Source organism: Micropterus salmoides, unplaced genomic scaffold, assembly GCF_014851395.1.
Source record: "Micropterus salmoides isolate LMB-PRFRI ecotype aquatic unplaced genomic scaffold, ASM1485139v1 Ms_hic_scaffold_8, whole genome shotgun sequence".
In the NCBI taxonomy this organism is placed as follows: domain Eukaryota; kingdom Metazoa; phylum Chordata; class Actinopteri; order Centrarchiformes; family Centrarchidae; genus Micropterus; species Micropterus salmoides.
This window is the reverse complement of record NW_024044570.1, coordinates 4,221,708-4,281,965: the sequence shown is the minus strand read 5'-3', so window position 1 is coordinate 4,281,965 and position 60,258 is coordinate 4,221,708. Positions and strand designations below refer to the sequence as shown.

The 60,258-nt window shown below is 38.7% G+C and overlaps 3 protein-coding genes and 1 pseudogene across 3 annotated transcripts; all 4 read right to left on the bottom strand.

Annotated features, from left to right (window-relative positions):
- Positions 1 to 24,393: 24,393 nt before the first annotated feature.
- LOC119893218 (troponin I, fast skeletal muscle-like) lies at positions 24,394 to 29,438 on the bottom strand. The gene is made up of 7 exons (XM_038705216.1): positions 29,357 to 29,438; positions 28,029 to 28,061; positions 27,774 to 27,810; positions 27,497 to 27,616; positions 26,587 to 26,676; positions 26,330 to 26,503; positions 24,394 to 24,812 (listed from the first exon to the last, which is right to left on the bottom strand). The coding sequence occupies exons 2-7, from the start codon at positions 28,034 to 28,036 to the stop codon at positions 24,735 to 24,737; spliced, it is 507 nt and encodes a 168-aa protein (XP_038561144.1). The 5' UTR covers positions 28,037 to 28,061; positions 29,357 to 29,438; the 3' UTR covers positions 24,394 to 24,734.
- On the bottom strand, positions 28,028 to 36,421 carry LOC119893219 (troponin I, fast skeletal muscle-like). The gene is made up of 5 exons (XM_038705217.1): positions 35,917 to 36,421; positions 34,505 to 34,594; positions 33,066 to 33,239; positions 29,357 to 31,715; positions 28,028 to 28,061 (listed from the first exon to the last, which is right to left on the bottom strand). The coding sequence occupies exons 1-4, from the start codon at positions 36,064 to 36,066 to the stop codon at positions 31,641 to 31,643; spliced, it is 489 nt and encodes a 162-aa protein (XP_038561145.1). The 5' UTR covers positions 36,067 to 36,421; the 3' UTR covers positions 28,028 to 28,061; positions 29,357 to 31,640.
- A 4,819-nt stretch (positions 36,422 to 41,240) lies between these two features.
- Positions 41,241 to 48,102, bottom strand: LOC119893216 (annotated as a pseudogene).
- A 2,928-nt stretch (positions 48,103 to 51,030) lies between these two features.
- On the bottom strand, positions 51,031 to 58,591 carry LOC119893217 (troponin I, fast skeletal muscle-like). Its single transcript, XM_038705215.1, has 7 exons — positions 58,489 to 58,591; positions 56,979 to 57,011; positions 56,394 to 56,430; positions 54,341 to 54,469; positions 52,751 to 52,840; positions 51,307 to 51,480; positions 51,031 to 51,213 (listed from the first exon to the last, which is right to left on the bottom strand). Exons 2-7 carry the CDS (start codon positions 56,984 to 56,986, stop codon positions 51,136 to 51,138), a joined length of 516 nt encoding a protein of 171 aa, XP_038561143.1. The 5' UTR covers positions 56,987 to 57,011; positions 58,489 to 58,591; the 3' UTR covers positions 51,031 to 51,135.
- Positions 58,592 to 60,258: the final 1,667 nt, after the last annotated feature.

Sequence of the window (60,258 nt, the reverse complement as noted above, 5' to 3'; positions counted from 1 at the left end):
AATTCAGGACTCATTTCAAAACCTTATTTGTCTCTCGCCGTTGACTAGCGTACTAGCGTACATATTTTTTCTGAAATAAGGCCCCACAGTGGTCCGCTGGAAGGGGGAGGGAGGCTCTCCGCTGGAAGAAGAGGAGGCTTTAATAAACTGCAGTGTGGCGTTCACTGACCTGTCCAAGTGTTTCCCCAACACGACACAGTTTCCACTTCAGTTTCAATCAAGAAGCATGTTCCCTCTGCCCTCATGTTAGTGTTGGACTGCGGAGTGGAGGGGTTTTAGTGGTCAGGGCTCCAGATTAACTCTCCTGCTGGTGGAGAAACATGTTAGTCCATTTTTAATCTTCCCCAATTCTTGGCTGAGAACAGACAGCTGTTTCACTTCACAGCTGAACTCTTGTGGTTTCTGTATATGTAAAAAGCTGCTCGTGTGAGTGATTTACACTGCTGTGGAAATCCAGCCATGACTCAGACATGCATTCTCCAAATCCTGTTCTGATTAAAGAATCGTGAGGTAGATTAAACCGCTGCAAATAAAAAAATACGCTACAAAAAAGCAGAATCAGTGTCTGCAGACGATATAATCAGTTAGGAATCAGTCTAAAAGATCAGTTTAATTGCACAAATGAAAAGCTCAAGTTAATATAATTGGGATAAATGTGATGTTGATTCATGTGGGGTTGTGAAGGCATCACCGAGGCATGCTGAGCTGATTCATGTCCTCCCACGTTTCCTGATCACACAGCTGCTTGTGGCGGTCGCTTGTGAGAACAATTATTATGCTGAAGAAGTGGTTTAAGATGTTTCTGCGGATGTTTTTAAACTTTGTTTTTTATAATGATGGCATGTTTTTCACAGCACCAGACTGTCAGGGCTGTAATTTTCATGAATAAGCCATACTTTTGAGAAAAAGCGGTTATTTCTAGAATAAAATTGCAATTTCTATAGAGCAAAGGCATAATATACCAATATAGTCACAATTTTATGAAAACAAATTCATATTTCAATAAAGAAAAGTTTTAACAATCAAAATATATGCTATGACTACATGGGTAAGATAAGATGTGTTATGTAACTTTCTTGTATTATTTTAAGAATAAATTCATTAAGTGACATTTCTCATAAAACTATGACGTTATTCTCGGAAAAGTACAAAAAGTTGAACATTTCATCAACTACATTATTAATCAGCTAATCAAACTTCTTTACAGATATGTTAATAATGAAATAATGATTAGTTGCTGCCCTGGACTGTCTTACATTTTAGACATTAGAGGAAACCCCTTGACAGAAGAGAGAAACAACCCTTTCTGCGTCTGTTGGTTCGCTTTCAGGTCAAAGCAAACGGCCTCGGCTCCTGTGTTTGGCTTTCTCTGAGGGAGGTTATCTGCTGACGCCAGGTACTGATGGAAAACTGCACTCTAGCCACAGTGAGTCCACTGCTGTTCATGATTTAAGAGGTGAAGTGTCTCTTCAATGCCTTTCAGTGTCAGAATCTGTTTTCACAGCTGTATTTACTGACTTAACACCCAGAAAGCCTTTTAGATTTTACTGCAGAATGAAATAACGGAAACGTTTTGTAAGGAGAGAGGAAAACGATCAGCGCTATGTTTTTAGGTTGTTTTAATATTGACACGAGAAGCTTGTCCTCAGTACTTAACAAAATAATAAAAGGCTGTTATCCTTTCCTTTCCCATTTATCACCTCACAATTCAACATAACTATCTGGTGACCCTTTGGAGGGGCCCAACCCCTAGTTTGAGAATCAATAGACTGAACTAGTTCACTGTACATAAAATTGGTTAAAACTAGCCAACTGTAGGCTGTGGCAACGTTAGCGCAGACATGCACAGCTCAATCCAGTCCTTATACTGTTGCCCTTCAATTTGTGTCTTTTTTGTATATAGAGTATTGCTTTATGTACGTGTTGTGTCGAAAGTAGTTGAATAAGGAATGAAAAAAAAGAGCGCCTACTTTAGCACGTCAGCATATTGGTTTAAAAACATAAAGTGTCGGAACGCAGCCATCCTGATTCCAGCGTCAGACATGAGGTTTCAGATGCCTTTAAGCACATTGAGACTTTTATTTTGTACTGTAGTTGTGTGACGTCAACAGTTGACATTCATTTAGCTGACGCTTTTATCCAAAGCGACTTACAATTGCTATTTATGTCAGAGGTTGCAATCCCTCGGAGCCGAGGCCGTTAACTAGGGGTTAAGTGTCTTGCAATGGTGGATAGGTCACAGTGGGGGTTTGAACCCGGGACTCTCACACCAAAGGCAGGCGTCTTATCCATTGCACCACCACCCCCATACAGTCACAAATGTATTTCTGGATAAAAAAAATATAATTACTGACAAGATTAAGGGCCAAAACTGTAATAATAAAGTCCAGGTTTGCTTAATGTATAATACATTAGGCTCAGCTTCTGCTGATTTTTTCCAGGTTAGAAAAAGAGTCTGCTTTGCTTGTTTGGCTAAAGCAGGATTAAAAGCTCCAGGTCCTCTGGAACAAAAGAGCCACTCATTCCTGCAGATCTCCTCCAGAGCAGAGGTCAGAGCGAGGAGTGCTGTTGATCCATTTGAAGGCTCAGGGAGTGCTGACCTCCAACCCAGACTGTGTTCCTTCATCTCATCCAGTCAGTGCCAGAGCAGCTCTCATCACCTCCCACTCAAGAGAGGCTCCTCTCAGAGCCAGAGATCTCCTCGCCAGACACCGAGAGCTTAACAACATTGCAGTCTACCCTGACGGTTGAATTTACACACTGGAATTCAGTCACAAGTTTTAGGTATTAACCCGTCAGCAGAAAGTGATATCAGAAAGATATCACATGTGTTAGATTAATGCAAGATCCACTCGTCCAAATGATTTTAAGCTGTACATAGTCATAAGAATGTGTGTCACAATACTCTCATATTTAGAATCTCACGAGTGGTCCAGGCCCGTCGCACTAGTCATGTGCAATCTGCCTTTGTCCACTGGGGAGAAAACAACAACAAACATCCTCATGCTAGAACTGACGGTCTTGTGTGAAGAGAGGTTGGAGGAAGCGCTCAAGACACCAGGCACTACAGGTGGAGGAATGCACTGAAAACAGATGGAAGGTTGAGTGTCTACCTGTAGAGGTCAGAGCAGGAGGCTTTCCAGGAAAGTTAGTGTACAGCTGCAGACAATTGAGGGAAATTTAATCTGTAACTATTTTTGTCATTAATCATTTGAGGCATTTTTCGAGCAATAAAAACAACACTTTTCTTGATCTTTCATCATAGTAAACTCAATATCTTTGGGTTTTGGATTCATAGTTGGACAAAACAAGACATTTCATGATGTTGTCTTGTGCTCTAGGGGACTGGGACGAGCATATTTTACAGTTTTCTGATCGTTTTATAGACCCAGCGATTTATTGAGAAAATCAGCAGATTCAATTGATAATGAAAGTAAATGTTAGTGGTGGAGGACAATTAATATCATAGAGAACATGGAGGAAGATCTGCTCTTAAGTCTTAAGTTAAGACAGTAAGAGTCTAAGATAGGATATTTCCCAATTTGGTGCTACAGAAGCAACTTTAGGAATCCTATCTCAAATCAGGAAATCGTAAATACTCAATCAACATGACTTAATCAACTTTTATGTCTACAAATGTTCTCATCTCGCTGAACTAAACAACTTTGTAACCATTATTTATTCTTATATTACTTAAAACGTACTGAAACATACATGGAAAGAATTGAGAAAACCAACGACGGCCACTGAACTTCTAGACAAATAAACATCAGTGGGCTAAAATAGCAGATACTTACATAGTACACTAACATGCAGTACACCGTGTACACTATGTATTTACTTGCGTAGTGTGTAAATTTCGACAGGGTGGCCTTGTCTTAAATCGATCATGGATGTGGTATAGCCTACTAACCGGACATTTGACATAAATAAAAATTAACATACTGTTACATTTATGATCGCAGCTTTCTTGGCCACCATTTTCCCAAGTTTGAAAATACGTTGGTGGTCCCTCCACCTTTATTTAACCAGATCATCTCATTGAGATTGAGACCTGGCCAAAACAGCAACATTTTCACAGAGTGGAGTTACAGATACGAACACCAGACACACTCGAAACAACTGAAGGACATAAGATGGAGCTAAGATGGCGACCGTTGAGGATGAGAAGTGTCCAGCGTTCCACACTCAACTTTGACCGTTATGAGTACAACATTGGGGTACTGTGCACTGCACTTTGCCATACTTCTCAGTTATAACCTCAGAATAGCAAGTGTAATTATGGAAGGGTGAGAATTGAGACACAGCCACAGTGTCCGCCGTAAAAAGAAAATAAGCACTCAAGCAAGTGATGCGAAGAGAAAGCCAGCTGCAGAATCTATTATCTCTTACCAGACAGGACACAGAGACAATACTACAGTACAGTACAGTGAAAAATCACTTAAAATGATCAACAAAATCTTGAGCAAATTGCTCAGCGCAAAAAAGTGCTTAGTGGAATTATTTGTGTAAATTCAACCTATTAACTGCAGTGCACACAAAAGAGTCTTCAAATCTTTTGGTTCTATGAGTAGGAACTCTCAATCTGCCCCTGAGGGTAGAAACTCAATCTCCCCTGGCAGGGGGTTGTCAGTAAAGGTCAATTGAGAGCCTAAGGGTGTTTTCACACCTGCCTCGTTGAGTTTGGTTGAATCGCACTAGAGTTTGTTTTCCCCCTTGGTGTGGTTCTCTTGTGGTGTGAAAGCAAACGAACCAAAACGCAGGATTTTATGATAGCAGAGATGTGATCAGAGCATTTCCAAAGCTAAACCACTAATAAATCCATCGTCTGACCGTGAAATGTGTTCAGCGACCTTATAATTGATCTGTATAAGCCACAATGTTTATGAAAATCCAACACATTCTCATCTCAATGCGTCATGACTGATGCTTTCAGACAACGTGACAAAGCGTAAGGATTTTACGCTGAAGGTACCCGTCAGCATCCGTATGAAACGCCCCCGTTTGCTACATTGCAGCAACACAAGGGAGGCTAACCCTACCTGTAAGCAAATCGGCTGTGAGGCCACTGTGCGCAGCTGTAGGGTTAGCCGGTCGACATGCATAAAGTCAGTGACTTAGGTTTAGGTACTAACATTTCTGGTGGTTGTGGTAAGAGTAGGGGCTTCGGGGGGCTGTCAACACCTTTATCACGAATGTAGCTAGCTAGCTAACTACCACTTCCGGTCTGTACGGGACGCCCCAGAGCGTCTCACACAGACGCTAAAGGGTATCTTTAGTGAGCGTCAAATAACTACGCTTTGCCACTCTTTCTCAAATGTCAGCGCGGGTATTTCCCTGATTAATAGGTTAAAATCTGTTTTTAAAAAAAGGGCAAGTAGTAGTCAGTTCATTGAGCCCATAAAAAATGTGTGACAGCGATACCACAGTATACTTTAGGCGAATAAGCCCCGAATTATTACTGTACATGTCCTGTTTTACGTTATTATTCATAATAGGCTATGCGGTCGATCTGCTGTCTAGCATTACTAATCATGCTTACAATAAATTATTACTTCGTGAGCTCTTTGCGATACAGATCAGAAGCGTTAAAGTGCTGCACAAACTCAGTCAGTCACCGGAGTTTGATTTCCACACGTGGATCCTGATGATGCAGGATGACAATCGCCAAAGCTGTCCAATCAACAACTTACCTGTAAGTCTGTGTGACGTCATGGTTACTTCTCTGGTTCGGTTGTAAAACTGCAGTGTGAACATGAACTGGACGAGAACTAAAATGCAACACTGACCAAATTAACCGGCCATTATATCACATCACCCTCTCATGTAAGTTCTTTGGCGTTAGCTTCAGTTATTGAGGGAAAAAGTTACGTCACATATGCAAATTTTGCGTTTGTGGTCTGCAACTTTCTTGACTTTCAAATGTATATTTTAAATTGACCATCATCATATGTATAATTCAGAGCACAATTCAAACGGGATCAAAAAATTAGTTGTCCCTTGCCATTGACTACCATACATATTTTTTCCCAAAGTAAGGTCCCATTGTGGTCTACCAGAAGGGGAGGGACTTAGGCTCTCTATGAGGCCTGGGATGTCCTCACGACCCGTCAAACGTAAAGGTCACAGAGCTGTGCTTGGTTCAATGTGTAAATTTTAGTGGCATCTAGTGGTGAGGGTTGCGAATTGCAACAAATGGCTCACTGTGCATTCACTTGCTCCTCGGACGAAATAGGTACTTTATAATAAAATGTAATAATTCTAATGGTAAAAATAAAATTTGTACTTCAATTTAATTTCTAAACAACATAAAGGAACATATAGCCATTTTTTAAAAATATTTTGACATAATATAGACTACCCCGGGCAAGGTTTTTTATTATTTGTGTCTATGTGTGTGCTGTTCTCTATACTTTTTTATGTCCCATGTACACTTTATTCCTCTTTTGTAATAAAGATTTAAGGAGGGAAAAAGAAATCTGAAAAAAAATCTTAAATTCAGACACTACACAAAATTTCACTCCTTTTCTTACATCTAATAAACCAGGTAATGGGTACAGCAGCTGCTGCTGCTACTACTTCTGCTTTTTTTCCTGTACGTATTCAACGTAATGATGAAACACGCTCTCTAGGGCAGTTTGTCCGTTTGGACTACTGTAGAAACATGGCGGTGCAACATGGCGTCGTCTATGTAAGAGGACCTGCGGTGTATGTAGATAGAAATTGCTTATTCAAAGGTAATAAAAAGATAACGGTTCATTATATAAGGTCTTTAAACATTGTTATGGATATTATATTGCATTTCTGTCTATAGATCCTCCTAAATAATACACATTTAACCTTTAAAACTCAAAATTTACCTTCCACAGAGACAAAAATCTGTTTTGTTTTAAAACTCTTGGGACCATTCTGTAGTAATCATCATCATTTCACAGTATGTAGCTTTACAGTAGCACATTCAAGGCCAGACTGCCTTACAGTGCATACATCTCCAGTGGGAATCCAACCCCTGACCCCTTGCCCTAATGACTGTGCAGCAGAGTGACACATCAGGCAGCCACAGGGTCTCATTGTGCAGCCGTGAATATCTGCGAAGGGATCGAGTTTCAGATTCCTCAGATTATTAAAGCTGATGAGGGGAAAGATGATCTGAAGCGAAGGATCTGAGGCTGAAGATGACAGATTTAATGTCTGCTGCTGGGTGAACCCGCCTGTGTACTGTAAACAGTTTGCGTTGAGGCAACGCGGCTCCGGCCGGAACACAATCACATAAACTTGGATTTTATGATGCTGGTGTCCTTGAGGGCTTTTCTTCCAAGAACATGATCGCTTTGTTTTTTCAGCTTGCGGTGATAAATAAAGACAGGTTTCCATGCCACCGCAGATCTGCTGACACCCGGCTCACAATGAAACCTTTCTCGGGAAACTCTGTCTGTTTCTTACTGCAAAAAAGAGTTTCTCCAACTGTCTATGGCTCGGAAATCCTCTGTGTTTTACAGATATTTATGATTTATGAAGTGGAGAACATTTTGTTTTGTTGTATAATGCTGCCATGGTATTTTGACCAAGTCTGCCAATGTGCACATAAAAAAATAATTTTTTTTTTTAGATCTGACTTAGTCTTATTCTAAAGTAATTGTTTAACTGACTGCAAACTTGGACCGTATTCTAAATATCACCAAATGAAATAATGCACTGAGTTGTGCATTATTTTTGTCGGCCCCACTTCCAGACAGCAGTCATCAGGTTAAAGTATATCTATGTAAATGGATTCTTATGTAAAGTTCTCAGGCTCAGATTGTTATGTGTGTCTGAGTAACACTGAGAAAAGGATCCTTACAGAGATAGAGCTATTTTTTAGGATAAGATCCCTTTTGTTTAACCAAAATCAGTCGCAATTGCGTTCTTGTTAAAGCCACCAGACTCCCTTGACAAAAATAGTAATTTTACCTCTCTGGTCTACCACTACCTCAATCGGTTAGTTTGTATCATTGTGTGACTTTGGTGTTTTTTAACCTTTGAAACACCAAAGTCATACAATATTACAAACAATCCGACTGAGGAACCGGTAGACCAGCAACTCCTGTGTTCTGCAAGGTAAAATTATAGTTTTTAATCAACGGAGTCTGGTTGCTTTAACGACAGCGATATAGTGACTGGTTAAACATCTACGTTTGAACTCGGACCCCTCAGAGGGGCCATAAAACTGATTTACCAACCTTAAATATCTGCCGAAGAAACGTCTCTGGCAGTTATTATCAACTCGATGGCAGACGTGAAGCTACATTAATGGGCGTGCACTCAGTTTACGTCCTCTTCATACTCCCAGCTTGCCCTGCAGTTCAGTGCATGAGGGGACAGCAGCTGATGATGAAGTACAAACTTTCTCACATCAGTCTGGTTTTGAGTTTTCTGCTCTGAGGTGGAAACTACGATCCAGCATCACCAGACCGCTGACTGAGCAAAGTGTGTGAGCATACAGCACTCTGTCTATTGAGCACAGGTGTGCACTGCTGATAGAGGACACCACACACCTGGCTCATACTTAAACACCCCTCAGAACAAATTGTAGAGATTATTTTGCTATTTCTGATCAATAATGTGTGTAAATAAATAAACAAACAAATAACGTGTGTATTGCTGGTATAAAGGAGGGACACAAATGACAAGACGCCATCATCAGTATTTTGTTCATTCTGTCGAACAAAACCTGATTTTCGTGTATCCAAATACTTTTCTCAGAAATTATTTTAGAAAGTATTTAGCAGAAATTAAATCCCCCCCCCTTCAATGAATGTATGTGACACTTACATTTAGAGTTAGTTTTTATCTTTTACATTACAAAATGTTACATTTTGATCAGTAATGATAAAAAGCTTTGTCAAAGTTCTTCATTCACGAATGCAAAATGCTTTAGAGTGCAGGAGGTCAGTCCTATGTTCCCCAGATTAATATGGCAGATAATGGGAACATGGCAATAGGTCCTATGTTCCCCAGTTTTTGGGTCAGGGTTAAGGTTAAGGGACCCTGGGAACATAGTTATGCTCCCGAGTGCAGCATTTAAGGATTAATGTATACTTTTCTCAAGTCTCCGAGCTGTCTGTATTATAAAGAGTGTAATTTATTTATTTGTGTCGGTTTATTAATATGTTAGGTGTTGTTCTTGTCTATCTGCTCCATTGTGCTTAGAAGGGGAGACCGGGATGGTTTTAACATTTTTGACATTTCTGTCTGTCTCTTGGAGCTCTTTTAAGCCAATGCGCTCAAAATGTGATACAAACTAGTCACATGTGTCTGCTATTAAATGGTGTAATTGTTTACTCTCAAACAGGAGTAAAACATTACCATTCACCCCAGAGTCTGGGTTAGTTTTAACATACACTTTGGTGAAATGCACAGATATACAATAAGAGATTTGAGAAAAACACGATATTAACATAAATTACATAATTAGTATGCGTGTGTTTGTGTGTATAGGGGTGATCCAAGTATCTTAGTTACTGCCAGTCAGTGAACATAAAAATAAAATTGTTCACTGAATATTAGTATATTTGTGCTTGTTTGTCTTGCACTGACATACTACACTCCTGGAGAGTAGACCTCTTACACCAACATTTGAATATATTAATAAAATGTGTTTGTTAGACACATACTTAAATTCAAAGAAAACATATAAATACAACTGAACATTTTCATAGTTGTTACAACTGACCCAGACTCTTGTAGCCATGAACTATAGCTTACCTTACAGCTTATAGCTAAAACATTAGCACTAACAACTTGCGTGAAATATGTCTACATAGATACAAATAAACATGGTTTAATATTTTACCTACAAAGCAGACAATGCTATATAACTTTCTTCCTCAAAATTATTTTTTACCTTAAAATTGGCTGTGCCTGCCACAGGGTGATACTTTTACCTGGAGGACTAAACTGAGCATGTGCAGGGTGAATCAGGTGATTAGTTCCTGATCGGAAAAACTGGACGTGTTACAACTGACCCATGTTACAACCATCCCCGGTTTTACCCCCCTGTGGGTATGTATAGAAATATATAATATGGTATAATAAAGGAAAAAAAAGACATAAAACTCTTTATACTGTGGCTGAAATGAACACTGCAGCTTCTAGTGAGATTTCTTTCTTGTATGAAGATGTGAGATAAGTTTTTACTTTTTACTTACTGTTTTTTTGGGGTTACAAAAAATAAATGGTTTCTGTAGTGAAATAGCTTCTGACAAGCCCTGATTCGCAAATGCATGAGGTAAAATTATACACCTGCGACTCACTCACACTTTTCAGTAACGTATACGCTGTAATTAGTGTTTGATACTTCACTCCAGACAGACAGTAGACGGGGCAGCAGAGGCCTTGAACAGTCACATCTGAATCCTGAGCAGGATTAAAGCCTTGGATGAAAACGTAATGTTAACATTCAAAACCACAGAAAGTGCTTAGGTAATCAGTTGGAAAGCAACGTGTTTATTTGCCTGGAGGGAGACGAACCTGGACCACACAGAGTCAAGAGGCCGATACATCCTGATGCTGCTGAAGGCTACAAATGGGTCAAATACAGGACAGGAAAAAGCAAATACAGCACATATAAGCAAGTACTGTATGTACAGTAAACAGCTACATATAGATCAATATAAATGAGTCAGAGTTGAGATGCCTGCTCAGATGAATAACCTAAGTTACATGACCTAAGTTACACGATGTTTAACACATGGAAAACATTGTAAAACAGTTGTGGTTTGGTAATGTTTAGGAAAAGATTGTGGTTTGGGAATAAATAAGTAAATTATGTAAAAAATGTTGCTTTCACATGGCACTCGAACCTCGGTCTCCTGAGTGAAAATCCCTGAGTTTACTTCAGCCATCCAGCCCCACCCCTCTCCACCATGGATTTTGTCGCTGTTTATACTACGTCACCTGAATTATTCTGCCACTCGCAGAGGATGCAGTCTAACAAAAAACGTAAACATAGGTCATAATAAACTATATTATAATCGACCTAAACGGCTGTTTTTCTAGTGAGGATGGCCTGGATTGTGATCCTAAAAATTAAATTTTAATGTCAAAGAAAATGTAGTTTTATTTCTGTGACTGTGACTTTTGGGTATTTCCTGTTTTATTTTGAAAGTATCTTTTCTCATGTGCCTTGTGTAACTTTGCTTACTGTCTTTATTTGTTATGTTTCCCGCCTGTTTGATTGTCTCCCCTCCCAGTGTTACACTTGTCTTGTTATCGGCCCCTCTCTTGTGTATACATTCTGTGTGTTTCCCTTGTCTTTTGTTGGTTCGTCTGGGTCTCTTTGTTTTGCCAACCCTCTCTTCCGTATTTCCCTCTGGTTTTTGATCTTTTGCCTGATTGTTGGATTATTGCCTGTGCTTTCTGGATTTGTTTGCCTTGTGTTTTGTAACTGTTCATCTATTTAAGACCCTCGCCTGCTGCATTTTATCGTACGGCTCCCCCCCCCTTTTTGTTTTATTGTTAATAAACAGATAAATTAAACCTGCTCTGCCTTGGCAGTCTGCGTCTGGGTCCTACTGATGGTTTACCTGCTCCTCGCTTGACTTGCCACGACAGACGCTAGCTAAACTGTTGTAACTGAACTGTTAAGGTGCAGAAGTTATTCTTCTTCTGGTGTGTTACCAAATAGCATCAGGTACCACTTCAGTAAAGCAGACCGTTATTTATATGTAGCCCAGGAAAAGCCAGATGGATTGCAATCAGAATTGTGATTTGGATACTGGAGACATGTATATCTGGATTTTATCTGGATAAGTAAAAAGATTGGTGTAAATGAGGGTAAAGTTGCCTCCATTTCATCGCTGGATTACTTGTTAAAATTAGTCCCACAGTATCAACCTGCAGAATGGTATTTGACATAAGTCAAAAACTGAAGTTTTTGTTAATAAAATCAATGGTGTTGCTTGAAATGACCTCCTTCTCATGTTCTGTTCTTGAGAAATTAATTGTTATCATGAAAACCTCTAGGATTTTTTCTGCACTAACACAAGAAGTGATGATCACGTTTCAGAGAACCTGACTGGCTCGGGAATATTCACCTACCCGGAGAACGGAGAACAGGGTTGTTGTTCCTTCATGCCCCGAGGCCTCCTCCAGGTTTTATGAGCTTTATCAGGATGGCTTTTATGGCAGCGTAGTTATTTTACAGCCCCCACCAGGAGCTTTACAGCATGTAGGAGCGGTGTTGAGTTTACTGACGGTGTAATGCAGCAGTGATTCCACACTCAGATGGAGGAATGCAGCCTTGTTAAAGCAGCAGCGAGCAGGAATGATTTATTCATACTGAGTGAGGTAAACCAGGAAGAGACACAGAGGATATACCACCAAACCTGGGGGGTAAAACATAAGCTGATGGGGAACTACAATAAAATATTAAATCACAAATAAAAGCCTCCATAAAGGACTGTAGTAAACTTAACACAGGTTTTTTGCATGGATGTTGTACTGGACAATAATGCACATCTTCTGTACAACTATCTTGCACATTTCAACTACTTTTGTACTTCATACTGTGAATAATTGCACATTTCCTGGTAAATATTTTGCACATCCTGCACAAAACTGTACAGCTTCAGATCTTTCTGACTTGCAGTACTTGCTTTATGTTTGTTATAGTTTCTACTTACTTTTTTATTGTTATGCAACAAATTACCAAAGCAAATTCCTTGTATGTGGAAACCTACTTGGCAATAAACCAGATTTTGTAGAATCTGCTGTAAATAAGAAGAAATTTAAATTTACCTGATGCTTATATCCAAAGCAACTTCCAATGGCTGTACATGTCAGAGGTCGCACGCTTCTGGGGGATTGAACCCGGGGTCTCTCACACCAAAGGCACAGTCTTATCCATTGCGCCATCACCACCCGAGAAGAACGTGGAAGCAGATCTCAAAGCTGCTGAAAGTGTAGCTGAAACCAGTCTGCAGTGCGACTGTGATAAGCCCTGCAAAGATCATCTTCTGCTGCATTCAGTCATGATGGCTGTAAAAGATAACAAGAATTTTTGCATTAAAGGCTCAAATAAAAGTAAATAAAGAAAAAAGTAGCAAGAAAGGATGAGCACAGATGGTTCAAATCAGGGGCATAGCGCAAAAATCTGAACCTTGTACGTAGGCATTCCCTATGGGCCTCATCCACAGCTTTTCATTCTAATAACTTTGTGGGCCCTGCTCACATGAGGGCCCTGTACACTCACTCCCCCAACCTCCAGTCCTAGTTCAAATAAATACACAATGAATTATGAAGTAAGTAAACTGATAGAAACAGCAGATCAAGTCCTGAAACCCGACAAAGAGGAGACATAAATAGAAGAAAAAAACCTCCAACAAAAGGATCCAAACTGTTCCAGATGTTAACTCACAACTTCCATAAATAGCAACAGATTGTCATATAGCGGCACCACAATTACTTAAATTACACGCACCTACACATCTGTATAAGCCTCACATAGTCAGGCAGCAGATTTCAAGCTGTTTTTTGCGGTGTGGAGGCTCAGCGGGTAGTTTGTCGGATTAGGTGCGTCATTAGTGGTTGAAGACCAGAATTGTTTAGCAAGTAACTGGATCCGACAAGAAAAAGAATTACTGACTATGTGTGCTTTGTTACAGATCTGGATCCTAATGCAAAAAATCTTCTGTTTTTAAATAAATGTATTAGATTGTGTATGACCACGCTGACCGCTTTATCGTAAATTCGTCAATAGACTTCTTTTATATAAAGCCTGCACCATAAAAAAGGCAACTCAAGACAGTCATATCTTATTGTAGGAGGATTAAATACAAACACAATTAGCATTAGATTACCGAGTTTGTTTTCATTTCATTTACCAAAGACTCCCACACACTGTGATTACGCAGCCTCACTTTATTAATCATGTTACTGTTCATCAGATAAAATTAGGGCCAGTCTTAGGGCCAAAGTATTTGTAATAAAGTGAGTACAAGTGAGCGACAACGTCCAGGATTCTTCACAGACAATAGCTTGTGATCATGACTTGTATGACAAATATGTTGCTAATATTTTTATTTTGGCACGACTGGTTTGAAAAGTTTGACAATGGAGGGACAGGCCTATAGATATACTGTTCTGCATTATCATGAATCAATGGTCACTGGTAAGTCTGGGTTTGCAACTGGGCAGGATCGGCCCTAAGAGGCTCTGGGGGAAGTGTGTCAGCTGGTTTGTGGTGCAGTCAAGTGAAGTCAATTTATTTATAAAGCACTTTTAAAAACAACCAATGTTGAACAAAGTGCTGTACAAGGTTATGCAATTAAAACACAGACCAATCAAATAAAAACAGACAACAGGAAATAGAAAAACAAGACAGTTAAAAACAAAGCCAAACGCCAAAGAATATAAATAAGCTTTAAGACAAGACTTAAAAGTTGTTTATCTGTGGTGGGGGGCCACCTGATAATATAAGGAAGTTTATTCCACAGTCTTGGGCCGTAAAGGTGTCGTACACCTAACGCAGGTGTGCTAAGGTGAGCTAAGGGAGGACAGAAATGTCCTGTGGAACAGTAGATTAAATGATAATTAGAATATGCAGCAAAAATAACAATATACCGACACAATACAGCTTGTTTTATTACTTAATCTGCAGGCCCTGGGTTGAAACATTCTAGTCATCATTGCTGTTTCAGTTTTGTGCTCGACGTTGTTGAGATGTATTGCTTCTTGATGTAACAAAATCAGTAATATTATACACGTTAAAATCTCAGTAACGCATTTTAACTTAAAATGAAGTGGTGTTTTGTTTTTTAAATAATTCACCAACACCGAGAAACATTTCGGCAGCAGAAAAACAACAACAAATCCATGAGTTAAATAGTAGGCATAGCGTTAATGATTGAGATTGTAGGCCGGGTCAAACTACACTACGACAGCTCGGCTCCTCTTAACAAGACGGTAGCTCCTTTGTTGGATCATATGTAAATAGATGTAGGCTGTGTTTTTGTGCTTTAATGAATTACTTTCCTGATCAGAGAGGCTGCTGTCAGTTCATCCTGACTGATCCTGTCTGAGTGTTGGGAGATTCAAATAATCAATGCGTAAATGCGCACAGTGTCTTTCCCCACCGCTATTAATCAGAAGGTTGTTTTTATGACAAAGACCCACCTGATCTGCGGATATAACTCAGCACATCACTAGAACCCACCTATGCAGCACAGCTTACTATCAGAATAATGTGCCCATTAAATAGCAGTGAAAGTACATCAAAAGTTCAAAATTACAATTACATAAACCGTAATATTGTAATATAACTTATTACTCTTAAATGACAGTAACTAATAATCTACAATCTATTACATTTTGGAGGTAACTGGCCCAACACTGGTGCTCATATGCTGCTCTCTGTGTGATGCACAACCTGCAGGAAGCAGATGGACATCAGGTTGGGCTGCATTCAAGACTCTGCCAGGTTCATGGTAACAAATCCAGCTTGCAGCTTGGACTGCAGAGGCCTGGCCTGGTGGAAGGCCAAATTCAAAAAGAAATAAATCACCATCCATCCAGAGATGACAAGCGTGCAGAGAGGCAGTGTGACTCTCCTTCAGCCAGAGGGGAAGAAAGAAAGACCCGCTGCCTCCCCCTCCTGCGTGCTCCGGTGTGATGAAAGTGAAACCATATGGGACTCAAACAGGGGAAGGTTAATGAGATTTTGAGCAGGCACTAAATGTAATGGCACTCCTTGAACTTTTACGATGAACTCTGGCAGGCTGGACATAATAACCCCTCAATGACTTTACAGCCTGGGTCAGTTATTAGGATCTGCTTGGGTTACAGTCATGAGGTCTGCAGGGAGCCGGCTGCAGAGCCACATATCTGATTCAGCAGAGTGAGGAGATGGAAAATGACCAGAGCGACTTTCACCACGCAGGAAATAAAGAAAGGTCAATATAAAAAGGTGGATGTAAGTTAGAGAGGGTAGACATAGGGCTTTGGACAATGAAAATGAAACAAATGAAAACAATACTAAAGTTCATACCTACACAACCATCTACATTTGTAATTAAATATTATTATTATTATTATTATATTAGAAATTGAGGGATTTGAACGACAGCTCGGTTTTGCCAATTCAAGTATAGTTTCTAAAAAAGGTGAGAATGATTAACAACATCCTAATAAACCCTTTTTAAAGACGTCTGGACCTGCACCAAAAACTAGTCACTTGTTCTGTAGCTAGTGGCCAAACTTTCCAATAAATAATTTCCCCCAAATGGGCAGCTTCAACGTTTTACTCTACAGCTGTTCCCCTCATGTGACTAAGAAGTGCTACACATAAACCTCTCATGTTTCTGCACAGGTATGGGTCCCTCTGAGTCAACATTTCCATAAGGTAGGAAAAATACAATAAACAACCAATTTAGGATTGATCAAGATAAAGATGCAAAGTGTAAAAAAATTAACTAACCTTATCAAAAGAATGTGAAGAAGTAACAGCTCTGACCTCGTGTTAAAGGCGCCCAAGTATTGTACTGCAGTCATAGACTGTATATAAGAAGGGGGCTAAGTCATCGTGACGTCACCCGTTGGTTTGTGGACTCCCATTTTGAAGCCTCGAGTTTGGCCGTATTTGGACGAGGCGGTGGAGCTAATGGCCGTTTGTGGAGCTAGTTAGCTTGCTTAGCTAGGTGTATCTGTGTGTAGGTGTAACACCAGTTTTTAAACTAAATGTACTCACCAGAGAAAGTGAACAGCCGACTCTTGATAAGCTTTTTCAACGGTGCTGATTAAATTTACACAGTGCCGTGGGTACGAGTCACTCTAGCCCCGATTGACAGGACACCATGGTAACGACTTGTCAATCACAGATAATCCCACCCTGAAGCACACTTCTTTGCTTTATGGTCTATTTTAAAATAAATGGGGTTCAATCCCTGGCTCCCCCTGGTTGCGTGTCAAAGTGTCCTTGGGCAAGATACTGAACCCCGAATTGCCCCTGGCGGCTGTTCCGCCAGCGTATGAATGTGTGTGAATCTTAGTTTCCGTTTGAGCACTTAGGCTCAGTGTATGAATGTGTATGACTGGTGAATGCAGATGTAGTGTAAAAGCGCTTTGAGTCGTCGAAAAGACTAGAAAGGCGCTATACAAGTACGGAGCATTTACATTTTAAATGAACATCATTTTGTATTGAAGACGACTTGAAACTAGCGACTGAGACCATAAAGTCATTATGAAAGTGTTTACTGAGGTAATAAATCAGCTGAGAAGTAGGGTCATTTTGTATTTCTACTGGAGCTGGACTTCTTTTTGCAACCAGACGTGTCGCCCCCTGCTGGCCATTCAATAGAATGCAGGTTTATGGGAAGCTTCCCGCTTGATTGCAGTGATACCTACTGAAGTTAGCATGCTAACCAGCTAGCCCCGGCTCATCCTGTGTTGTAATACGCAGCTCACAACCTCAAGCAGCAATACTCTGATAATATACATCAGGTCTTCTCCCATCATCTGGGAAACCAAGTGTGAAACCAAGTCACAGTGCCTAAACCTGCATTCTTTCGGCCAGCATGAGGTTCTCCACTGGATACAAAAAGAAGACAGACTGCGTTGGAGTTAATGACCTAATGACCCTGCTTCTCACCTGATTTATTACCTCAGTAAATACTTTCCTAATGAGTTAATAGCTAGTTTCAAGTTCACAGCATGATGTTCATTTAATAAATTATGGCCACATTTAGAGGAACATAGCCGACGAATCAGGGGATGCTTCAGGACGTGGCCACCCTGTGATTAACTAACAAGTCACTTTTTAATATTTATGATGTTTATATTTCTTATATTTCATACATACTTTTATTGTTATGCACCAAAATACCAAAGCAAATTCCTTGTATGTGTAAACCTACTTGACAGTGGAGACAATGAAGCTGACTCTGATTGTGATACCACGTCGACCTGTCAGTATCCCTCCCCAGCTTCAGAATTTTCAATCAATATATATAAATATTAATATATATATATATATATATATATAAATATTCAGCAGATTAATCAATAATGAAAACAGTAATTAATTAGTAGCTTTATATAAAACGATTAAAAAGCTCCACCTGAACCAGCTGCAACAGTAAAATCTGCTTTTACATTAATGCATGAGTAATAATAATAATAATACTATGATAGTATAATGTATAAAAGTAAACCAGTCACAGGGACATTTTTCCTAATTCAGTACTTTTTACTTTTCATACTAAAAGTATTAAATACATTTTCCTGATTATACTTAACTTACATTTACTTAAAGTAACTTTTTCAATATTGATGACTTTTTACAGTGTGGTATTAGTACTTTTATTTAAAGATTCAGTGTGTAACATTTAGAAATGCAATGTAATATCCATAACAGTGGTGTATAAAGACCTTATATAATGAACCGTTATGTTTTCATTACTTCAGAATGAGCCATTTCTATCTACACTTACAGTCGCCCTGTTTCTACAGTAGCCCAAACAGACTTAACTCTACAGAGTGTGTTTCTTCACTACATTGAATATGTACGAAGAACAAGAACAAGTAATGTTAGCAGTAGTCGACCGGTTTATTAGAAGTAAGAAAAGAAGACAAATTTGGACAAATGGGGGCCCACACGTAATGTTTAGCATAAGAGCCGACTGCAAGAGCAAACTTCTCCTGCATGCTTGGAAAAGGTGGGCTGAGGGGTTTATTCAGGTGGTGTTGGACTAATCAGAATCTTTTTTCCTCTTTAAATCTTTATTGAAAAAAGAGAAATAAAGTGTGCATTGGACATAAAGAAGTACACAGAACTTACGTGTTCTTTACGTATTATTAGGTACTTATGAACTGACACGTATATACTGTCATATAAACTGATATATACATATTTTGCAAACATGTAATTTGTTATATGGTTATAACGGTTAGTTTGCTGCCCATGTAGAGTGAACTAGATGTCTGCGTGTTGTTTATGTGCTCTGATAATCCTAATCCAACACATCTTTGTAGTAGCGTCCATGTCGATTCCATATTTCGACTTAAGAACACATGAAATAGTCTTAAAACTTAATTCATTTTCATTCTCTATGTGTCTGCAGATACAAAACTGTCCGTTCCAGTCCTCACCTTTACCCTCCTATCGTCCCAAAATAACAAAAAAAATAGAATAAGGAAAGAAAACATGAACACATACAGAGACACACAGCTGAGAGAAAGTCAGAGACACAAATATAAGTTCCTGTATACAGTCAGGCAACACTCACATCCTTGCTTGAGCCATAGGTGTCATTTACACTGGGGACGCTGGAGACATGTCCCCACCACTTTTTGAAATGGCTGATTATGTCCACTTTTAAAGCATAATTTGTTCAAAAAACATTCTGAAAACATGCAATGCATTTAAAATATAGAAGAAACAAATGCGCATTGTCCAAAAAAAGACAAGCTACTGATTATAAAATAACCCAAAAATGTGAACAACTTCTTGACACAGTTTGTTTTTGGCCAAGTTTTCCGTTCTTGACATGACAAAAGAGGAGGGAAAACTAAATCATGCCTATACGTGTTGCCTCAGCAGGGATGATATTACATGAGAAAAGTGCTGAGTGCTACACTGACTTAGATTCTGTTATATTTATATAGTTTGAAATGTCACGTCCTACCTGAATGTTGTGTTTCCTTTTACATAAATAAAAACATTTCCACCATAAAATGGTGCAGAAACTTTGCATTGAGGATAACTTTAAAACACTCTTTAAGGATCTTTTCGTCTCGTAACCTTAATATCGCGTATTGTGACGTCTCACAAGCTAAGTGTCTCTTCACACCCCCAATCTAAGCCACCATCTAATGTCCTCACCACTTTTCAACATAGTGACGCCCTTGAGATACTTCAGAGCGCTGTGTTGCTGTTCAGGACAGAAAAACAGAACAAACACGCCCCCTACTGACCCTGAACCTTCATTCCCGTCGGCAGGACAACCTCTGACAGCTGATCTGAGGTCAGTTTCAGCTCTGAGCATCTGACCAGATGACTTTTATTCTTGTTGTTTGTATTATTGTGAGTTTTAGCATCTTCTGTATTCACCATTTGTTGACCTCTCTGCAACCTACATGCTGTTTTCTGCCCTGAAAAGCTCCAGACTGGTGTCAAATATTCAGTTTTTGTCCTTTTATTTTAGTTAGTTTTAGATGATTTAAACTGACAACCAGCACAAAATCCTCCAGTCACTTCAGTCCAGAAATAACAAGTATCAGTTTCCAGAGTAATATGTTGGTCAAAGGGGACACCCCTCTGAACTCTGACCTCTCTGAGACCCAAGGTGGGTGTGGGCCTGTAGTTCTCCCTGTGTGGCATGAGCATGTTGACTAAACAGGAAAGTAAATGTTTTTTTCTAAGTCATCAGTTTGTTTGAGTTCATTAAAACAAAGATGAAACTGAAGTCATTGTTTTTGGAGATTACAAGTAAGCAGCTTCAATCAGCGATGTTAAAAGCCACAAACCAAGCCAGAAATATTGATGAAGTCATGGACTCTCCTGACTTTTAACTACATTATTGTCTTACAAAGACAGCCTACAATCACCTGATAATATTTCAGGGATTAAAGGACTTATGTCTCAGCTAGAAAAACCTTTAAAATACTTCTGTTGGTTTAAAAAGCACTGAATGGTTTAGGGCCAAAATAAATTTCTGATCTCCTGCTTTGTTATGAACCATCCAGACCTCCCAAGTCATCTGGGACAGGTCTGCTTTCTGTCCCCAGAGTCTAAACTTAACACAAAGAAGCATTTTATGCACCAAATATCTGGAACAAACTCCCAGATAACTTAAATCGAAATTTTAGGCTTTTACCTTGCACTGTTTTTTTCTTTTTTGTATTTAACTCCTTTTAAGTTGTATTTAAATGTGTTTTTATGTTTTCCTATGATGCTTTAATGTTTACTGTCATGCTCTTGTTGTTGAAATGTGCTATACAAATTAACTTGCTTGGCCAAAGCATTATAAAAAGGATTGTTCCGGACCTTGATTACAATCCAACCCCAATTAGCTGTTCTAAAATCACTGCAAACCACGGCGCCTAGTCGCTTATTGTTTTAATTTAGTCATTAAGTGTGACTTTTTTGAAAATCTCTGCTCCTCAGGGCTGCTCAGTTTTTACAGATAGCTTTTTACAGCAAATTAAAACCAATTATCATTAATTAACTGCAATTTAGCACCAAATTAAGCAGCAAGAATGAAAAACCATGGAATTGAGAATCAAATCCAAACTTAGCTCAAACATTTGTGGTTTTCTTGTGATTTTAAATTGTATTTAAATATCACCCTGGTTTCCCATGATCTCTTTGCCACAGATGAAGTTTGGCTGTTGTTTGTACACTAGAGAAAAAAAACCTGGATGTGTTTTGTCCTATTAACTCACGGCTTTGGGAGCAGTAAAAGTCCTTTAAGATATCAATGCCTGGACAGAAAAGTCTGAATGGCTTATATGTTTCTTGGGGCAGGTATTTGATGCATATCGTAGTTTGAATGACACATTTTGGGCCAATCGTTTCGGACAGTCAGAAGATTACCAGACGTCACGTGCAACCCGTTCTCACTCGCAAGTTATGACTGAGGGGTCTTCACCAAGTGTTCAGATGTGACAAGTTGGGACAAAACGTCATGTTCCTGAACACGCTTTAGAAAAATAGTAAAACAGTTATACCTGATTTGTCCCTATAAAAATACACAAGATACTTTTTTGAAATCTGTAAATGCTTTTCACTGTAAAATAAGAAAACTGCTAAACACTATTATAAACCCACAGTAGATAAGACTGAGCCCAGCAGACGGTTTTTAAAGGGAGTCTTGGTGAAGTCACATGATCCAAATATAACTCTTAAGGCGTCTCCTCACATTCCCCTAGAGGCCAACAGGATAAAGTTAGCTGCTGAGGAAACTTTAGAGGCCCCTGAGCCTCGGGCCCCAGCAGGCCGGAGCTCTGAGCACCATACAAGGAGTGTGAGAGCATCAGTGTGTGTGTGAGTCTGGAAGCAGCAATGTGTTGAATCACTGTGGGAACGTTTTGGGAGTGTGGATCATTGATCACCTTCCTTCACACCCAGTGAGACGTCATTTAATGGCACTAAAATGTTTGTTTCTCCAGTTTGAACAACACCTTGTTAATTTAGTTTTACCAAACACTGTGATCACACCGTAGGATGCCTCCGAAGGATTTTTGGAAACTCTCTGATCTTTGCCTTTAGTGCCACCATCAGGGCAAGAGCTTAAACAGAAGAAATATAAAAGGTTAAGATTCAGACTCTATGGCAAGTCATGTGACGCGAGCAGGAACCTCCAAGTTCAAAAAGTGGAGCCACTGTTCCTTAAACCTGAAGGGGGCAACTCCCAACTTCTGACTTAATTTATTACCTCAGTAAACAGTTTAGTAATGATTGTATGATCCCAATCATGGGTTTAAAGTCTTCTTCAATACAGCGTGATGTTCATTTAGAAAATGATGGAAATTTAACCAGTGCCTATTAGGAGTCGTGATCTCGTCACTTGAGAGAACTTTTTAGATGATCTCCTATAATAATTCATAGAGTTTCCTTTTCTCATTTGTCTTTACTGATTTGTTGTGGCAGGAAGGTTTGGACCAGATTCAGACAGCTTCTCTATCATCCTCAAAATAAAATCAGCAACTCAGGACATTGTATTTTAATCCAAATAACTTCTTTATTGTAAAGGGTGTAAACAAGTCTTTTCATGCCCATTTAATAATGAACCACAGCCTAAACAATAAATGAACATCCATATGTGGAATAGTCGCTGAGACACTAACAGCGCACGGATAATATTATAAAAACTTAGAACACTAAAGAGACCTCTCTACTGACTCTGAAAAACACCAAAAGAAAGACGCCCAGGGCCCCTGCTCATCTGCGTGAACCATAGACTGTATATAAAAAGGCGTGAACGTGCCTTAAGCATGCTGCAAGGAGGCGTGAGGACTGCCGCTGTTGCCAGGGCAATAAATTGCAATGTCCATACTGTGAGATGCCCAAGAAAGCACTACAGGGAGACAGGAAGGACAGCTGATCGTCCTCGCAGTGGCAGACCACATGTGATAGCAGCACCGGACCACAGGGCCACACCAGATACTGTTAATTTTGATTTTGTTCAGGGAAACATTTTTCCATTACTGTTACTTATATGTCTGTGAAACTTTCTTCAGTTTATGTCTTAGTTGTTGAATCTTTTTATGTTCGTACCAATATTAACACGTTAAGTTTGCTGAAAATAAAAGCAGTCGTACACGTATACGCGTTCAATGCAGCTTTCAAACAAGAGCAGCACTTAAAACTGTGGTTATGTCTCCAGTGTCGTTTTACTGAGGACTACAATTTTTAACGTGCCAGCAAAGTCACGTGGTGCTGTCAGGATGAGATTTACGATGTTGTAAGGGCATTCTGAAAGTATTTTCCACAAATGTTTAATTAATGTATATTTAATTTAAATATCTTGTTAATCCGTCAGAAGGATCATGATGCAACAGCGTCTCACAAAATTAAATTCACTTCACCCAGTCCATGAATTCCTACTTACAGTACATATATAAACTGAAATACATTAAATAACATGTAAAATATTAATTGCACCTGTATATTCTGTATATAGGCAATGATCCATATTCTTATTCTTGACTCAGATACACCATCAAACTTTAGCACTGCAAACAAAACATGATACTGATCTAGCTTTTCATCATGTAATGTTACTATTAAATGTACAAAATATTAATAAGACTAATACTTGAGACTTATTTCAAATTGATAGCAGCATCATACCCATGAATTTTTTTATTATTTTATTTTTATTATTTGTTGCACACCCCTGTGTGTGATGCTGATTTTTATGCAACTTGTCTATGTTTCACAATGACTGGCGTAAAGCACTTTGCTACCTGTATAGAAAAGTGCTATATAAAAAAAGCTATTATTATTACTATTATCTCTGAAGTGTCACAGGTCAGGTCAGTTTGTCAGTTTCAGATTAAATTCAGAACACAATTGTTGTAGTTTTTTAAAACTATTTCCAGCAAGATCAAATTAATTTTGTTTCTGGAAATAGTTTTTAGACAAAAAAGTCAGACAAATTGCACTGATTTTAGGTGAAATAATAGTGAATAAATAAAACAATCCAGTATTTTCTCACCAGAATGTTAATCCTGTTGAAGGCTTTGAAACGGGGTTTAGGAGAGGCAAGTTATACATTCACAATATTGTTTTACATGACCAAACATTTGGGTAAACACTTCTATGAGGTTGGTGGGGCGACTTCACTGTTTCTGAAATTATGTCCATGGTTCTTTAAATGAATGAGGAGGCAAATAAAGACACCAAGAAACAAATCCACACTTGTTTTCTTCCACATTTAATTTTATTGTTTATTTTCAACATGGTTCAGTTTGTGTGAATGTTTCCCTTCATGTGTGGAGTTTAAGACTTTGTTGTTGATGTGTGAACCTGCAGAAACTCTCCACACTCCTCCACCTCCCTCCAGACAAACAACAACAACAACAACAACAACAACAGCAAGACAAATCCTCAAACACCTTAAATATCCTACAGAGTGACACTGTTCAGACATGCTAACATGCTGTTCAGCCCTGTGCGACTTCACCGTCTGGTTCAGCCAACACATATAAGACACGTGGAGTTCATATAAACAGAAAGACAAACAGCAGCGACGCGTTTAGGAAGTCTCGAACATCTTCTTCCTGTCAGCCTTGTCCTCAATGTTCTTACGCCAGTCGCCCACCGCTTCTGTAGGCTGCGGAGCAGAAAACACAAACGCTTATTTAACAGTGAGTGAGAGAGAGCTGCCTACTCAGGGAGCTTTGGACTGGAGTGGAGAACCAACTTATCTGATCTGGTATCTGCATGTATTGATTTGGGATTTAAAGCTGGGGCAATGTTTAAGAGCCAGCAGGTATTGATTATTGAGTCGGCCGATATATGCCATTTTGAGATTGTCGCCATCGGCTGACACCTGCACTCACAAGGCTGACATATCATCCTAAATGACATCTGATCTAATCTAAAACCATTACTGGCAAGTGTTAAAAAAAGTATTGTTATACTGTAGAGAATAATGCAGCCGAATGACGTAACTTCTGACAAACTGTACCCTGCTCTCCCTTAAACACCAAGCACGTTCTGAAAATCTCCAGCAGAACCCAATGTTTCTTTTTCATTTCATTAATAAAGCTTCCATCTAAATCAGCAACATTACTGGCTGAGATAACATGTATATTAGATTTTACTCTGCATGGAATAATGGAAATATACATGTCTGTTTCTTTCCCTGCTGGCGGGTTCTTGTTTTTTAAGATAAAATCAAATGTGTGCGATTACTGTGTGGACAAGGTCAAGACCCGAGCAGATCAGAGCTCTTGCGCCTACGATGTCAGTAATGTATCTGGGACAAGCACAGTAGGTTTCACAAATACCATCATTAATTACACAGGTTTAATTGTCTAACATCACTGCATCAGCATACTGACTGATGTATAAATGTGTTTTTGCCCTATTCCAATTAGTATTTGAGTTTGATCCAATATTTCAACCATAATAAGGACGCGTGCTGTACGCTTAGTTTGTAGTCATCCAAAACTAAATCCACTGAAGCTAAGTCAGTTCTAACATTTGTTTTGTTTACTCATATTATTTCTGAACTGGACTTTCAGAAAGTAGGAACTTGAGTTTGGACGAACATTAAACATGAAAAATGAAAATGATTATTGAAAATAATTTATTAATCCTACACAAAAACAAATAACAGCTTGTTTTTCATACTTTTCGATGTTAAGGCCTACTATGTTCGATTTGTGAGACCAGGATGTTGGCTGACTTTGGCCCGTTTTGTGGTTTTGTTGTTAGACATTGATAGAATGAGAAACCATTTTGGATTCCCAGTTAAATCTGACAAGGCTACATGGACTAAACACAGTACAGAGTTCCTGCGCCCTTCCATATTTACACTTGCTATTTAGAGTGCAATTAATTACATGTGCTCACATTGACAAGTATGGCAAAAGGCAGTGACGGCGTGTGCAGATTAAAACTGCTATTAAAATGCCTCAAACTTAATCTCAGCGGGATTGTACAACATCTAATCAAACATTAAGCTATGCACACGATATTTGTCAATATGAAATCTAAATGTCCGGCTTTTGAAAAAACATAACAATAACTTTTCTACAGCAGTAATTAAGATTCATTCCCAAGACAATCTCCCTTCCTGTGAGGATAAAAATGATAGAAGTTGTAAAAATCCTGTAAACTCACCTCCTCTTTCACCTCCTTCTTCACCTGCTTCAGGTTGGACCTCAGGTCCATGTTGACCGTGTGCTTGGAGCCCAGCAGAGCTTTCAGCATGGAGTCAGCAGACATACGTACTTTCTTCAGAGCGGGTTTCTTCACACCTCTCAGATCCACCACTTTGATGTTCAGATCTTGAATCTATGAGAAGCAAAAGCTTTTCATTTTAGCTTACTGCCCCTAAGAAGGTCCTTCGTGTCGCGATTCTGTCAGACGGCGGTTACCTCTTTGTCTGCCTTCTGAACTTTGGCCTCGATGTCGTACCGCTCCTCGTCGATCTTGTCGATGAGGGCGTGGAGCTTCTTGCAACATTCCTATTGACACGCGAACACACACGGTTCTCACGTTACATATATGGTCAATTTCAAGAATAAGCATCTTGGTGGCTAAACGCAGCAGCGATATTCTGTTCTCATGCTACAGGCCTGTAAAGCATGGGTGTGCTTTTGGTGACAGGAGTGTTGATGAATATTCACTGTTTTTAGCAATATGTATATTCAGTGTTATATTATTTGATAAATAATCAATAAAAGTCAACATTTAAACAGTAAATATTGCCAAAATATGGACATTTGCCTGGTATATTTTGAAAATATTGGATGATAACTGTTGTATTTTAGTTTATTTTCATCAAATTTACAGTTACAACTGCATTCCAGGGGTATTAAACATATTCAGTTGCATTATAACCGTATGATGGTTTTGATGGTTTACTGCATAAAAATATACCTTTTTTTTTTTTTACCAGGAGACAATGAAAATATCCTATTTTTTATTTATTGCATCTCCATTTAGTCTGTAATTGTAAAATAAATATGTTAATTTGCAGTGGATTTATTTTCCTGAGCTTCTGACATTTCAGAGGAGACCAGAATTATGCATCTAGGCCAAATGTTTGAGGAGTTATTCCTAATTAATTTTGGTTATTTTCTGTGTTTTTCCTGGAAATAGGGGCAAATAGCTGGCTGCCCCCAACAGGTTTAAAGTACGTGTAGCTGCATTAAAGTTCACACGTCAAAGTGTCTTAGAAACTGGACTTTCTGCCTGTGTGATTATTGAAAGTTCATCCAAAACGACGGCCGTATCTTTATCTTTTTATTACGTGTTTTAGTAGTTTGCGGATGCTCCTCTCACCATCAGGTCTCCGCTCAGGTCCGGGGCGGGACAGTGTTCGGCCAAGTAGGCCGTCTTAGCCGCTGCGATGTCCTTTGTCTCCTGTTCGAGCCAGGTCTGAGCGATTCCAAGGATCAGGCTCTGCAGGACAAACCACAGCGAAATTTCTTGTAAGCAAATGTCCCTTTTGATGGTTTTCACTGAGTATTTTCAAGCTAATATTTTCAGGAAAACCTTTTTTTATCCAGGACTGTAAGAAGTAGGTCTATAATTAAATACAAACAAGTGGTTGGTTTACCTTCAGGTGATGCCTGCGGCTGGAAGTCATCTTTTTCCTATAATAAACCAACAAGTCCATTAATATTTACAATGAAAATATCCATCTTGATGAAAGATTATTTGCTATTTGTCCAATGCAGTTTTGCTTGTTTAAAGTACTGAGTATATTTGGAGTTAGTATCTTGAAATAAGGCTGATTTCTATCCTAATTTCTGATTATTAATCTTAATTATTTTCCACTTTTCCAGTCAGAGTTAATGTTGTTCAGACTTACTCAGACATCTTGGCGGTTTTTGCGGTTCACACCCTGCATGAAGACACACATAAGAACACATAGACGGGAGAAAACATTTGAGTCTTTTTGACCTCTGATCAACGCCGTAGTGGTTCAGATCAGGATGTCAGTTTGAGATTCTGTGAGATCAGCATGTTCTGCTGCTCTGATGGAGATGGATAGACACGAATATTTGTGCCGTAACGTGAGCCGAGGCCACAGCTGAAGAGCAGCGACGTCGTCTGAACTAAACTGGGACTGTCAGGATTGGATGTCTCGACTCGGCGGTTTACGACCATATCAGGTGTAGGGTTAATTTAAAACAATCCTGCACTGGAATATCATTAAATAAAGTTCATCATCTTTAAATTACTTTGAATATTAAAATACAATTTCCAAATCAGGTGAAGTGATCTCTTAATGAGTCATTTAATCCAATTTTAGCTTTTTGGTTTTCTTTAATATTTTTAAAAAAAGTTATATTTTTGTTTAAAAATTTCTACAGTGACTTCTCAGAACAGACAGACCCAAATTTACCCCCTTTAGAAGTTCTACAATATACATTTTTCTCACATGGTAAGGCTTAAACTTGACTTTTTGAAACTGCGAAGCTAAAAATAAAATAAATAACAGCCAAGAAATGAATTAAACCAGATGTTCAGAAGATCCAATTGCTCAATCTTGCCAAGAAAAATGCTTTACTTATTAACCATGAATAATAACAGCCTAATATACATAGTAATTAAGCACTTAAGCGTCATTAAGTCTGTCCAATTATTGTCAGAGTGTAAAATTTTGCAACCAAAAAGCTTTAATGAGAATTTTAAGTCCTCTGCAAAAGACTTGAGTGACTAAAAAAAAAACATTTTAAAACCACAATATTTTTCTCAATGCAAACCATCAAAGCATCAGATTTTAACAGCTGTTCAGACAACAAGCCAAAATGGTAATTTAGCCACCTGAGTGCGTTAGTTTTAAGACTTTGTAGGGTTACAATAACTTTCTAACGCTCAGCTGCAAACAGCTTCGGGAGCATAAAACTCAACACAGTTGTCTCATAAATTTGGGTCTGTCAGGAAAAGGTCAAAAGTCACAAGCAAACATTTAGAAAGCGAGTTTAGGATGCCGGGGTGGGTCAAAGGTGGAGAAACGAACGACTACGGTCCCATTTTAAATGGGGCGTTTTAGAAACAGAGTCTGGTTGATAATGTGGCTGCACTGAACATCTATTTTGTTTCTCCCTGTTAAAATAAAAGATGCTGCTCTCAGAGAGACTCAAAGAGGCTGGAGGGTAAAAAAAGAGAGACAAAATGAAGGAGATTTCTCACCTATTGAGAGGAGGAAGAAGAAGAAGTGGACAAGACACACTTGGTGGAAGAAAAGGAGACACTGCCTAAGCCACAGACAGTGAAAAATGAAATACGGTATATATGGTGGGTTGCGATGCCTCAGCAAAATGTCCAGATCCTCTTTATGGAAATGGATTCCCGGGCAGACCAATGGGCCAACGAGCTCCTGAAATACACCCGGCCCAGCCCCGCTCTGCAAACCGCCCTCCCTGTGAGGGTCTAATCTGAAGATGTAGATTCACTTTGTGTGCGTGTGGGAGGGAGGGAGGGTTTAAATATAAAATAATTGGTCCTGAAACTCTTCAACCTTCAGGCTTCTCTAAACTTGAACCAGGAGTCCTTAGTCCGCTTTCTGATTTCCCCCCTTAAAATATCTCTGAAGTAGCTGTAATGTTGTAGTATGATTAATTTCAATCCAAAGATAACATTTTTGACCACCGTCAAAACATTTCATATGTTTGAAAACTTCTGGACGTTCTGTGTTTCTGAATGAGAGTTTTACCTGCGTGCCATTTTAATTAAACAGGTTAACGCGGGCCTCCTTTTATCATGTCAAGTCATTAGAGGTACAAACACAAATCAACTATTTCAAGTTTCTTCTGGAATCAGGTTTTATGATTTAAGGCCAGAAGTGTTTCTTATTTTGTCTTTAAAAGGTGGCAAATAGAGACTGAGATGAAACGATGGAGATCAACCTCATGTCAGGCCGTGGTTAGCCTAGCTTAGCATAAAGACTGGAAACAGGGGGCAACAGCTAGCCTAAACATAAAAAATACACAAACTAATTCTTGTGTTTGAACTATTCTCCCCTAACACTGGTTTGTGTACTCTTTAAAATAAGACAGTATAGCTGTTTCCCCTGTTCCCAGTCTTTATGCTAAGCTAAGCAGACATGAAACTGATCTCAATCTCAGAAAGAAAGAAAAAAAAAAAAAACTTGCCCAAAATGTTGACCTCCTTTTTGATGGTGAAAAATTAATTTAGAATAAAACTTAATCTTTGCTTGTATTGCAAACTGGTTATGTTTCCAACAGTGAAAAAGGCGTCCCTTAACATGAGCGCAGAGCGAAAATGTAGTGGAGAGAGGCCGAGGCTGCCAAAGGAGTCGCAGCAGTAAAAGAGGATACAGCCAGCGAGGACCAGCAGAACCTGAGCCGCTGACAGCAAACAGCGGCTGGCGGTGCCTTTGCTCAAATTGCCCTCCAGTGCCGACAGTGACTGAATCATTCTGCAGCAATGAATTTCAGCATGGGCAGTGTTTGTTGGATGCTGTCGTCGACGCCAACTCGGAGAGAGCCGGGGAGACCAGAGTGTGTGTTACAATGCATGAAGGTTTTACTGGACAGAGGTGTGCTGGAGACCAGGATCCCGAAGATAAACTGGAAAAAGACAACCAAGACCAGCAGCGTCAAGAGGGCAGATGAACTTTGAGTGGGTATTTTTGTTACCTAAAGCTGTGATTTGGTAAAGTACTAGTCGACAATATAGGCAAGCAGGCTGAGCGAAGTTGGACAACTGTTATAACATTGAGGGACTACTTTTGGAATATGTATAAGATGCCAGTAATTGTTTTGTCATGTTGCTTATTGTGTAACTTTATACTGAGGCGCTAGCTCAGCTAGCATTAGCTTTGTTGCTATACGGAAGCCTGTTCTCCCTGTGTGTGTGTGTGTATTTACTTGATAGTAATGGTAACGGTATAGCTCTGTGCACAACAAATGTAGGAATTTATCTGCTTGGCGACCCAGCAGCTAGCTCCCTCGGCGCTTTAGAGTCCTGCTCGGTGGACTTGGGTGTCAGAAGCTCTCATGCAATGCATCCTGGTACATGTCGGCATAGCTTCACAAGCAGGAGAACTCTGCTTTCTCTCTCTATATAGCATGCACTGGTGCACACAAGGTGCTGAAGCGTCCCTTTAATTGCCAGTTTGATGCTGTGTGATTTGGTAAAAATAAAATGTATGACGATTTAATATGGGGATAAATGTAACAAACAAATTAATCCTTATTTCAAAACATTTATTTCTAATGAAAACCTGTACATTTTGAAATGATGTGATGTTCTATCAGCGTACATGATGATGTTACTGTGTTTCAGTTCAGTCTCTCTCTCTTGGCGACGGCTTCATAAAAACAACCAAAAAAAACAACAATAAAGTGTCTAAACTCTCGTCCCTGTGTGTCCTGCTGGATCACAGAGACACATTCAGTCACTCGGACGGAAACGTCCCCCCTCCTGTCGTCCTCGCCAGTTCAGGAAGGTTTTAAGAAGTCTCGAACATCTTCTTCCTGTCGGCCTTATCCTCAATGTTTTTACGCCAGTCGCCGGCCTCATTTGACTGTAGAGAACAGCAACATTGACTCATTAACACAAAAACAACAGTGCAATACTTCACCATTACATCAAGATCACTTCAAACTTATGGTACAAGAGTGTCCCTCTGTATCTTTTAACCCATTTCTATTAAATGACAGTTTTTTTTCCTCATTCCCAGCAGCTGTCTGCTTCTGTTCATTTCACTATAGTATAAAAATCAACCTGCAGGCTCCATTAGTGTTGTAGTACTCGAGACCGGTCTTGGTCTTAAAACCATTTTTTGATGGTCTTTGTCTCGTCTCGGTGTCGACTGTATTAGTACTCGGTCTTGTCTTGGTCTCGGACATTGAGGACTCGGGATTTTATTTCAAGACCATAACTTTGGGAATATCAATAAATTGCTTTTGCATTGTCTGATTTGTTAACATCCAAACTTTGATTGGAAGTAAAACAAATGGCTTCAAATGCAACCAATAACCCTGATTAACGACTGTCACCCCTCCCTGCGATGCTTACGTTGATTTCAGCTCTTAGTGTTTGTATGCGGGTGTTTTAATGGGAATGTGGATCTTTCAGATCAATTTGAGAAGTACACGTTCCACATTTTATTGCGTGCCATGCAATGCAGGGAACTGGTCTTGGTCTTGACTGCTCTCAGCCCTTAAAAGTCTTGGTCTTGTCTCGGTCTCGATAAACTCCGGTCTTGGTCTTAGTTTAGGCGGTCTTGACTACAACACTAGGCTCCACAATAAAAACTCAAAAATCCGCCACTGCAGTGAAACTTTTTAGTAAAATTTTTTCAGTGCTTTCTACAAAAATGTGGGGAAAAAAATTACTTTCAGGTTTCCCTTTTCTATCTGGAGCAAGTTTCAGGTCTGTTTTGTTTATTTATTTATTTATTTATTTTTTTTACAGGGCAGTGAAATGATTGGAAATCAAAGGCTGCTTGGAGGGTGTTTACCACCACAAAGTGAAAAAGGATTTATTGTAAATGGGTTAAATGTAAATACTGTTCATTGTGCATTAATGTGTTTCCCAGCAGGACGTTTAAAGCCCCAAAACAAAGGATGAAGCTAATAAAAATTATGAAAGAAAGTAGCAAGGTAAATCAAAATAATTTTGACGGAGAGATGGAGACGTCAAACCAAATGTGACAACCTGGAAAAACTTTCTAAAGAATAAATATCTCAACAGTCAGCAGTTTTGTTTCCAGTCAGGATGCACGTTTCTGACCTTAACACCTAAATGTCACTATTGTGCTTCTGATACATGATGCTTTCATGGTGGAAAGATTCACACGACTGCAGTCTTTACACTCTTTACAGCTCTTTTCAAGCTTCTACTGCCACATCTGTGATCAATTTAAACTCACCTCCTCTTTGACCTCCTTCTTGACCTGCTTCAGGTTGGCTCTCAGGTCCATGGTCACCTTGTGTTTTCCTCCCAGCAGAGCCTGGAGCATGGCGTCAGCGGACATACGCACTTTCTTCAGAGCGGGTTTCTTCACTCCAGCCAGCTCGACCACCTTCAGCTTCAGATCCTCAATCTGGAGGCGGAGAAACATCACAACATGTTAGATCAGATGTTGGGGGAACATGTGGTACTTTCTCCAAGGGATGACAATTTCTTTCTTCTACGCTAAAGCTAGAGCTACAACATTTCCTGAAAAGTGCTGAAAGTCAAAGTCAAAATTATTAGATCCAATCTGAAACAGACTTTTTAGAATACCCACCAGGATGTGAATAAATTAATTAGACCCAATCCAAAAGGATGCAAGGACGGTCAAAAAAGGAAAATGACTCAATCCTACATGAAAATCCACCAATTAAGGAGAAGCTTTGTACTGCTAGAGGAAACTTCTTAGACCGTCCTCTGACTTGGGTCTTTTTGGTTCGATTACTCATTTAAAACGATTGGAATTATTAGAAATATTGCTCATATTTTTATTTCATTTCAACAATATTGTTTGACAGAATTCAGGAAAAGATAGATGCATTTTTGCACTCCAACGCCCCCCCTCTTGGCGACCAGCCCGGGCTATGTAAGCATACATATATCAATAGGGGACGTCATTCAATCTCCTCAAATGCTTTTGAGGAATCTGCTGAGAGGCAAGCAAACAAACGGAGCCAAAAATAAAATCCAGAACTTTAAAAATCTTCCTGACATGTATGAATAACACCTGTTTTACAGCCAGGGGTGGAATATGAATAAGTACATTACTGTAGTACTGCAGTTAACTACACATTTGAGGTACTTTACGTGAGTATTTACATTTTCTACAACTTTATACTTTTTACTCCACTACATTTGTCTGACTTTTCAGATTCCATTTTTTCATGTGTTCCACGTGTCTTCAAATTTTGATCATTTGTTTGTGACAAACTAAAGGATAAAGAGTTCCTTAATGGTTTGAGAAAATCTCCTACTTCTTAAGCTAAATTAACTAAGAAGAGAGATTTATAGAATACGACGCATTGCTGTGACTTGAACTACCAAACGGGATATAAAGGAGTTAAACTGAACTCAACCTTAAACATCTAAAGCAGGAAAATGCAGAACATTTAGTCTTCTTTGATTAATCATCAATCAACTGAAAGTAGTTCTATGCCAAGTGATTCATTTGCTTCAACAACTGATAGAAATCACATGTCATAAAATGAAACAGACAAGACAACAGATAAAGACATTTAGATTTAAGAAAATTCAGCTGAAATTGGCTGAAAAACACTATTTTAAGACTCCTCACTTGACTACATCTGAAGTCATAACTCACCTGAGAACAGCGGAGCGGGTAAGTTTGTCTCTCACCTCTTTGTCGCTCTTCTGCACCTTGGCCTCGGCGTCGTACCTCGCCTCGTCAACCTTGTCGATGGCGGCGTGGATCTTCTTGCAGAGCTCCTGTAGATACACATGTTTAACACACGGATGCGGTGATTGCACTCCTGAAAAACTGCACCATGAAAGCTCAAGTTCAATTGTGGAATGTAACTACTTACTAAATTACTGTACTTAAATACCACTTTGATATACTTCTACTTTACTTGAGTGTTTCTACTTTATGCTTGTACCATGAGTGCCTGATGTAGGGGCTCCAAGAGGCCACGGGCCCCAAACTTTACGGATTCTTTTTAAGTCTACTCTAAGACATTAAGTAAAATAAAGCACGCAAATACAAAATGGGAAGAATAGAGTATTTACATTTTAATCCAACCAAAGAGTGAATATGTGGTTAATCTACTTCACTGTCTACCAATGTTATTTTCTCACTAAGAGGTGGGAACGAGCAAATCCTGGCAACTTCTCTGTTGTTGGCTCCCACCATCCGAGAATTGGAATAACTTTATTTTTGATGGAAATGACCTGATACTGAATTTAAACTCGGAAGCTGTAAGTTTGGATATTTTTATGTTCATTTACTGTTTGTCTGAATAGATTCTCAGTCATCCAGGTCATAATTATCCACGGAGAGCTAAAATCAAGGGCAGTTGAAGAGGTTTTTTCATGTCTGACTGACTGACAGGGAATCCCAGCTATTTAACCTCTGTGCGGTCATTATCAAGGTGATTGATGCCGCTTGGTTCGTTAGTGCTCCTCACTGTTGTGATGACAGTAGTTATGGTCATTAGAGTCACCTGAGGGCAAGTCTGAATGGCCTTCGTTGGCATTGTCACATATAGAGCTGCAACAATTAGTAAATTAAATTAATTGACAACTTTTTTGATAATTTATTTACTGCTTTGACTCCATTATTTGAAAAAAACAAACCTCCAAATTACCTGATTTCAGTTACCTAAATGTGAATATTTTCTTTACTATGACAGTAAAGCTAATATATTTGGGTTGTTCACAAAATCACCTTTGGCTTTGTGAAACACTAATCAACATTTTTCACAGTTTCCCGGAGAACCAATCGATTTATCGAGAAAATAAGTGACAGATTAATCGTTGATGAAAATAATCACTAGTCACATGATGCCAAATGTGAGCGTTGTTGTGTCAATGTGTCAGTTTGGTAGGTGGGGAATAGAATATGAACCTTGTTGTCCTCAAAAGAGTGTCCCTTATCCTTCAAATGTAGGTAAACTGTTTTTCATTTTAGCCTAAACTTGGTGTTCCGCACCTAATGTGGCTTTAGTGCCTATTGTACACTACTGTGTTTAATACTGAGAGACGGCCAAGAGAAAATGTGTGAACGTCTAGGTACATTGTTATGGTCTCACCATGAGGGCGGCCTGGTCTCCGCCGAGGTCGGGAGTGGGGCAGTTCTCGGACAGGTAGGCCTCTTTCGCCGCCACAATGTCCTTCTTCTCTTGCTCGATCCAGCTGGCAGCAATCTGCAGCATCAAACTCTGCAGGGAGAAGATGAACATGTAAAATGAAAATAAAAAAGGTTAACAGCAACAGCAAGACAACAATGTAAAGCAAAAGAAGGTTTCATTCTCACCTTCAGGGTGATGCCTGCGGCTGGATGTCATTTTCTTTCCTCTGTGAGACAGAGATTAGACTTTATCAGTACTGATGGATCATCACACAGTATCTTGGCTGATTTGATAAAGTTTGATTTTGTCTATTTAATGAGGGCTCAAAATCTTTTTTTTTTTTTAAAGAATAATTCAACATTTAAGGAAGAACACTTACTATCTTTTAAAATAATTAGGTGAGAAGACTGATACGACTCTCATGTCTGTATGCTAAATATGAAGCCAGCAGCTGGTAACCTTAGCTTAGCATAAACTGATAAAACAGCTGGCCTGGCTCTGTCCAAAGATCAACCAGCACCTCTAAAGCTCAGTACTGTTAACTGTTTCCAGTCTTTATGCTAAGCTAAGCTAACTGGCAGGTGGCCAAGGTCTCAGCCAGACATAAAATAACGGATTTCCCCAAAACGTTCAGTTATTTAATAAGCTAATTACATTTAATTAAATGTGGGGTAAGATTGTTTCACTTTATTTTAATTTGTTTCAAGGAAGAAACATTTTAAAAGACGATCTGCCTGCTGTAACGTGTTTCCCCTCGCACATACCAGCAACATGTACAGCTGCTGTCATCTGAAGCTGAAGGTTGACCTTCAAACTGAACTGGTGCCTTCACATGTGTTCGGATCAGTTTAAACACATTTCAGACACACCAGCAGCTTCGTGGACGTCCCTCTGTGAGTCCAACACTTTAGTAAAGAGTGAAACGTCTCAACAACAGTCTATTGGACTGATTGTCAGGAAATGATGTGCAGAGATTATTGATCAGCAGAGGATGAATCGTAACAAATTTGATTAAGGTCAACATTTACATTGAGTTGTAAAGGCATAATATAAAGACATAATTTCCATCAGACTCAGCTGAGATTAATGCTAATTCAGTTGATTTCCAGGTGTCTGTGATGCTTTACAGCTTCTCTGCTTTCTGAAAACATTTTTTAATTGTTTGTTTGTACAGTTAAATTTTTGAGGGGGTTTTTTTCAGTGCCTGCCTCCACTTTTATAAAATTTGGTGTTGGTGTGAAAACATCCAGCGCAATGATGCAAAGTCAATGACTTTATCTGATATGTTGTATTTGTATAAATATGTGAGAATGTTGTCAATAAACCAAACTAAAGCTGAATGCACAGCTTAGTCTGGTAACACTTTACAGGACCCATAGTTTCAAAGGTTAAAAAGAAAAAGAAGAAGACGAGTACTCACTCAGACATTTTGGCGGTTTGTGATCTTCACACCCTGTTCAGAGACAAAAAACACTCATCAGTTAATCATGAGCAGACAGGTTACATAAAGCAAACTGACTCCATCCACAGCTCAACAAAAAAGGTCTTGTTGCCTCCCCCCCGTATCGATCAACAACGCTTTGAACTGCAGCAGGAAACACGACTCTTCACTATGATGGAAAACCGTCTGCCAGCGATCACAAACCAGCTAATTTTGGACAGACGGGGTCAGATGGCAGGCCCTACGACTGAACAGTTGCCCCCTCTGAAGGCAATTTTGGAATTTAACTTCTTACAGCGAGCCAGTGATCCCAACACGAAATGCCATGAACCAAATGTGGCTCTAAGCACGCAGTGAGACCCGTTAACACCAATTCCAACATCCTGCAGGCATCCAAACCATCGGCTAACACACAAGGTCTTAGATCAGAATCTAAAGAATCAGAAACTACAAAACTTTTTAAAAAAAATTAAAATTAAAATTAAATGCGGATCTAAAAAAAAAGTTGTTTTGAGGCTCCACAACATCCAGGATGCAAAAACACTTTGTCGAATCATCTTATTTTCATACTAAACAAGTCAAACACTGAGTCAGAACAAAACATCCAGCTACAGCCACAAAGAAAACAAGAACAATATTCATTAAATCTCCAAATCATTTTCACAAAGAATCACATGAAATAATTTAAAAACCTTAGGTAATGCTTTAAATGTCACATGTCGTAATATCTGAATACTTCCTGAGAATTTCTGTGGAAAGAAGTTTGTTATTTGGCTCTACTTATAGAGAAAATACAGTGTTCAATTATTTTATATTCAATTTAATTATTATTATTAAATCAGTCCCTGCACAGCAGCTCAGCAGATACCACAGGTAAAACAAACGTGTGTTCGAGTGAAGCTTTTTCATATAATCAGCACCAAATGAACCTTTTTTGCAGGAAATCATAAAATGATTTACCGACACGTAAAATAAAGCACCAGCAAACTTTGAGAAGTTTCACTTTAAAGATTTAAAATCCCAGCGGGCAAAAACGAACCTTCACTTTTAATTATTATACATATTAAGCCTTAAACTTTCACTTACACCACACAACATTAAAAAAAAAGACAATCAGCTGATTTTTATTTAAATGACTAAATAAAAGGCCAAAATGACAAACTAGCTTCAGTCCAAACTTTAACCTGCCTGAATGTCCCGAAGTTATTTCACCTTTCAGCTCAATGTCCAATAAGTCTCAGCTCCTTCTCTCTGATTCTACCTCCAAACGTCTGAACGCAGTCTCAGAGGTCAGAGGTCACACCTGCAGCAGCACTTTTAACCCAGAGAAAAGCCTCTCTGCAGAACAAACTGAAGTCCCACCTGTTAAGCAGAACTTAGCGACTCTCCGTATTGTTTCCTACCAGAGTGAACGAAGCAGAGCTGCAGAGACTCTCACCTACTGAACGTGACGAGGAGGAGCAAGACGAAGAAGGGGGGGAGACACTGCCAAGTCCTAAACAGTAAAGATTATACAGGGTATATAGGGTGTGAAGTGCTCGCTCAGCAGAAATGTCATCCCTCTTTATGGTAGCAGAGCCACTTCAGACCAATGGGCCGGCCGGTTCCAGAAATACCACAGCAACTCTCGGAAGAACCTCGTAAACTTCTGTTGCAGGAAGTCACCTCCCTGGACTGCTGCAGGTTTCCTCCCACAGAGACGAGTGAAAAGATGAAGCAATTGTCGCAGGGCAGTGAGGCTGATCACAGATTCAGTTTCTTTATACCAGCAGCTTAACAGGCCAGTGGTGAGAACAGCGTGAGAAGCTGTCACACCCACAAGGAGTCATTTACACTGAAGTTCAGCTCAAGTTTAATCTCAAGCTTCAACCGTCGAGTCAGACGGATCAAGTGAGGAGCATTTAAAGTCTTTTTAGGAGGAAACTCCCTCTATCACTACAAAGACTTTCACTTTCAAACATATCCATTTAAACTGTCTAACGCAGACTGATGAAGCTGAATATTCACTTCAGATAAAGTTGCTTTTGTTCCCATCACTTCCAGCTGAAGAGGTTTCATAACCAGTATGAACAGGTGGAACAAGTGTGGTTTCGGTGTACATGCAGTCATGTTAGTCTTGTCTCAAAACGTTTATCGTTCAGGACTCTGGGGGCTCCTGTAAAAAAGTAAATTTAATGATCGAAAACAAATATCAGTTGGACTAACATGTTGAACCGTCACTGACAAAAAAAGCTGCTTCAGTAGATCAACATCTGGATTAAAAAGGCAGGTTCAGTTTTATAAACGACGAGCGTTTAAATTTGAGTTTTAAAAGTGTGGAGCAGCGGGACTGACATTAATCCAAGTTAACACATGAAACATAGTTTAAAATTTGATTTGTTTTAGTTTAGAATAAAGCTGGAATCACAAAAGTTCATACATTGCACAAACCAGAATCATTCTGAGGAAAAATCAAAATATCAAATTTTAAATAATATAAAAAAATAAAAATTTAATTTGGAAATAAATTGGTTTCCTTAAATGTTAGTTAAGTTAAACTGAATGTGAAGCAAAAGAACTGACATTAATCATACATTTACGGATTAAACATAGATTTAAAATTTAAATTGTTTTTAGTTTAAAATGAGGTATCAAACTTTGGTGCCACAGATGTAAAAGAAACTGATTTACTCAAGCTTAAAGCTGCTTGTTGCAACTAATCATCTGGAAATATGTATTTTATCTTAATTTTAAACAAATGACATTACAGATATACACATCAATGACTGTTAAAATTACCAAGTAAGAATAAATTAACATTTAAATGTCATGAATGTGTGAATCAGTGTTAAATCAAAGTATAGCAGTAAAAGAATTTCAGATTGCTGCATCTTTCTATCATTACTGAGCATTTACTCCATTTATATCAAAACAAAACCTAAACCTGTTAATGTAAATTGTTAAGTATATAATTCTATTTAATTCAGTTATGGGAGCTGATTATTACTTTATTACTTACGCTTTCATCAGGTGTTTTTTTTCTTCAGTAAGAACTTCCTGTTTCCTTCAAGCATTTCAGGCATTAGTGAATATCTCTAAATGTCTAAATCCAACTGAATTTTATTTTAAACTGTTAACGATTTCATATACAGGTATGTCAGGCTGAGGTTTGGGGAAATATAGACGTCTATAATATTTCCCATTAAGGGGATGGAGCAGCCATTAGTAAGTTTTAATATTTACTCGTACTGTAGCTACAATTAAAAACTGGAACAACATTGTTTCTCTAATATATATATATTTACAATTTAAAAATAACTTGAAGGGCACTTTTAGGGGCAACATGAGTAGTTAAGACATCATGCAATAATGAGATTAACAGTAAAGTGAAAATAAAAATTACTCACCGTTCGTAGAACTTCACGGCGCTGGCAGCTTCATTTGAAGTAAAATTGTGATGAAATGGTGAAAATATTTCGAAAGGGGGAGATGATGTGCAGGTAGAAGAACCAACCAGCAGAGAAAAGACTGCTGACATCTGGTGGTTCATGGTGAGCACAACACTCGGTTAAGTAGAGGACAAATATAGATTATGCTGCTATTTAGTGGTTTTAAGTTAAAGTGACATCTTGTCCCTGGAAGCAGCTTCTTCTGATTTGGATATTTCTATGTATGTCAAGATATCTTTAGGTTCAGATTAACACCAATATCAATCTGGTTATATTATAAAGTGAATTTTAGATGTCGCTTAAGTTAAGTTATGAAAAACAAAACAAAACAAAAGGCAAAATCCCAACTAAAGAAAACTTTTACCTTTAAACATCCAAACACCATCTGGGAAAAAACTGCAGCATGACAGCATTGCCTTATTCCAAAAAAAAAACATTTAATGGCACGGGTTTTTTTCAATTCCATGAAAATGGTCAGAGGTAACAGTGAAAAGAGTGAAAGTCTTTAGGAAGTCTCGAACATCTTCTTCCTGTCCCGCTTTGTCCTCAATGTTCTTACGCCAGTCACCGACCCCCTCGGCATTCTGAAGGAGCAGAATAAACACATTTATGGACGTCCTACAGTGAGGCATGTCTAAAGTAAATGTATGTGACATGTCTCACCTCCTCTTTGACCTCCTTCTTGACCTGCTTCAGGTTGGCTCTCAGGTCCATGTTCACCTTGTGTTTTCCTCCCAGCAGAGCCTGGAGCATGGCGTCAGCGGACATACGCACTTTCTTCAGGGCGGGTTTCTTCACCCCGGCCAGGTCGACCACCTTCAGCTTCAACTCGGCGATCTAAAAAAACACCAGCATCCCCTTGATCACACAACTGATTTGTGTCACACAACACGAGCCAAACGATTTTTAAACAGCAGATTGTATTGCTTTCTCATAGGCTGTAGCGTTATATTACAGATAACACAATAAAACCCCTGCTCTTAATATCTGTAGGCTATCTGTGTCGTCTCCGTCTGTCGTTATGCTGTCCCCGGCTATCCTCTGTTATAAAGTGTGACAACAATCTCATTTATAACATTCAGCCCATCTAACTAACCGTTTATATTATCATCCAATACATTTAGATACACTGACATTGCTGAGCATCTCTGGTGAAAGACACACAAAGTTACAGGCAGATAAGCTAACCTGAAATATCATGTTGGCTAAATGCAGTCAGTGTAACGTTATCATGTGACTAGCTGGTACTTTCCAACATTCATATGTTGTTAAGGGACTAAGTGACTTATTTTGTCTGTTAGGTATGAAGATGTGATTATGCAACCATTTCAAATAATGTCAAAATTCGGTTTATATTATAAATCAAAGGGTTCACACAGATCTGGGTTCAGTTACTGTTTAACAAATAAGTTGAGAGAATTCATTCCCCACTGTACTTCCTCAAAACCAAATACTATTTACATTAAAGCATCTGTAACTGAGAAAACTCTCTACCTCCTTGTTTGTCTTTTCCACTTTGGCCCCGGCATCATATCTCTCCTCATCGATCTTGTCGAGGGACTGGTTCAGCTTTTTGCAGATTTCCTGTTTATGTGAAAAGAGAACAGTTCTTTCTCACAAACTCAGCTCATCACATCACCTATCTTCCTCATCACTTCATCTGTCATGTGTGTTTCAGCGTTTTTACCATCAGAGCCGCCTGGTCTCCGCTCAGGTTGGGGGCGGGGCAATTCTCTGCCATGTAAGCTTCTTTGGCAGCTGCGAGTTCGACAGCTTCCTGCTCCAGCAAGCTAGCGGCAATCTGCAGCACAACGCTCTGCAGGACAAACTTTGTTATAAGTTATTACAACAAGGCAAAAAGGACAGACAGCAACATCACGGTCACATTAAAGTCGTGTTTGTGTTCATGTGTTGGACCTTAATCTAATTTATTTTCTAGTGGATGATATAGATATTGTGATAAATCTTACTTTAAGATGATGCCTGCGGCTCGATGTCATCTTCTTTCCCCTGTAATTAACGAAAAAGTGATGTTAATATGAGCATCCGGGAGCCTGACAGAAATTCTCCCAACAAAGTTTATTTTAATACAACGTTCAACTTGTTAAACTGTTTCTTCCCTTGTATTTAAAACAAAAACAGATCCAGATTATAGCAGTTTCTGTTAAAAGGTAACTTTAGTATTTTTCAACCTTGAACATTTTTTTTAAAAATCCAGTCCGCAGCTGTGCAACAGGGCTGCAACTTACGGGCAGGGTAGGTTAAGTTTGAGAAACCACCAAGAAACTCCCACCCCCTCCCTTCTGGGCGTCTTCCAAAGCCACGCCCCCAAAACATGTGAACATGCGTTGCCGACACCGCTGGAGGACGAGCAGAGAGGAGCGCAGTACAGCGGCTCACATCAAGGGTAAGAAAACATCTAACTTTAACATTATGAAAATAAACAACTAACCCGGCTGTTAGTGCTCAATATCAAGCTAGCATGTTAATATTGGATAGGTTTTAAAAAAACTGACTTCAGAAAACGAACTGGGTGGAGAAAATATATATGTTTATTTTCCCTGTTCTGGATAATATTTCATTCTTTTTTTAAATAAATCATTGAAAATTATAAATGCCTTTTCTTTACACTTGCCGCATAAACAATAAAACAACTACATGTATGTCTTGTGTCTGAAATAATGACATCCAAATGTGGTATAACACTTGTTTATTGTTATTATATACTACTAAAACTACAACTTTATCATTAAACATCATTAAAAATAAGTATATACAGAAAGAAAGACAAGGTGTGTCCAGAGGTGTCCTGACTGATTATGAAGACAGTTCAGACTTTACTCGTAGTATGTATTGTTGCTGTAGAGATGATTGATAATCACAATCACCTCTCTGACGTAATTACCACATTTCAAAACCAACCGTATTCATTTGTTGTACGTTTTCCTGTATCTAGCAACACAGTTGGGGCAGGGACACCTGACTGAACCCCATGTTGACGGGGATCATCGGGTCTCCTGGTTCTGCTTCTAGGCATCTCCTCAGAAGTAGACAAACGTCAGGTTAGGAGGAGGAGGAGGAGGATGGCACTCTGGAGGTCTGCGATGTAACTGAAGTCCTTCTCCACCTTCAGTGAGTACAAGCTCCACTTCCTGGACTTTTTTGTTGTACACCTTGCTGTACCTGATAATACAGAAAGGAGGATCAGCTTAGTGAAAAGTTTGCAATACCTGACATTGTTCTCTTATACAGTAATCACCATTTCCACATAAAATGTGGAACAAAAATAAATCAGCACCATCTATCTGTATTCCTCATACTGTTTAATTTTTTTTGACTCATCACTCATAAATGTATTGAACAAAATGCACAGGAGTTCTACTAATGCAACATACTGAATAGCGTCATCGGCTTTTCTCCTGGCTGGTTTGTGGACAGTGATTGTAATGCATGCTTTTATTGTGGCCAGCCTAAGGCCTTTTATTGTGGCCAGCCTAAGGCCTGGCCAGGCTAAGCACACCTGTGCAATCCCCATGCTGTCTGATCAGCATCTTGATACGCCACACCTGGATTGATTATCTTGGCAAAGGAGAAGTGCTCACTAACAGATTTGGACAATTTGTGAACAATATTTGACAGAAATAAGCCTTTTGTGTACATAGAGAAAGTCTTAGATCTTTGAATTCAGCTCTTGATGAATGGGGGCAAAAAGTGTTGCGTTATAATTTTGTTCAGTGTAAATAATCGCATACCAGCACCAATTAAAGTAAAGGTTTTCACACAGTAGGTTAAGCTATTTACAATGCCAAACTATATATACAACTACACTTATATACAATAAACGCAGATACTTGGGGACCTTCACTAGCATTGTTTACGTACACTAACGGTGATATGTCTTTCTCATAACTACAAAAACACACAGCTAACTTACGTTACATCGCCACATTCGTAAAAGTTCTTGTTCAAAGATAATAACATACAGTCAAAAAACGCTTGCAGACATAAGATAATATTAAACAAAGAAACCAATTAGATACAAGGTTAAGATAAGTGTAACGTTAAACATAGTATAACAATTAACCTTGGTGGTGAATAACTAAACAGGTGTGACACCAAAATATGTGACCTATCAGATTCTGTGACCCCAATGGGAAGTTAAGCGCCAGAGGCTTTGTTGACGATGTGAAGCGGCTGCAGTTTGGTTGGGTTTAGGTACTAAAAGTACTTGGTTGGGTTTAGGTACTAAAAGTACTTGGTTACGGTTAGGAAAATATCATCGTTTGGGTTTTGGTCACAGAATCTGATAGGTCACACATTTTGGTGTTACACCTGCACTCGTAGCTACTGTTAGCTGTATGCTCAGTAGGTAGCTACGTTGGCTACCGATGAAAGTAAGAAATTACCATCAAAATGATAAAAGCCAGATTACCTGTCCAGCAGAAATAAAGCGACCACAGTGCAACTTTTCAGCCCCTTGGTGTTCCTCAGTTGTCACCATCGTTGAAAAGCCGCGCAGATATTAGCTCTGGTCTGACCGCTTCGTTTGTCAGGAGAGAGCTGAGCGGGTGCGCACGTGGGCAGCTCCTGTAGCAGCAGGGCTGTTAGCCATGGCAGTGAGGGAAAGTAAGTGTCAGCCAGCCAATCATTGCATTCGGTCCGAACAGAACGAGCGTCTGTGTTTACTGCAGCCCTGAGAGGCCTACAGACACTCTACTCTACTCTACTACTTATACTCTGTTTTTCAGAGCACTTAACTTTTTAATATGTATTGGTGTATATAGACAGTTTCATCAAATATGACAAAAAGCGTTTTATAAGCAGCTTGCCTACCCTGCCTTTAAGCCTTGTGGTCAAGTAAAGTACTGCTTTGACAACAATAATTTTACTTATTTGGTCTACCTCTGACTGACTGCTTAGTTTGTGTTATTGTGTGACTTTGTTGTTTTTAACTCTTTAAAACAGCAAAGTCACACAATAACATAAACAAACCAATTGACCGAAGCAGCGGTAGACCAGCAACTCCCATATTCTGTAAGGTAAAAGTACTGTTTTCTACCAACCATCAATCTCAGTACAGTGGGTGCTAGGGCCTTCTCCTATGCTTCACCCAAACTCTGGAACTCTCTCCCCCCACACATTCGTACCCTGGACTCTATTACAAACTTTAAAACTGCGCTCTAAACTCATCTTTTTAAACTAGCATACTCATTTTAATAATGTACAACACCGATTCCCATTTTAACTGTTGATGTTTTAAATTTTATTTTTCCTTTTGTTTTTATGCTATTTTTATGATGCTATGTACTTTTGATTCTTGTTGTTAGGTGACCTTGAGTGCCATGAAAGCCGCCATCAAATAAAATGTATTATTATTATTTTTTTTTTTTGTGAAGGGAGTCTGGTGGCTTTGACGAGAGCAATATAGCAAATGTTTCTGGTTATAAAAAAAGATCTTACTCTGTAATTCTGTAGGGATGCTGTCCATAATGTGACACTTATAATAGAAAGCACTTTAGCGGACGTACTGTGACGGGGCGTAATCGCCTGCAGAGATTACAGCCTTGTTTCGCTGTCGCCGTGTGCAGCATCCTCGCTCAATACCGGACCAAATTCAAAAAATGTTGCACCAATGAGTCACATATGCACAAAAACAGGTTGAAATATAGACGTTACCCTTTAATGTTAAGTTGAGTTGGAAATATTGATCACTGTAATATTTCAGAACAGAATAAACTCATACTTACTCAGACATCTTGGTTTCTTTTTAGCTTCAGACTCTGTTAAAAATAAACAAACATAAGTTAGGTGCAAAAATACAAAACAATAAGGGCTATTTAACTATTTGGATGGTCCCATACCAAAACAATTTATCATCATATTAAAGACAAACAAGACTTAAATTATGCTAAAGACACCAATTGGCCACTGCTTAAAAATTATTTATTGAATTAACTTGATAAGCTGAAAAATTTCCCCCTAATTTAATCAAATTTGAGTTGAATTCTTTGAGTTTTTTAGTTGTTTAATTACATTTTTTAATTAGAATTAAATTAATTTATTTTGTTCTAATTAAATTCCAAATGTTTCAAAAAACATTTATCAATTATTGATACACTATATGCAGTTTACTATCATGCTCAAGTTTGTTTCTTCATTTTCCTTTTAGCGTTTGATCTGGGTTTTTTTTTACCTTCTCTTTGCCCTGTAAAGCATATAATAACATTGTATTGTGATAAATGTTATTATATAATATATAATATAATAATAATAATATATCTGTCTTCTGTAAAGCCAAACAAAACATAACAAAGGAAAATTATCTCATGTAAAGATGTTTAAGGACTCTCAGAGACAAGACAAAATAATAATTTTAATTTTAGATAAAATGAATCTAAACCACTTTAAATCAAATTTCTGTCAGTCCATGCTCGTTTCAGCCTCTCTGCAGGTTCCAGGGTATTTATGTGCGAGGTCAACGCTAATTCCGGCCTGAGTCAAAGGTCGACAATGACCAGAGACGTGACATAAATCCATGTCCAAACATTCAATCATGTAAAATCTAAATAAAATAAAATCCAACATTTAAAACCAAACTTTATTAATACTTTGACTATTTTTCTTATCTTAGCCGACTTACTTTTGAATCAGATTCAGGTTTAATTTACCAAAATGGGCCAATTTTAAAAGTCATTCAGACCTGCATTACCTTAATTGCGGAGTCATTTTAAGTTTCTGAGAACTTTACAGAAGATCTCCACTCAAGACACAATGCTAATTAATGCAATTAATTAAAGAAGAATAAGAAATATGGATACATTTAGGTCCTTGGGTAGTCAAGTAATTAACCAAAATGACATATTTTAATTGTGTTTTTAATTTAAGTGTGCAAAACCCTCTTTTAAAATGTTTTTTCAAACTGAAGAAATCCCTTGATCATCATCAAAATTGTAAATACGTTATTACTTGAATATAAACAGAAATAAATATGATAATCAACAAGACAGGCTGCAAAAGGTGCATTGTCTAAGTTTAAAGTATTTTACCACTGAGCATCACGCTACTAAATCCACAAAGTAAAAGAGTTACTCACCTACAAAGTGACGACGAGGAGGGCGGCAGAGGCTGACAGAAGGACAGAGAGGGAGTCACAGACTAAAAAGTTAAATCTGTAGGCGTATTTATGTGCTTGGACGGGGATTCAGAGGTTCCTCTTTATGGCCATGAGGAACTCTGAGACCAACCAGGACACAAGAGGTCCTGAAATACTTTCATCTTGCTCACCTCGTAAATCTTCCATTGCTGGTCAGCATGGTCTGTCCGAGGTGGTCAGCAGTCCTCAGTGGGACAGGACACAAAGAGATCTGGAAAAGAAGAATGTAAGACTTCAACTCAAATTATTGTAATAAGACTTAAAGTCCTGGATAATAACATAATTGTAATAAACAATGTTGGTGATATGTTAACCAGCTTGTTTTCCCACAGAGGAACATATGTTTGCCCTTTCTGTCCATATTTGGCTTTCTGTTGGTCTCCTCTACCTCTATCTTGTGAAATGTAATGTAATTATTCAGCATACGCCATGATTTTAGAGCCTGATTTTAGTGATTAGCCTTTTGGCTAAGAATAAAACAACAACTTGTGTGACTGCAGGGCTGATCACATGGTTACATGGTCAACATTGCGTTTAATTGGTTAAATTATGGTTTAATTAATTGAATGACAGTCTTTGGCTGATGTGAGGTGTCCATGTTCGGTGGCTTTTTCAGGCACTTTCATGTTACTGAGCATCAAGTCGGACATATTGCAGCTTTCAGAATCGTAAACAGGCCGAATATAATGTAGCCTGTAGATTGACGTGATGCTATTTTGTGTTGTTTAGTCCAAAACAAGTAATTATTATGCAATTATAGTTAAGTCTGAATAAAGTTTTGTAAATGTGAAAACTCTAAATACAATAACAAAATGTCATTTTACCACTCTCAACATACACAATGTCATAAGACATAAAAACTTGAATACTTATATATTATAAGAGACCTTTAAAGACTAACCTGATTTGTTGCATGCTGTTTGGAAATCAGTGCTTTTGTAGTTCACGGACACAGCGACTAAAAAGAGAGCCAAATTTGAAAAAACAACATTAAATACAAACATCAACAACTTCACTTAGGCCTCAAACCCATGTTTTGATATCACTCACCTTCGGCTTGACTGAACAGTGTCCAACTCTGATCAATAAGGTCAATCAGGAAACAATCATGTTTTTAACAGTAAAAAACAAGGTACAGACACCTTCTAGTAAAAATGTAAATGACATAAAAAAATGTTTTTAAATATAACTTTGAAGTCAGTTGAGTTCATGCTGGTCAGCAAGTACACAACATTAGTATTAAACTAAAACTATATTCATAATATTATTAACAAAAATACTGTTTGGGCAAAGTTTCCAATTAAAGCTACAGAGTTAGAAATAAGTATTTTCTTTAAAAAAAAGAAAACGAAAAAACACACAAGTAAAAAAAATGAAAATACAATGAAAAATAAAAGCATCTCAGTATTTTGTCCTCCTGCACTGTTGTGATATAAATAATTTGATGGAGGAATTTTCTGATTTTATCTTCTCCCTTCCAAAATAAACTGAATCCAGCCTGAGATGTTTGCAGAGAGCTATGGATCAAAAAAAAGTCCTCTGCTGACACCATGTGGTAGATGTGAAGGTGAGGGGGCAACGTTTTGACTTTAAGCCCCTTGTTAGCATTAATCAACAGTATGCAAACATTTACTGAATGGTTTATAACACACCATAATGTAGTAGTTTACAGATGCATTTGTAAACATCTATAACTTCTCCTGTGGACATCATAAGTAGATGCTGCTGTATAAATAGTTATTAAATTACATCGTATTAAAATGCAGTTTTAACAATATACAATAATAACTAGTAATAACAAGTATAACAAATTATAATTGTTGACAAATACTGTACATTAATAAACACTTAAAAATTTACTTATTTCAGCTTACAACTACTTTATAGAGTGTTATAAACCATTATTAAATGCCTTAACTGTTTATAAATGCTAAAAGAGGAGAAAGTCACTGTGTTTCCATAAGTGTTTGTTAAAGTTTGGAACTTTAAAGCGTTAAATTAAATTTAAGCTGTTTGTATTTCCTACAGAATATAAAATGAGCTTTGTGGTAAAAAACAACAAACAAAAAACTAAAATTTGTTTTGGTAAAGACAAGTAAATCAAATTAAGAATATGTGTAGATTTAAATTTAAAAACATACCTGTGATAACACAAAGTTCAGTTTTTCGCCTCAGGTGTTTTCACATGGAAGTACAAAACTCTGATCATGTGAAAACATGAGATTATTGAGGGGGTCAGAATAGGTGGCAGGAAAGCTCTGGAAAAGCTAATAAGTGACCTTTGAGTTTCGACCATTAAAGATGAATTAAATTATCATGTGAACTAAATAAATTTTCTTTACATGTGAATTACACAAGAGCCGGCCAACATTCACTTTTCACAGCTCCCTCAACACTTAAAATATACAAAAAAATATAATATATAAATATGTAAACATGGATATTGTGTCTCCGACCCTCACTGACGTGCACAGCACCGCAAAGAGCACAACACGACCTCGTTGGAGCTCAAACCTTCAAACACAGCTTTAATCTGCTGCTGCATGGTGACTCATATGTAAAACTGAGTCCTCAGTTTCGGTTTCTTTGCTTCCTGATTGAATTAATTGATGACGTCTTTTGTTACAGCAGATATTAACTTTGGGTCAATGAATTCATATTAATACACCTAAAAACAAACACTAGTTCTGTTTCGGCTCAAGTTTTTCTTTAATGTTTGACCAAAACAAACGAGAGAAACAAGCTAAATGTCGGCCTTCTGTTTTTAAGACCAAATTACATTAAGGTGTGTCATCGGCTTCGTCTGCAGTGTTGTGCGTCACTGAGTCAAAGACAGAATACCTCATGACAGCAGTATGTAGGAAACAAAACACATTTATTATAAAAAAAAACACTAAGAGCAGAGGAAGTTGTCAAAAGTGAACATCAGCACAGATAAAGACAGGAAGTAATACTACAGAATAAAAGTCTGATATTGAAGAGAAGTGTGAAATTAAGGGGGGGGGTTCTTATCTAAACCACTCACTATACAAATGTACAATGACAGACAAAGCTGAATGTGACAAATTTAATGAAAGTAAACGTATTTCAATTCAACGAAAAATTCCATAAAAAGTCCCAACAGCCCAGAGAAACTACAGGAGTGGAGTTAAATTCCTTTAGGCGGTCTCGAACATCTTCTTCCTGTCAGCCTTGTCCTCAATGTTCTTACGCCAGTCGCCCACCGTCTCTGTAGACTGCAAGACACAAACAGTCCACAGTCAAAAAGTGTCCACAGAATCTGTTTCCGCTCTTTGTACCTGCGTGGTTGCCTTCCTGTAAAGACTCACCTCCTCTTTCACCTCCTTCTTGACCTGCTTCAGGTTGGCCCTCAGGTCCATGTTGACCGTGTGTTTGGAGCCGAGCAGAGCTTTCAGCATGGCGTCAGCGGACATACGCACTCTCTTCAGAGCGGGTTTCTTCACTCCGGCCAGATCGACCACTTTGATCTTCAGGTCTTCAATCTGAGAGAGACCAAAGCAGACAACAGGAGAGGCGTTGGCTTAGTATGAAACATCAGTCTGATGAAATTCTGTTTTTCTTTTTGTCCACAAATCTCATGTTCAGACTCAAACCCAAGCTCCATTGTTGCACGCACACTGTAGTTTATTTCTGACTCAGTCCTACATACAAACACTCACTACTGCGCCACACGTGGATTCATCCGCAGCTGAAAATAGTCCCCAACACATGCACTATTACAGTTTTACACTAACAACTGTTTAAGGAAATTAATGAGCCTTTTGTGAGCTTTTAAAGATTTACGTCTTCGGTGGGAACCAGTGGGGTTGGAGCTCAGAACCACAGACAAGAAGTCAGAAAATACATGTTGATTTTGGTCTTTAGTGTCTTATTTTAAAGCTACTACGTGACGCATTTATGTTTGTAATGTTGGTCGGCAAAGAAACAAACTAACAGAGAGCATGACCTTTGAAAGGTCACGTAATATTGACATGGCGCATGTTAATTTAACAGCTTTGAGCAACCACCACCACAGTCTGCATGCTGACTAAATGTTGACTAATGGTGGCCGCACACTAGAGAATAATTGGGACGATTTTGGGGCCGATTCACCCTCCTGACAATCATGGGGCGTTCCCAATCTGAGACTGGTTGGAACAGATATTCGGATAAATGATCCTGTAGTGTGAGGGGTTTTTATCTTAAGGTTGCCGACTAGATCGGAGGAACAAACATGTTTGATATTTATGATATGAAATCGGGGTGCCTCCGATCAGAAACCCAGAACAGCCAACGAGAGCGAGCTGAGGTAAGCGTACCAACGTGTTGTGTATTTGTTTGCGCTACTGATTCCCTCTTCTCAGCCTACAGTTCATCCACAGTTATATTCTCTATATTAAGTGCAACCTGCTGACGACGACAGTCTGCCTCCATTTTTTTTATGTCTGAAGTCACATTAGATCACGTTTCTGTGAGATCCCGAGGCCTCGGAACCACCACCACTCTAAAACCGCTCAGTATAAACGCAGAGAGTGTGGTTCTGTGTCTGAGTGAATCGTCTGCTGCGTTCTTGAGATTAAAAGTATGATTAAAATTCTGTCGTTATGTGTGTGGTATTCCACGTTAAGATTTGAAAATCCTCTAGCGTGCACCAGGCATACGCATCTCACAAAATGCGTGGAAAAGTGCATCGTTAGCACCAGAACCACACTGAGAGATTAAAGGCTCAGGAAACCTTTGCAGGTGTTTTGAGAAAAGATGGAGGAGGTGTACCTCTTTATTAGCCTTGCCCACTTTGACCTCCAGGTCGTACCTCTCTTCATCCACTTTGTCGAGGAGGGAGTGCAGCTTTTTGCAGGTTTCCTAAAGACACAGACAGATGTGATGTTTACTTACTCAAGTAAAAGTTAAAAAATCCATATATAGCTTGACTATAAATAAGCTATCAATACATTAAGAAAAAAAATCCCTTCATCCAAGCTGTTATTCAATGTTTTTTTTGTTTGCAAAATAAGGTAAACAAACTCCATTTGGTGTTTATTTATTTTAAAGAGGTCACATTATGCTCATTTCCAGGTTCATCATTTTATTTAAGGGTTGTACCAGAACAGGTTTACATGGTTTCATTTTCAAAAATGACTGCACATTATTGCAGCTCCTCTTTTCACCCTGTGTTGAATGCTCCATTTTAGCTATGGAGTGATGCATCTTGTCTCTACAAGATCTTTGCTGGGAGTTACACATGCCCAGTTCCTAGTTAAGGACTACTAGCCAATCAGGAGCAGAGTTAGGCATCGGTTCAGCTGTATATGTTCCCCTTACCAGCTTGGCAACATGGACTGGAGCAAGAGTTTCAGAGTGGTGAGTTATTAATTTTTTTTAACCGAGCTAGTCTCTACATGACAGGAACAACTTCCTGACTGCCTGGAGGGTAGCTAGTGTTTGGAAGGGCGAGGAGAGCTGTGTGCTGCAGCTCAGTGTTTTTCCACAGTGTTTTTGAGGGCGTGTCGGACTAACCGCTAGGCACGCATTATGACACGTGTTTCCTTGTGACGTCACAGCGGATGAAAAGCCTGGACTACAAAACGTGCGGTTTTCAGACAGTTCAGAGCAGAGGTTTCTGTGGGAGATGGGAACTCCAATTTTAAAATGTTCAACACTAAACTTTTAGACAAAAAGAAGCAAAAATAGCAGTAACTGAGCAATAAAAGAATTGAAGCACATCATGTTGCTAGAGGTACAAATAAAATGCATAAGGGTTATAATTGCATACACACAGAGAAAGAAAAGTGCGGATGTGTCCTTAAGAGGGTAAAAATGCTTGTCGTTGGTCATGTACCCTTTTGAGGGAAAAGAGGTAACTTGATGTCAGTGTGTTCATAAATGTGGCAGCTATTGAAGTTTCTGACTTGCGATGTGCATAATTAAGGAAAAACTGACCGTGAAAACAGATGAACGTCAAATATTAAACTATCTTCAGGCAGTGTCACACTGTTGGTCCACCACTTTGCTCGAGACAGAAATATATCTGAGTATTGGATGAATTGTGTTGAAATGTGGTTTAGATATTCATGTTCCCCTCAGAATCACTTTGGTAAACCCTTCATTTTTCATTTAGCGCCATCATCATGCCAAAATACTTTATTTAATGACCAAAGACCTGCAAAACTAAGCTGTACTTTTTGTTTATTAACAAATTTTAGTCAAATAAAAGTATCAACATAAATGAGATCAAGAAGGTCAGTCAGGTCAGGTTTTTGGGATAATAGGCTAAATAGCTCACGTTTAGGATAATTCCAGTCAAGAAATGATGAGTGCTTTTTGTCTCCAGCACATCCAGCAACTCTAAATTGATTCTCTCACCATGAGGGCGGCCTGGTCGCCGCTCAGGGAGGGGGCGGGGCAATGTTCTGCCATGTAGGCTGCCTTGGCGACGGTGAGGTCCTTTTTCTCCTGTTCAATCCAGTTTGCCGCGATCGACAGCATCAAACTCTGCAGGACAGATCGAGCGAGAGTCGACAGTCAATACAACAAAACACTGCAGTAAAGGTTCTTGAAATGGTTTTATTCAGTCGTTTGGCAGGTTTAAGGCTTATTTGTGGGGATTTCAAGGTAAAAGCTTTGTTGTGATCTTTGCACTAAAATGCAAACAGATGATGAAAAGATGTTTTTCATATGTAAAATTCAGCACGTTTACAATAGGTTAGTGTTTATTTTTAGTATTTTTCTTCTGCACTCCTGCTTGCTGCTTTTTATCTTGATGAAAGTAAATCAAAGAATATTCTACTTCATTTAATTCAACTTAACAACATCACAATTGACATCGACCTCCTGCTCCTGAGCCAGTAAGAGTTAAAACACTGAATCACTAACAATGATAAAACAAGACGATAGAAAATAATTCACTTATCAACAAACATATGATCCAGTCAAAGCTTCCAGCTGATGATGTTCCATCATCACAGACACCAGCTGGCACTTTATCATCTAAATCACCATGAAAAAATAACTCAAAACATGCCAAAACATTTAGACCACATTTAGATTTAGATCTTTTTAGTATTTACTGAACATTTTCTGCAGCTGACAGCCGTGCTGCGGCTCAAACTGCGTAATAATAATAGTAATTCTTCTAATTCCAGAATAAATTTCTCTACTGATGAGCCAAATAAACTCTGTGACTGAAATCACAGCTGAGGCAGTGCAACAGAAAAAAACAAAACCAGGGGACATGAGGTCGAGCGCCTTTCAAGTATTCCTTTCTTTTTTCCCCGGTTTCATTCATTGGCTGGACTATTTACAGTCCTGCGACAGCCACAGATGCCGGATATCTTTCATTTTGTGTCAGAGCATTTGATTTACTGATTGCTGTAGGGATTTAAAAAGATTTTCAACTAACACAACAAAAATGCTTCTGAAATACACGGCTTACCCCAGCTTTACACCAAAGTCATGGTGCGAAACCATTCATTTAAACTCAAAGCCAAAGATTTAATACTGTACTATGAAGATAAAATAAAATAAAGAGATTGTCAAATTAATAATTTTATTGGGAAAATACCACATACATACAAGTTCTTAAGGCTCCTTCAATCATTTGAACCTTTTAGAATAGAATTTGTCTTTTCAATCTTTTAGTAAAAAATTAATAAAATCAGTTTTTTTTTTTTTTTTGAAATATGAGTGGGATCGTGTTGCCTAGCTTTCTGTAAAGTTACTCCTTTTATTTTGTCCTCATATATTTATTGAATTCACGGCAGTGTGCAGTTTATGTTTCTTTGTACTTATTATTATTGGCACCTGTCCATGGTGAATTTGTAGTTTCGCTGAAGGTGAAGCTTGATGTTGTGAGTTTGCGTGTTTGACAGTTTTGACCAGCAGGTGGCGCCTCAGACCTATAAACTGCCTCAGCTGTCTCTGCCTGCTCTGACAGCTGGGCTGAACATGAACATGAGCAGCTCAATATGAAATCAGACAATATGAACAGTCCTCTCCTGTGACAGCCAACAGCAGACTTTCTGCCCAAAACACAAATCCAACACTTCACTAACAGATAAACAACAGCGGTCATTAACTGCAGTACTGCCACAAAAAAATCAATCATCACAACTGTAAAGAAAAATCACCTAGAGTAATATGTTTGACAGGCTGAATTTTCTGCAACAGAAATTAAAACATTTGCATTCTTATAAAACTACGCACCATTACAGTGATTTAAAAAGTGACTTATTGGTCCTTAACCAAACAAATGTGTTGGTTCAGCAGAGTAATAACTTCCTGACAATGACTCTAAATGTTCTGTGCTTCCCTTTAGTCAGAAACGTCTTCATAACATATGATTATTAACATATCCATTGGTCGCTGGATACCAATCGATCGAGCTCAGATAGAAAATGAACAACAGACTCGGTCGTACCTTCAGATGATGCTTGCGGCTCGAGGTCATCTTTTTTCTGTAAAGATCACAAACAACATCGTCTTTAAATACGCTCATTCAATAAACGGTTATTTTCTCTTTTCATTGATGTTTAGTGATCTGTTCTTCATTAAAGTATCATGATGTTAGTGGAGGTGGAAGTTCAGGTTTTACATCTTTCAGTCCTTACGCTTTCTTTCCTCATTTCCTTCTCACCATCTTTTCTTCCTTCTTTCATGTCTTTCTGTACTTCCTTCCCACCTTCTTTCTTTCCTTCTTCATTAATTTCTGTCATTTAATTTTCTTACCTTGTGTCTTTCCTTCTTATTTTTCTTTATTTCCATCCTTATTTCATTCTTTCCTATCTTTCTTTTTCTTCTCCAACAAATATAAAAGGCCTACATTCCCCAGACTTCTTAACTTAAATACAAACTTTGAAAGCAGGAATGTTACTTGCAAACATTTTAACACTGTGATTTTTGGGGTTGGATTGAAAAAATACTCTGAAAACGATTTTTTTTTTCAGTAAAATATCTTTTTCCAGCATTAAAAATCAATCAATAATAATCGAGAAGCAACACTTACTCAGACATGTTGGCGGTTTCTTTTCTTCACAACCTGTGAAACAGAAGAAAAACTCACTGAGACGAGGGAGAATAAACGATGCGGTTATCTGCTCTCTGCTTAAATACCAGAGACCATCCTTTGTATGAAATGTGATCTATTAAAAACAGTTGATGAGCAGCTGAGTGGTGACAGAGCTAAGTTTGGAGTTTGGGGTCAAGTGTCGGCTCTGACGCCCCAATAAGCTCCTTTACAGGTGTTCAAAACTAAATATCCTCTGGGAGTTAACACTGCAATTCCTTTCGCAGAGAAGAAATGTGCTGCGGCGGCGTGTTAGCTTCCAACACCCCCGGCTGTCAATACACAACCAGTCACACATTGCAAGAACAAATCTGTCTTAACAAGTCGCCCAGTCCCAGAATCAAATTTCAAGTTATTTATTTACTATAAATAATTCAAGGTTTTAGTTTCCATCTCATTAAGTCAGGATCTTTCCAACAAACTTGAAAGATCTCACCACACATGCAGACTTAGGACTTAACAAAACTTCCATTTACAGTGTACAAACACTGAAAATAATGAAAATGTTTTGTTTTTTTCTCAGATTAACAATATCTCCTAAATATCCAGAAGAAAGCTCAAAAAATGCAGGTGCAGGGAAAAGATATCAAATCCTTTGAAATCAAATGCTATGAAATGACAATGCACTGTAAAAAAAAAAAAAAAAAAAAAAAAATGCAGGGTTGACATTTCTAAACTCCAAACCAGCCAAAAGCTTTGTCATAAGAAAATAATTGTGTGAGTAAGTCCAAGCAATGAGACGCTAGTTTAACTGCTTCCACTAAAACTCAACTTTTTTTATACCATTTAATCAATCTCTCTCTTTTAAGACACTGACTCAAAATTTTAAGAAAATTTCTGAAACAAGAAGACAAACCGAACCGGGATAGAAATTTCACCAGTTGACACCAAACCACCTGCTTACATTCATATTTTTGCAGCATACTTTTTAAAACAATAAAATCTCATCATCTTCTCTCAAAACCCCGAAAGATACCGAGCATCCAAAGAGCAGATATCAGAAACCTAATTTCTAAACTTTACAAACGATTCCAAAAGAAACACAATGAAATCTTGCAATCAGTCTTAGAATCTATCAAATTTCTAAACTTTCCAAAACAGCCAAATGCTTCAAAAATGAGAAATGTACAAATATAAATCTTTAGCAGAAGTTATAAGCAAACTAATCAGCATCTCACGTCCCCGGTTCGTTAAAATCTCTGTGCAGCGTTGTTTCCACACCCAATCTTCAGATCTTCTCCCGCAGTATTCAGCCCTCTGCTTCACCCTGGATCACATTTCTCTTCACTTATTAACAAACCCCAGAGGTCAGGACTTCATCACTTTAGCACTTCACCATCAGGACTCGCCAAAAAAGACTAACTGACTCCACTCAGCTGCTTTGTATCTGTTTACCAGCTCCACTTGAGGCATGCAGAGAGGTAGTGGAGGAGGAAAAAACTGGCCTCACCTAGGACGAGACAGAAGAGGAAGGCAGCAGTGGCCAGGGGCAGTGGGAAGAAATCATCCCTGGGGTGTTTATATATGAGGGCTTGGACATGGATATGGAGCTCCTGTTTATGGAAATGCAGGATCCTTAGACCAATCGGCCGGCAAGCTCCAGAAATATCATCATCGTCTGCCTGTAAATCAGGCATCGCCAAGGAGGAGCCTGATATGACTTTAGGACTGTGCCACCCGGACGCTATAAAAGGGCGGAAAAGGACTATAAAACCGCCAGAGTCCAAATGTTTAGCCAGATGAAGGTGAGACTGATAAAAGCAATGTGACAGTACAGTCGATTATATGATTTGGGGGCTGTTTGTGTCTTGTGATTATCCGTCTGAAATCTCTAGCTCAGGCTGACTTCCAGTTCACAGGTTAAGAGGAAAATCTGTTGATTCTCTGCTCCACTTTAAATGGTCAAACATGTTCTAGGAATCATATTTACAGCCTTAAGGTTGTTTTTAACAAATAAAAAAAAGGATGATTGGCTGGTTTTCCCTGTGTAGGCAGCATTAAAACAGAGAAATCTAGTTCTGGATCAAAACCTGTTTTAGTTAAACTTGTCAAACTTGGACTAGATTTATGGAGAGAGTCCAGAAAACCTTTCAGTTATTTTTGAAAAGTCACAAATCGGACGCCAGCTTCAGCTTTGCATTCTTGCGGGTAGTTTGCATCACATTTCGTGATTTGTCAGCTGTTTTTTTGTTGGTCCTTTGTGGAATGTGTCAAAAAAAAAGGGCTTATTAACTGAGTCAACATCAGAAACAGGAACGCCTCAGGTATCTCACGAAGGACTCATCCTTTAAAGTTGGCAAGAACTCAAACCCCAGCGTCTCCTCGCAGTCGCCTCCGCTTACGTATTTCAGCTGTGGAGTTTCAGCACAGAGAGGTTTCCCCTGAGGAAATTACCAGCACAGCCTCCTTCTCCACAGCTGCCTGACACCTGACGAGGCTAGAGGTTGGTAGGCATGCTAATGAAGAACCAAGTCTGATGACCATTTTAAAGCTTTTTTTTATCCAGTTGTGATGGGCCTGAAATAAGTAACTCCTATGAAAATGTAATTTAATCCTCAGTAGACTGAAATAAAGTCCTAAATGTTGCTAATGTCTGCTGTTACCGGTTACTTTTAGATATATCTAAGCAGCCGGTTCCCTGTTACCTGAATTTAGACAATGGATCACAAGAACCGAAGTGTTGCGATGATCCGAGTCAACAGCTGGCGGCTTTTACCCCTCTGATGAACAGCGTTGTCTTAATTGTGGTAAAAGTTCCTCATTGATAACTTTACAGGGCATTAAAAAAAACAACAACACAGCAAAGCTGCTTAAAAAAGGCCATCTTGGATTTCCCTGAATATTGAAAACAAAGGTTGCAACCAACCAGCAGCGTCCAGACTCCTGTGAGTTCACAAACAAATTAAAAAGAGAGAAACTACCAGTCAAACTTTGATATCACTTTTAACTATTGCTCCAAATAAAGTGCTTAGCAAGCTCGCCTTTCTGCCGTCTATAAATATCACGCAATAGCCGGCTGGCCCGGTTAGCGTTTCATCTTGGATTGTGGATCTGAGCAACGGAGCAGCCCTGAGACATGCTTCCAGACCTTTCTCTGGCCGCAGATGGCCCTCTCATATTAACACTTGTGATATAAAAATATGCGGGCATGATTTCAGGTAGGCAGGACAGCAGATTTTCCAAGTGGATACCGTTACACTGCGAGTTATGAAAGAAATGC

Excerpts from the sequence above, each read along its gene's own strand:
- LOC119893217 (XM_038705215.1), bottom strand. Across the intron at positions 54,470-56,393 it reads GCCGCAAGCATCATCTGAAG|AGTTTGATGCTGTCGATCGC; the intron begins GTACGACCGAGT and ends TCTGTCCTGCAG. Across the intron at positions 51,481-52,750 it reads TGGGCAAGGCTAATAAAGAG|ATTGAAGACCTGAAGATCAA; the intron begins GTACACCTCCTC and ends GGTCTCTCTCAG.
- LOC119893218 (XM_038705216.1), bottom strand. Across the intron at positions 26,504-26,586 it reads TTCAGAAGGCAGACAAAGAG|ATTCAAGATCTGAACATCAA; the intron begins GTAACCGCCGTC and ends TGCTTCTCATAG. Across the intron at positions 24,813-26,329 it reads AGAAGGAGGTGAAAGAGGAG|CCTACAGAAGCGGTGGGCGA; the intron begins GTGAGTTTACAG and ends TCTGCTCCGCAG.
- LOC119893219 (XM_038705217.1), bottom strand. The coding sequence starts at position 36,066 with ATGTTCATCTTCTCCCTGCAGAGTTTGATGCTGCAGATTGCTGCCAGC. Across the intron at positions 34,595-35,916 it reads GAGACCAGGCCGCCCTCATG|GAGCTCTGCAAGAAGATCCA; the intron begins GTGAGACCATAA and ends GTGTATCTACAG. Across the intron at positions 33,240-34,504 it reads TGCAGAAGAGCGACAAAGAG|ATTGAGGATCTGAAGCTGAA; the intron begins GTGAGAGACAAA and ends CTCCGCCTCCAG.